This window comes from Amblyomma maculatum, chromosome 10 (assembly GCF_055883805.1).
Source record: "Amblyomma maculatum isolate TAMU_Amacu chromosome 10, ASM5588380v1, whole genome shotgun sequence".
NCBI lineage: Eukaryota > Metazoa > Arthropoda > Arachnida > Ixodida > Ixodidae > Amblyomma > Amblyomma maculatum.
In genome coordinates, this window is record NC_139353.1 from 176,004,435 (window position 1) to 176,062,681 (window position 58,247).

Here is a 58,247-nt window from a genome sequence, read left to right on the forward strand (position 1 = left end):
GGACACTGTACGCTATGTAGGATATATCAGGGGCACAAATTAGGCGAGTAGTGCTTCAAGGAATATCCCAGTGCGTGAGCGAGAGCGTAAAATAAAAGGGAGACGCAGGCGGTGGCCGTTAACAAGGTCACGTCGGGCCCTTAAAGGCGAGATAGGCATGCACAAATTATGCATGTAGAAATGTCACATGATAAATTCAGTGACCTCACCCACACACCACTTGAGGTGAGGTCGTCGATACAAGGTGCGACCTGAAGGATGGCTATGGGGGAAAATAGAGAGTGGTTAAAATGCACATATAAAGAAAAATTTCTCTTAATTTTTTTTACCTGAGTATATCTCAAAATTACAATATTTGGAGAGCTGCGCATGAATTAAACGTAAGTACAGACAAATAGATAACCAGCGTATAAATAAAACCTCTATTCATGGATTCTTCTTGCGCAATCTTCATTGCACACTAGAAACAAGCTTCCATGTGACAGCCAGTCCGAACAAGCCATTACAACGAAGGCTGAAAGAGTACCCACCTCATTTGTAAAACGGGCACTGCTAGCGTGTTGCCTCTCAGCTTTTCCACTCTCTCAGTTGTTTAGAAATGACCATGCACTAACAAACCCAAGTGCATGATCACCAAATATGGCTAACGTTATACACCTCAAACTAAGAAAATAGAGACAAAGATATTAAGAAATTCCCTTGGGAACACAGCAAGTGCGGCTAGTAGAAATACGAAAGGGAACACGGGAGCACGTGGCATCTGCGGTTTGCAAAGCGCTGCCTCAAACCAAAGACGAGAATGGGTGGCATCAAGGGTATGCTCGGAAAGAGCAGCCGACCAAGCTTCCTTTGGATGCGTGTTTACCACTGGTTCTTATCACCTGTCGGTGACAGCGCATTTGAAAGAGTGGAGGCCGCGAGCTCCTGTGTTCCCTTCCATATTGCTTCTAGCTGTACTGGCAAAGAGCAATGTGCTGTGGCCTGGCCGATTCCTATGACTATCAGCTTTTTTTTTTCAGAGGTCTGCTTTCACGCGGCAGTTTATTGATTTGTTTGCAGAGCCCTCTTTGCGTGCAGAGCCCTCTTTTTCACAAGGTCTTCATCAGAAGAGCAACTCTGTTCTTTAGTGGAGTCGAGCTTTCTGGCAAAGTTCCCTTGCTTTGTCTTTTTTTTTCTTTTTGGCTCTGCTCAAATGAAAACTACAAAAAAACCTTCGGTATCGCTGCTACCAGATTACTGAACATGCCTGTGCATGCTACATTACAAAAATTTTCCACAAGAACGTAATCCCAACGGAAGGCACAAAATGCAGAAACCTCTATCTCTACTCAACATTCTCTCTACTGGCATGCAAACATGTAACCAGTGGTAGCACTACCTTACAGCATGTCCAACTTAAAAGTAAATGCAATATATGCATTAAAACAAATACAACCACATGATAAACTCTACTGCATTGCTCCACGTAAGATGTTCCAGAGAACCAGAAGAAAAGAACAAAAATTGGCTCGTTTTTAACGTTTGGACACCATAGTAGATCGCCACCAGCGAAAAATCATCTTTTCTGCTACTTGGTTTTAATCTTAATGTTAAACTGCAAATAATAAGTGACATCCTGATTATAAAAGCATGACAACTGCTTTTTTTATTTTTTTTACTTTTCATAAAAAATAACTAAATTTTTCTCTATTGCCAAATTATTCTGGAACTTCCAAGTATTTCTGTAGGGTCAAATGACCAAAGCGCCGAGGGAACATTAGCTTCCAGGCCAGGCTTCAGCTTGACTTATAGCAGTGTTTTATCAGGATGAAAATCTACCAGCATTGACGTATACTGGATTACCAGATCCTGGCTCTCCAGGTACAGTGACCTCGACCCCATATACCACTTCATCTATAGAGTAGATACCAGGTAGGCTGGTATGTGTTCAGGCTAGTATATCTGCACTATGCTAGATGCCGGTATTTTTAGGCTAGACTACATACGTACTAGATAATGTTTTCCAGGGTGATTGCAAATCCACTTAAAGTGCCTGTTTCTTACTTTGATTTTTTTTCATAAGCAATGAAAATCCGGATGTAAAACTAACTTCCATTCACGTAATATGTGCTGATGGTTGGTTACCAGTTTGCTACCAGCATTCACAAGGCTGGAAAATTGAGCTATGCTCGAATGAACTGCAACTTTCGCTTTTCGACTAAAACGGTCACACAAACTTTGCGAGTCACAAATGTCAACAGGCCTTCAGGTATTCACCATGTGCTAACCTTATCCATAGCTGCGGATGCGGGTGGCGCTGGTGAACACGCTGAAGGTTAAGTTAGAAGCAACATTAATACCCAATAATGTAGAAGACAGAACAGCTGATCTGAACATCAGATCTGATTCTCCCACACAGCTGATGGTAGAAAATGACATCCCGCTCCTTTCAGTCCGCCGCAAAATCAACAGAATTTTGTTTCTTCGTAAGATTCTGTCACAGGAAGTTAATATTCCATTACCTAATTTTGTCCAACCTTCTACTGCCAGACGAACACGACACACTAGTGAACATATGCTGCAACCTGTCTTTGCCCGAACAAATTCATTTAAGTACAGTTTTTTCCCACGGACCATCTCTGATTGGAATTTTCTTCCAGAATTTCTTTTCCAAAGCAGTAATTTTAACAAGGCACTGGAAGGTCATTTGTTTGGTTAGGCTGCTCAACTTTTCAGTACTTTATATCTGTTTCCTTTGTTCATGCCGAATTGTGCTGTGTGTTATTGCCTATTTTTATTTGTTAGACTGTCAAATTGTTTAATAATTACGTATTACTATTATGATTCTGTTTTTCTGGCCGAATTGTAGTGTGTATTGCATTTTTTGTTTTTTCTGTGTGTGATTGTTACCTGGTATGCCCCTCATGCTTGGGCCATAAGCCCTGCAGTATTATGAAATAAATAAATAAATAAATAAAAATACTCAAGCATTGAAGGACACCGTACTGGAGAGCTCCGCACATTTTGAAAACCTGGTTTTCTTTAACATAGAGCGACAATGCACAGTACATGGGTGCCCTCTTTTTAGTCTCCATTGAAAAGCATAAAACCCACATCCCCGGGAGCAGCACCCCTTTCATAACCACTGAGCCGCAGGTGCAACTCAATTGCGGGCTTTTAGATTCATGAAAGGAATAGCAGTCGCATTATTTGAAGACAGTTCACACATTCTCTATAATTTTGGACAACTGCATGAACTTTGACTGCACATAGAAGTACCTTTTGTTCCTACGCGTATGTAACAACACCTGTGCCACTATGGTTATGATTGATGCATTCAGCTCTTTACACAGAATGCAAGAGCATTACAAAACATGAACCGACTCATTGCATGCCTAATCCTGGATTAATGGGAAATTATGTCACTAACGTGAGCGCCATCTGTACTGAATACATCAGCAGCTTCCTCGGAGCAAGCAACGTCGTTGAAGATCTACTTCGGCCATCAGGTCCGCAGCTTACTGAGTTTCCTCGCCAGCTCCTCTGTCGTTGCTTCACCACAAGAATCTTACTTAAGCATAATGGCATATATGAAACACTATAACGGCAGCACAGCAAGGCACGATTAGCATAGAAAAAACGAATATTATTTAAAGTACGTCTTTATGCAAACCTCTCATCAAACACGCTGGAGCAGACAGCCGTACCACGACTGACGCCTGGTTGATTCGTCTGGGCAAATCCTATCTGTGTCGTTTGCAGATGACAGCATAACGGGTTCACTTCGCAGGCCGCAGTCGGCAACGTAAGAATGCGCTGATCACAACGTAACCTTTTGCCACAATAAGCTCGATCGCGGGTTTAGCGGTTTTAAAACTTTTGCTAGTAGCTGTGCGCGTGTGCTTTCCGCAAAGTTGCGCAATGCGGCAGCAAAAGCAATTCACAACCCCCCCCCCCCCCCTTTCCAAAAAAAAAAAATGTGTAGAAACGCAGCTGCCTGTCGTTCTGAATAAAAGCATTGCTGTCGCTTACCGGCCAGTTCTTCGATATCGGCAGGGATACAAATCTTCATCTGCACAATCTGAGGCATCCCTCCATCGTCAATATAATTATTTTTTGCTGTGTCGTTCATTGATCATGATATGCAACGTACCCAAACAATGGTACTGACTGCGGCTCCACCGCCATAATTTACACAAAGCAGCAATGGTTGCCTTTGTATGCAAATGGCACGACCTTCTCTATAAACTCATAGCAAGTGGTATGCTCCCACTTGTATACTGCTGCCGATCAAATCTTACAGCATCCTGCTCAAGGGCGGTCCCTTGCTGCTGTCACGTGCCTCTACGTCACCACAAGCACACAGTCAGCGGCGGCTTTAGCGGCAGAGCCAGCGTACGACAGCGGAGTGCCGTTGTCGTCTGCTTCTGCAATGCGCGTTGCTGCGCAGCCTTTCTGGTTTTTTCTCTTTTTTGCGGTAGTTTTTACAGACTACAAGTGCGTCTTGAGGACCTTCGTTATATTTAGATTCGGTCAAGGAAAAAATTGAAATAATTAAACGTAATTTTGGCTCAAGGCCAGCTTTGATAATTTTTTTTTCATGGTGGCATTTAAACTAGAGATACGCGGAGTGCGATATTTTAACGCATACACTTAACAGCTGTTTTACTGACCAGAGCACTGGAAATGAATATGTCCCAAGTCCGCTTTTAAAGATTTCTGCTCTTTGTGTGCAACAGACACGCAAGTACACACAGGCGTTCGCTAATGGGCCCTTACCTTTACTCTGTGCAGTCATTTTTAAAACTTCAAGGTTACGGACATGCAGGTTCTTTTATTATACTAGCGGCCTTGGACCCCCGATGTTGCACTGCAAGGACTGCTTGCTTGCCACCTTTGCCCCCGGAAAGCCGGCGGCCCAAAGAACCGTTGTGGCTGGCACGTCGTCGCATTATTTTCAATTTTGCATTCATGGTGAAGCTAACTTTAGTTTTTAAGCGCACAATTACATTAGATGGGCAGAACAATTATTATTTCCTCGCCTTTGCACTGCATTTTAACTATAGCGCCCTTTATAGAAATAGGAATAGGAATGGAGGGGGGGGGGGCACTTGGTGGAACCTTGACTCCCCCTAATGTAGAACCCTGCGCAAGAACAGATGTGTAGATGTGTGCATGGCGCCTTTGAGTGTGAAGCACTATTCAGAATGTCGTCTTAGGAACTGTTTTTAAACATGCAAAAGGATGTACACTGAGAAACAATTTTTTTGTATATGAAATTATATTTTCTAATTTGTGGGGTATAGAGGCAGAATGAGCAATTATTAAAAAACGTGTTTGAAAAGAAAGACATATTGAAACAGCAAAAAATAAGCTAGCAATACACATAAGAGAGCAAAAAACACATCTGCAAATTGGCACCTGATGCACACAATTAAACTTTACAAGAGGCCCAGGCTGAACTCAGTTGTTCACTGGGAAACATTTCGAAATCTGGAGGAGCATGCAACAACAAAACAAATTAAAAAACGATATGATAATTATGATAGAAATCAGCAAAATGCTGATACTGAGCTAGTTTTTTTTTGTACCATAATTATTGCTAATTAGGCTAGGGGCGCATTCGCGTAAGGGTCTGAATGAGGAGCACATTTTCTTTGGTGAGCCCTTATGGAAAGCACGAAACATTCGGAGCCTGGAGTAGTCTGAACTAAATTTTTATTTTAAGCAGTATTTCAGCTCGATGGCAATGATTCATTTCTAGAATTCTTCTATAATAGTCATTTTCAATGCTTCAGCCGCAGAACTAGTAGAGGGCGCTGGTTCAAACACTTCGTCCTTAGAATGTTGTACAGTGTTCATTTCAGCAGCATTGCCCTTGTTAAGAATTTTACAGGATTTTATCAGCCTTTAAAGCACTGCCAAAGTCACGAAGTATATTATTTTATGCATACTGTGGGCAAAACTCCAGAAGAAGAAAGTCTTGAGCTAAAAGCCAGCCAAAATCATATGGCGATAACAGACAATTTCAGAAATTTGCATGATGACACCTGTTGCAGTTCTTCCCTTTTCATTCTGGAAAGAAAACGGTAGAGAGCTTAAACCAGTAGATCATTTAAAGCCAATATATGAATGAAAAACAAAGGCAACACGTCATACTTACCGTGACAATGTTTCTTTACAGACAGCATGTTTCATATGGCAAGGCTCCCACAGTTGCTGACAACTTCTGCGTCGCCAAAGTGTTGATGATGTGGTGTGCCTCACATTCAGGCAGCACCCCTTCGATGGCAGATAATCACTGGTGCAAAATCAGTGCGATAATACAAGCACAGCAGCTTGACTGCGGGAGTTATACAGCAAAGGATCCTAAATGCGGGGAAATTAAGTCTGCAGTAAATCACCGCTTCTAAAATATCACGATAACGGCACACCATGGCTCTTATCCGTTTAGTTTACCGGTTACCTGTACACCCGCTATTGAAAGCTGTCTCAGAAAATGGAGTACTCGGGCTGCTCCTTCAGAAGCATCGGCAATATGCGTAGAACACTAATCACGAAGCAATCTGTCAACCGAAATTCTGTCATAGCACTAAGGAAGACTATGAACAAGGAAAAGTTATACAAACACTTTTTGTGTCTCCTTCCACTTTTTCGAGATGTTCTTCTCGGAGACTGATTTTTTGCATACCGTCGACCCTTGGCCAGCTCCAAGTACCTGCCTCCGTAGTGATTTATAAATGCCAACAACTTCGGTAGCAAATTTATGCCTGTCATTGCGGTGAACTCCTCACAAAGCTTGAATGAGAAAACTTTTCACTGAATTACTGAACTCAATATATTTTATCGATAATGTTAAAACATAAATCCAGACACAAGAGAAGACATCTGACAGAAGTCGGTTTAGGGAAATTTACCTTAAGGTACAGGTGAATAACCCCAACAAAGTTATTTAACAGGAAAACACTACGTTTCGAAGAGGACTTGGCTTCTTCTTGGTGTGACTCTAGGCGAGGCGCAGCTTGGTTTTTTAAGCGCTTGCATTGACTACCTCCGTGTCAATCGCCGCAAACCATAGATGTATGAAGAGAGAAGGGTCCCCAGAGAGCGATTAATGTGGCCAGTTGCTTGCTGAATATGCCACGACTCAGGTAAAAGCCTCCTGCGCATATCAGTGTCATTGCCTTTTATAACCGTTCTATTGAAGTCGATTTTGTGACCGCATCTCTGGCAGTGTTCGGACACCGTACTGGCTGGCTATGCATTTGTCAAACGTCCGCTCTGTGTTGCTTCATGCTCTCCTCGAAGTTTTATTGCGAAAGCAACACTACTCTAGGTTTCGGGCATTCAGCGTAGCGCGGCCGGTAGCCACGTCTTACCCACGTGACGCTGTGACGTCAACACCGCGTGACACTAGGGTGAGAGCTGCGCTATCAACTCAAGCGGTCGGCAGGAGCTGCCAACTTGGGTCTCTCGTTTCACATAGGACGGTTATGTCTGAATCTGCCTGCTGGGACCCTGGCATTCACGTTACCTCTATAGGCCACTAAGGCACGCTCATACGGCTTGGCTAACGCTGGACTTCATATGTAGGCTGCGGAAGAAGAAAAAGAAAAGAACCCTCGGTAACCCGAAGCTAATGCTTTCCCTCAATATTTGGTTCAGCAGCGTTGAACTCTTGTAATGTCTTCATTTCCCCTACATATGAAGCCGGACAAACCCATCAGGGGCTTTTTAGACCATGCTTTGAATATATTTTTTTTAGGGCGGCGGTCCTTCGGGCGAGAAAGGAGGCGTTCGATGCTGGTTGCCAGACCCTTCTCTCTTCGCACATCCATGGTTTGCGACCATTGGCACGGGGGTCTTCAACACAAGGGCTTAAAAAGCCAAGCTGCGCCTTGATTAGAATCACCATGAAGAAGGAGCCCAGTCCGTTTTAAACTGTCGTGTTTTTTGTCGAATAATTTAGATGGAGTTCTTCACCTATACCCTAAATGAGGACAGTGTGCATTCATGCGAGACAGAAATCGGAAAAGGATTAAATGTAGCATCCTGCTCACTATTTCCGCATTCGATAGTGCAGGGTGCTTTTCTATAACTTCGGCTATTGATGGCTGCGTGTCTTTCATACCTGGCTCCTTGATTTTATCGAATCAGATGGCTCCGCCTTATCAGGAGACGGCTGCTTGACCTCTCTTTTTTTCATGACCTCCACGTTTCATTTAACGGTCAGTTCATCATGCAGAATTGCTCGGTCTGGTGGGAGATTTGATGTCTGAAAAAAAAAAAAAAAGACCAATATTAAAGAGCTGCATAGTACCCAGGAATGTGGCGCAACAATCACATGAGAGGAAACACATTCCTGGGTACTATGCAGCACCAACTTCCCCTCAAGCTTTTATGTTATGAAGAACTGCAGGGCTAACAATCTAAATCTACGTAAAGAGTTACTAGCCTAACATATACTGTTTCTGACCTTTCTTTGAATTACGTTGCATCTTTTCTGTTACTAGACATACGCGACGAAGCTGTTTGCACTGCACTTCTCGCCAATCGCATTAGCCAGAACCACAGTGATCGTGCGAAACAACCCTATGCAAGGTAAGCCAAGGGAAGAACAATCTAAGGTGAGCGTTTTGCTTCTGTGTAAGCTATTCAGTAAGGAAAACGCAGTGTTGCCCCTTACCGCATGGTGTATTATATATGATACGCACCAAACTTCTCGCACCACAAGAATTGAAATAAAAAACTTAATCTATACTTAGCGGGGACCTGTATCCTGTCTAGCAACTACACCAGCGGTGGGTCCACCTCTCGAAGCTCTTTTGAGCATCATTTCTTTTTCCAAATACGAGGACGCATCGTCGCAAGGTTTGCGCACCAAGTTGGTAAGTAAATGCAATGTTTTTGCAGTCCTGACATATACTTCCGTTTCAAAAAAATTATTAGCGTAGAGAATAGCTCCTTGTCTTGATCTTGGGACATTTTGAGCGTGCAAAGCATTTTCATTGGGCCTGTATCATGTGTGATAACATTATGCAGTTAGGGGTAAATTTTGCCTGCGATAACGCGTTGGAGCTTTCTTGAAGGAAACAATACATTTCTTTTGTAATGCAGCAAGTTCGCGTGATTTACGTTTCCCAGACGCTGGGGAATAATTTTTGTATATTCCAGGTTATGGATGTGGGCACTTTTTATGGTAGAACAAGACGTGGAGTCCGGCCCATTCCAGGTGATGGAGACAGAAGCAGTGATAGTGAGCTATCGGACGACGATGGGAATAGATTTTTCCATACCAAGTACCGCCCCTGCTAGCAGACGAATCGTCTGAAACCGAGGAAGATAGTGAAGATGAAGTTCCTCTTGCAGCATCGAGCACTCGAGGCACAAAAGGACCCTTAAAAGGCGAGCCGAAGTGGACAAAAACCTGCCCTACGAAGGACCCGAAAGAAATGGAATTCACTAGTAGCATTGAGATGCCATTAGCTATCACAGGCCTTGTCGCACCTTTACAGTTTTTCAAATTTCTTTGTCCTGTTGAGGTTCCTGAGATGATTTCTGAGGAGTTTTTGCGTTACTCAAATCAGTGCCGCCCTGAAAAGCCTCATACGACGAGTGCGGAGGAAATGGAAAGATTCGTTGGCATGGCACTTTACATGTCACTAATTCAGCTGCCGAACACTCGAGACTACTGCAAATCTAGCATCGGGCACCGCAAAGTACCAGATGTAATGAGCCTCAACCGCTGGGAAGAACTAAAGCGCTTCCTGCTCTTCAATGACAATGAGAAATTTATTCCCCCTGGTGAAATCGGGCACGATAAATTGCACTAGGTAAGACAACATCTGAAGAAATTACTTGAGTAGCTGAGCATCGCTCCCAGGAAAGAAAAGCTATGCATCGACGAGCAAATCGTCCCTTTCAAAGGAAGAAGCTCATTGAAGTAATACAATCCTAAAGAAACACATCTCTGGGGCTACGAAGTCTTTGCTATCAGTGGTGTTTGGTGTTTCTGGTTTCTGCTACGACTTGGAGGTATTCAATGCTACCGCGGACAACAAGCAGCTTTCAGGGGAGCCCGACTTAGGGGCCAGCAGCAACGTTGTTGTAAGGTTGGCGCGCACGATTCCTAGGCAAAACAGTCACAAGTTGTTGTTTGACAACTGGTTTACGTCGGTTCCTCTGCAAGTCTTTTTAGAAAAGGAGGAAGTGCACTGCCTTGGCACTGTGCGTCAAAATCGTCTACATGGCTGCACAGTCCCAAAAGAAAAAAAGAAAGAGAGAGAGGAACATACGAAGAAAGGGTGTGCGATGTGTCAGGGACCAAGCTTTCAGCCGTTGCATGGCACGACAATAAGAAAGTGACTCTATAAGACTCCCAACCTTTGTTGGGAGTGAATTAGTGGGAGAAGTGAAGCGATACTTTCTAAAAGAAAAGACATACAAAATGGTGCGCTGCCCAAATGTTGTGTTGCTCTATTGCATTCATATGGGTTCGATGTTGGGCTACTACCGAATCAAAATACGGTCTAAGATGTCGTACCATCGGATCTTCTTTCACTTGATGGACTTGACTGTGGTGAATGCCTGGCTGCTGTGGCGAAGGCAAGTCTGTGGCAAAACACCAATAATTGAGTTGAAGTCTGCCGTCACAGAAGGACTCTGCAAGGCAGGGAAGCCACATGAGAGAAAGCGCGCAAGGCAATCACTATCTGAAATCGAGTCGCTCATTCAACCAATGACGAGGCCTCCGCTGGTACCGCTGCCAACTGCTGACGTGCGCTTGGACAAAACGGACCACATTCCTAATTGGCTTCCCAAGCAAGTGCACTGCAGGCTGCCCTCTCATAATAGCCTCGCAAATGTTTCGTGAAAGAAGTGCAATGATGCTCTGCGCTTCAACAGGGAGCGAAACTGCTTTGCATTGTTTCATTAGGAGAACCGGAAGTATGAGAGATGCGAGTGACGTCATCACACTGCAGGAACTTCACTGCTAAAGTATCACAGAGCTTATATTTTATGCAGTAAATTTTGTTATTTAACCTACTTTCAACATATTTGCCAATCTTATTTTTTTGCTCTTCATATCCTATGTTTTGTGTATATGCATGCAACGTATCGCAACTGCATTGGGAATCATATATGATATGCGAAGAAAACGCTGTTGTAAAAAGCAACTGCGTGTTTTTTTTTTTTTTTAATGAAGCTTGGCAAGAATGTTTCTGTCACAAATCAAGACCGGGGAAATTTTTCTGCGCAAGCATAAATCAAATACGTAAAGTTCGAATGCCCTGAGATAAACCTAGACAAATTGCGGCAAAACTGCTTCTGATATGAGAAGTATTTCTGAATGCACGAAAATGGTCATGTAAGGCTGTAAGCCTTATTTCCACTGAAAACCATGTCAGTAACTCATGTTTTCATCTACCATTCTGATCTAGGCTATATTCAGAAAAGACATCAACGGATGCGCGTATCAAACATCACCGATCGCTTCCTGTCACTGTGATAAAGGTGACCTATTCAAGGGGCAGTCCATGCTGTGCATTTTAGGTTCAGAAATTACCTCCATCCATCCTGTCACCAAGGCATGACCAAAGTGCGTGTTCTTGTAAGCATCCGCAACATCGGCCTGTGTTTGTCCTTTAACACTGATCATCGCTTTGCGCTCATTAAACAATGAAAGACATTCGAGTGAGCCGAGTTCTGTAGCCGAATTAACACGTGGATAATGTTCTGACCGAACGCCTACAACATGCTTTACAAACACCACGCACGCGAAACAGGCAGCAAGTGGCTTCCCCCGCACTGTACCTCGACGTAACGTAACACAATTATGCACCCGCCAGGAGCCTCCACCGACGGCGCAGTCAGCGCCACCACCGGTCAGTTATGTGTCTGTAGAGGGAAGCGTAGCAGGAATGGCAACAGGAGCCGGCGCGCCGCTGCTGATAGCTGCCGGATTTAAACCTTCCTTGGGGTTGACAGGTTTTTTCGGGGCTCAAACATATCTAAATGCATCAAATATTTTGAGTCTGAACATGTGCACGATGTGAAAGACTTTTGCAGAGAAAACAAAAGCGAAGTGTCTCACCGATGCATCACACAGACGTGTGTCTCAGCGTCCTCGAAATGAATCAAACTGACAGTAATATTCTTTCGTTCGCTGTAAGCAAGGTTTAAATTTTCCTTTTTCTACTCAGCTGTCAACCGACCAAGCACATCTGAGAAGCCACCTGTAGCTACAAGGCAGGCATTGCAGGAAAATGAAAACATGTTGCTCTTATGACAGTGTTTTCAAAGCGCAGCGAAAAGTTGCCGAAAACTAGTCATCCGCAAGCATGGGGAATACCAAGTTCCAGAAGCGTCTACCCGAAGTTTTCGAAGGTTACTAATTCAGAGGAAAGAGAAGCAATCAATAATTATTACGACATTCTTCTCTCGCGAATAACGATAAGCTTGTAATAAAACAAAATTGTATAAATGCTACTACGTAGGATAGTGATTTTGCTCCTGCCCCCTTACTCTGGCTACTTTGTTCAAGCTGCTGTTCGTGAAGTTTCTGCCAACGATGACGAGGAGGGATGCAAGTAGAGTCTATGGCGAAGGTCATACATAGCCATTGCACAGCATATCGTGGGAACGCATCGCCGGTGGGTTTCACTAAAGTGAAGACGAGACGCCTCGTCCGAAACGAGAGCAGCCGCCGCCGACCGCTTGCTTCAAACAATCACTGCCGTGTCCGCCAAGAACAAAGAGCCCTTCCCTCGCGGTGTAGCCTTAGGCGCGCTGCGGCGTCGCCTCCTCTGTTTCCCTTATCTATGCAATGCGCCCCGTGGCAGCGTGAAAGTTAAAACGTTCAGGGTTTATAGGTCCTCCTCTTCGACTTCATCGTTTTGCTCACTTGACATATTTACTCTGCCTTATTTGGTGAGCTTGTTGGTATTTATATTGTGGATTAAAACAAAAAAGCAACACCTAGCCCTACTTTTCATTTATTTTCCCTGTTCCGTTTTCACAGAAAGGTGAATAGGGGATCGGAGTACGTGAATGTTACGCAAAAAGTGTTTAATGCTTCAGCAACAACGCATAGCCTTATCAAGTTCCTCTGAGGTGCGATATACAGGGTGATTATTTTTCTAACGTTTACAGATCATTACTCTGAAATCTGACAGAGAAGCATCGGCGTGGCCTCACACTGTGGATTGCACAGCTAGACGGACACGTGCGTGATAGAACTTAGTGATTGAACAATTACACAGCAAACCGCATATAAATGGCTGCATAATAATACTGCACAATTCAAGCCTTTCGACATAGACACTGAGTCGAGTTTTAAGTTTCCCATGATTAGCAGTGCAGTTACAAAATATGGTTAAAGTGTACGCATTTCAGAGCTTGTTAAGCTCATATCTCGCATTCCACAAGTTTAAAATGGTGTCAAAAGCACTTGGATACCCAAAATACGAAATACGCTTGCCTGTTTCATCACAAAGAGGCAATTAACGTGGCTTCAACGACAATACTTACGCGTCCGTGCAGCGATGTCCTGTTATCAATTTGGAAAGCAGAAATCCCACTTAACGAGCTCTTAAAAGTCTATGGCTGAAGCTAAATTTTTTTTTAAATGCATAATCATGGCGAAAGTTTTAAAACTGAGCTCAGCTGATAAGTTTACAGCCTTCAGCTTCACAATATATTTCCCTCTCAAAATGAAACTAAAAAGGTTACCTAGCTAATTTTACTTAGTCTTCGAGCTCTGTCAAGAACAGAATGTTCGCCTTGCTGTACAATCCATATTCACAGTCCGCACGAAAGTTTAGCTCTCTGATTTTAAAAAGAGCCCCTATACGCTTAAAATATTTCATGTATAAAGGGATTTTTCCAGTTTTTAACTTGGGAACACGAGGTAGTACAGAGACGTAGTAGTAAAAAGTTAGTAACGGTCTAGTAACCTACTCAGAAGTTTGCAACGGGAAATAACAGGTTAGCAATCGCTGCAATTACTAACTTTTCGCTCGACTAGAACGTTAGTAACGCTGCTAGAAGTTAGCAATTGCAAACAAAACGTTAGTAACTCCAGCCGTTACTAAGTTTTTGCTCGCAGTTACTAACCTTTTATTAGCCTTTTTTTTTTTAAGAGTGTATGCGCAGTTTTCAGTTCAAAATATGTGTATTGAAGACTATGCCGCCCAGCGACAAAGAGTTTCGTGTTCGAAATAAGCACATTGGAAGATATTCTTGTCAGCGAGACACATGTAAGTGTATCTAGAAGCAAGCAGCACCGCGCTAAACAATAGTGAACTGCGCTCTTACTAGGAAAAAACCGTCGCATCACACAGAGCGGACGTGCTCACGAGCCTTGTGATTGCAAGAAAAGGAAAAAACATCCAGCCGCTGCCAAAGTCGATCAGTGCAGCACTGCGAGCCAGTACCATATCTTAATTCTTTTTTTTTCTTTTTTTGTGCACGCCGCGTCACCTGGCGGACGCGGGTAGGCACCGAACTTTCAGAGGGCTCGTGTGTACCGCTATATTTACTTCCATGTTACTCTATGGGGTATTGCGAAGGCGGTTGGAAGGAACGCTCTTCCCCACAAAATCTGCCGTGGCTAGATCTCCTTTTGCAACGAGACAGCACACGCCAGCCGATCAAAATTTGCTTCGACCAGGCAGGACGGCCACCAGCTTTGTGTTTCGGTAAAGCTTGTATAATGTCCCGTTGTAGTACGATGAAGTGGCAGGGGGAAGCGCTGTTATGTAATCTGTGCTATAATCTACATGCATTTTAAATTGTTTTACTGCATTTCTCGGTTGGGCGAAGCAGCGATGCTTTAAACGGCCACTCTGAGATGATTCGCAAAATTGCGCAGTCGCTCAACCTTGGCGTACAAAAAGTGTTCAATTACTATAATTGACTGCGCTATGCTAAAGTTAGAGTCCGGGTGTATCGTTTCTTAGCTCTGTACAAGCTGATAGCTGGCTAAGCCATGTTATCATTCCGAGAGTTATCGTTCCTTCAGGGTACAGTACCGTTGTCTTATCGCCTCCATAACTATTTTATCCCAACCAGTTCAGTTTTTTTTTCACTCGAAGATATCGTTCTCATTTCAGTGCAAGATGCCCCGTTTACACATGAATATTGTCACGGCCAACACCCTTGACACGCTCGTGTTCTTATATGCCCACTTTTCCTATCTCGCCTTGCATATATCTATCTGCACTTGGACTTTTATAAGCGTGGTTTCCGTGGAAAGGGCGGTTGACATGAGTAGGCGACAGGGTTTCTTATTAAAGTGCCACTTCAGTTTCCTTCTTTGAGCAGAGTAAGACGCACTGCAAACGTGCCGGCTGCTACCGAGTGGAATCTTGCATTTTCTGTTTCACCAGGGCCGTGGTGGTGCTCCAACGTCACATAGTCCAAGTCTACAAGTTGCAATGCAGCCGAATTTCCTCTTCATTCTTGCTGCTGTCATCTGCCTGGTGAGTCGATAATTATTATTTAGCGCTGCCACTCAAGTGTTCCTTACAGAAGCGCAATATTTAAAAAAATTCTTCGTTAATGCTAGACGCGTTTTTGTGTCTTTTTCTGCCGGGAGTTTGACAGTGTCGTGGTAAAAGCGGTAACGCTTGCAATGCACAACGTCAGCGCCATCATTGCAACGTGAATAGCTTTAAGCCTGAACCAGAACATTTTGTCGGGCTATCGGCATCTTGCACGGAGTCGCCAACAACAAACTACTGCAAGAACGAGCAGAACTACGTACTTTGCAGCGTTATCTCATTCATCGAAACATCGTGTTGTTATTACCCCAGTTTCTGTGTAGGAAATCATATCAGAAGGATTTGATAACAGCAATTTTATGTGTGCCATTGATGACGAAGACGCATAGCATGATATTTCTAAGCTGTAATGCAACGCTTTCGGGGCTATGAGAGCACGTATCTAACGAATGCATGGTTCCAGAATCTTTACAAATGATTTTCTTCAACAAACAGTGCTATGGGAACACGAGACGCTTCTTCTGAGGATCATCTCTGAATACATATGACTCAGGCTCATTCAAGCTCCGAGAACGTTGTACACCCTCCCATTTTTTTTTTAACCTGAACGGACGAGCGTCGGCCGTCGAGTCGGTAAGCGCCGTATGACGGAGCACAGCGGCGAAATGAGCGGAAATACACGCGTGCGCGCTATGAGCACTCCGGTGCAGCTGTCATCTGCCAGGCTGTTCTGGGAGTGGGACCTCTCCCCTGCTTCTTTTGAGTACCGGTATCGTCATCATCCTTTTTCTTTTCTGAACGCTTCCACCACGTTATAAATAAGCGATCAGGTGGTAGCGCTACCGCTGCATGGAATGCGATATACGCCCGCTGATTATATACACTACATGCGTATCAGCATTTTGTATCTTTTTGCTATTTGTCACGTAGAACGTTCCTGCGACACCATCTGATGGTATTACTTCCCTCATCGATTCACACCTTGCTCTCATACAGGAAAGCAGGCGGTACCACGTGGCCTTTTTCTGATCTTTTCTCAGCGGCATGCAGAAAACAGAAGATAATGCTATAACACACAAAAAAGCAGGTTGGTTCCGATCCAGTTGCCGTAACAGCGTGGCAGAGGACAGCTGCACTGGAGTGCTCATTGCACGATCGCGCGTATTCTCGCTGGTTTCACAGCTGTGTTCCCTTGTACGGCGCTTATCGACTTCGCGGTCGACGCTCGTGCGTTCAGGTTAAAAAAGTGGGAGGGTGTAAGGTACATGTACAATATGGTCCACTGTTAAAGAGAACACCCCGTCGCGTGGCCACTGCGTTCCGCGGAGCGTCACGTTCGTAGCAGTCGAGAATAGGAAACACCAGGAACATGCTCAGTGAGTGCGAAAGGTGGAGTCCTCCTTCCGTTGTCTGCTACGACGCTCTCCTGGCGCTTGCCTTGCCGAGGGGGAATATCTGAAATGTGAAAGAAACTATATATATATATTAGCACGTATTAGCAATAAAAAGAATATATTTCTTTCGTTTTAGTCTTCGAAAGGTTTCTTCTGCGACACAGCAGCGGTGGATAAGAGTCGTCTTTATCTCTCTCTCATCATATATCTCCTCCTAACCCAGGACGAAAACATCGTGTTTCTGCACCGGGCCGAGAATAATGCGACTAACTTCAACATTCTGAAGGCGTGCCTTCCCGGCTTTGTGCTTTTTTGAGTACACACTCGGTTAGTCCTTCGTATATTTCCTATTCGCAATTTCAATCAAGGTATGTGTGGGTGAGTTAAAGTACATGATTATGCATATCTAGTGATACGCGGCCATTAACTACAATTTCTTGGCGTGGATCGTCACGAATAATACATTTTAAGTGATTGCTTATACAACTCATTCGCCCGAAGAGCCGTCGGCGTCGTTTAAGTAAAGCGCTCTACCCCCTGTGTCGAAATTAACCGAGGGCTGCGTAAAAAAACATATCATTCAAATTTGTTGTTGTAGTGTTGCTTATTGATTGGTGTGCGATATGCGATGCCGGTCTCATAAAATCATTGTGTATATGAATAATGAATGAGTCAAATAAAGACCCAAACTTGGAAAAAGGGCATTGGCAGTAGTTAAAATAATCATATTGAAAAGCCTTGGCTCGGGGATGCTAATTATGAAAATTAAGTGTGTTTAATTGATTTATTCAATTGAAATAATTAAAAAATGTAAAGCGGCCGCTTCAGAGTAGGTGTTAAATGCTCAGAATTGAAAAGCCAATGCTTCCTGAATATAAATGCGAAAATATAGTGTATTTATTCAATTAACTAATAGCAGTAATTGTACAAAAGAGTATTTTAAAAAAGGCGGTTCGAAGGCATCAAAATCTTCAAAGGTTCAGAAATAAAAGGCAATGTCTAATGCCGCTAACTTTCATCAATATCCCAGGACAACTATATAAATCTGAGTTAAGATACTGGACCGCTGCACTGAAGAACACCGAAGCTGCTGGTGCAATCCCCCTGCTCTTGTTAGTTTAGGCTTATTTTTTTTTTATATTTCCGAGCGGATGTGCCCAGGCGCTTGTAGAAGTTGTCTTGTTGACAACAAACGAGGTACGACTGTGAGCCCGCAGCCGAGAGACGGGTTCTGCCGAGGTGGGTTGTCGGAGCGTGGAGCGGAGCCTGGGCGGACCCATTATAATTTTAAGCGCTTGTGAATGGTGGGACGCGTTCCCCGAACGTTCGCGTCGTGTCCCACACCGTGGCTCGTTATTGGGAGATAATTTTAAGTTGCCGTTCCGAGCAGTCGCCAAAGTCGCTGTCGATCATTTAAGTACATTTTGTTGCAAGAGCAACTGACGGATCGCCCGCTGGGAGTATGCGCGAACATAGCTTATCGGAGAGAAAGGGTGGCCGACAGAGATTGGTGCTGGCGTTGGTTCAAAAAGTACTGTGCCCGGTCCCGTGGGCGACGCGCGGACGCCGTGCGCTGCCTTGCGCTTAGCTGTTCCCTTCCGGGGCCTCTGCAAGCGGCGGCATGAAGAGTTCGTCGAAAAGTGTCGGGGAAGTTGGAGGACGACGTTGGCGTTTATGGTCGCTTCCGCACTACATGTGGCATACAAGCGCTCGCGAAAACTGTTCCTTTGTTCCCCACCTTTCTTACGGCCGGCATTGCACATTCCCCCCCCCCCCCCTTTGTATCGTGTGTCAGGGCGGAACTGTGCGTTTTCTATTAGTCTTTTTTTTTCATCGCTTCTTGGTGTGAGGGTGTGTCCTGTATTTAAGAGGAGAAAGAGCGTGCAACTTGGTTGACGGTATGCTAGATGTGGGCGAGGCAAACCGTCTCATTGGGGCCGGCGTGGACGAAGCTGATTTTAATTTTGTCGGTCAGATTGGTTCCGCGAAGTATCTTCTTTTATCGCTTAAACCTGTGACTGCGTATGTTTGAAATTTACTTAAACGCGTAATTTGGCGCAATAGGAGGTGGTCTGAAATTCGGCTGCCTTACTGGCGGACGGGGTTGAGCTCCGGTAAGGCCCCTGGTGCCCCAAGAGTTGTCCTGTCCATGTCCGGCAACGTGCATGTCTTATCAACAAAATAACGAAATTGCACTTGCTGATCCATCCTTCAGATCCTCAAGAAAATTTAATTCCCGGTTTAACGAGCCCGTACAGGAGCATGCGCACATGGCTTAGAAGTGACGGTTCTGACAAAGTTTACAACGGTTCGGGAGGGTTGGAATTATCCAATCAGCCTTCAATCACTTGTTTATCCAAATACCCTCTAATCTCAAACCAGGAAGGGTTTGATTTTAAAACTTATACTCCAATCTCAATGCAAAAGCCAGAGTTTGCGGCTCCAGACATTTGATTGATTGATTGATTAAAACTTTAATTTCCACCGATTTAGGAGGCCCCCTACTCCCCGCTCCTGGCACGCAGGCCTGAGGAACGGGGGCTGGAACCTCCGCGACTAAGGACTGGCGAATATACATTGGTTATTCGCGGCCTCAGCCGACAGGCGGACGGCTTTCTGCTGGTCAGCGGGGACGTCGCTTCGCAGCAGGGTTACCCAGGCTTCTCTACTTTTAATGTTGTCCCTAGCGCCCGGAGACTTAGGGCATTCCCAAATTATATGGTCGAGGGTCCCCCTCGCTTCGCAGGCTTTACATTTATCGTTTTTTCTCTCCTCTATCTGGGTGTGAAAAAACCAGACAGGGTTCGGGAAATTTCCGGCTTGTAATCGCCGCCAGGCTATGGCCTCTTTATTATTTAAGCTAGGATCCAGTGGCGGCATCAGACGTCTTCCTAATCTATAATTTTCGATTATTTCTTTATAGGTTTGCAAACGTTCGTCCATCGCCTGGCAGTCGGGCGGCTCCGCGTTTGCCCGGAAGTAGAGATCTCGGGCTAAATCATGGGCCGCCTCGTTGCCGGGGACGGACGTGTGTGCTGGGACCCAAATTAGGGTGATTTTGCGATCAATTTTAGTTGCAGCTTTTAGAATTCGGGCGGCTTCTTGTGAGACCCTGCCTTTTCCGATATTCCAGAGAGCAGTTTTACTGTCGCTAAAGATCAATCTAGCCTTCGTTCCGACGCAAGCGAGCGCTATTGCGACCTCTTCAGCCGTGTCTATGTTTCTACTTCGGATGGTGGCGGAGACGACTGGTGCGCCGCTACCATCGACTACCGCGGCGACTGCCGCCCCTGATAGGCCGCTTGCAGCGTCTACGTAGGCAACTTCTTTTACTCTGAATTCTTTTGCACTTTTAACCAGTGCTTCTGCTCTCTTCTCCCGTCTCTCCTTGTGGTATTCTGGGTGCATGTTGCGGGGGAGAGGACGGACAATGATGTTCTCGCGACATTGTGGTGGTAGGAAAACCTTGTCGGCTGTGCCCCTATCTATTTTTCGACCCACCCATTCTAAGATGGTTCGACCCGTGCTCGACCTACTTAATCTTTCATGTTGGGCGATTCTTACCGCTTCAGCAAGTTCCGTCCAGCTATTATGCACTCCCATTTCTATCAGGCGTTCCGTAGAAGAGGAGATGGGTAGACCCAGCGCCCTCTTGACGCAACGCCTGATGAGTGCGTCTATTTTTTCTTTTTCATTGGTCCTGATGTTGAGGAACGGTGTGGCATAGCATATTCGACTTATTATGTACGCCTGCATCAGTCTCAAGAGGCTTCTCTCGTTGAGGCCTCTGCCTTTGAATGCAATCCTCCTAAATATTCCTGTTACCTGCGTCGCGTAGGTAGTGAGTTTTTTTATCGTTCCGTCATTATACCCGTCCTCTTGAATAAAAAGTCCGAGGATTCTGATTTGCTGGACTCTTGGTACGGTTTTGCCGTCGACCTTTATTTCTACGTTAAAGTCGCCCTTGCACCTCATTGATTTTGGATTATATATGAAAAGTTCGGATTTTTGCGGAGAGCACGAAAGACCCCTTTCGGCCGCGTAGGACACAATGGTGTCCGCCGCCGCCTGTAGGCGTTCCTCTATGCTGCCATCGCTGCCGTTGTTCATCCAGAGATTAACGTCGTCCGCGTAAATGCTGAACTTCAGGTCTTTTATGACTTTAAGAGCGGCAGGAAGGCCTCTCATCACCACGTTAAAAAGGAAGGGGGAGAGCACTGAGCCTTGCGGAGTTCCTTTACTTCCCAGGTGGACAGTGGGGGATTCAAGGTCCTGAAACTTTAGTTTCAACGTCCTGTTTGTCAGGAAATCCATTACGTAGTTATATGTCCTCTCGCCGACTCCTAATTCCTGTAGTCCCGCGAGAATTGCCTGGTGTTTTACGTTGTCAAATGCTTTTGTTAGATCTAGTGCTAGAATTACCTTCGCGTCTCTGGATTTCGAGTCAATTATGTCATGTTGTAATCGGAGCATTACATCCTGTGTGCACAGGCCCGGTCGGAACCCGACCATCTCATGCGGCCACAGGTCGTTTTTCTCCATGAAATTAGTTAGCCTTGTTTGGATTACGCGTTCCATAAGCTTTCCAATGCATGAGGTTAGAGAAATAGGTCTGAGGTTTTCCAATTTCGGGGGCTTGCCAGGTTTTGGAATTAGCACAACGTTTGCAGTTTTCCACTGCTGGGGAAGACGACCGCTACTCCATACTTCTTGCATGTAGTTGGTGAATGCCGTTATGGAAGCGTCGTCTAGGTTTCGTAGCATTTTATTTGTTATTCCATCGGGGCCGGGAGCTGATCGCGTCTTTAAGCTAAGGATTTCGGCTCTAACTTCCGCTTCTGAGATGGGCGCGTCGAGGGCCTCGTTCGGTGGGACCGCGTATTGCCTAAGAGGGAGGGATGTTGTATCGCCGACATATGTGTCTACGAGTTTAGTTATTAGTTCCGCGTCAGTCCCCTCGAACGCGTGTCTTGCCTTTGCTATTGTTGTGTTTGACTGTGTTTTCGAACTGTCGGGATTAAGAAGATATCGTAGCAGGCTCCACGTCTTTGAAAGGCTCATGTTGCCCTCCATTTCATCGCACCTGTTACACCAGTTTTGCTCGCAGAGTTTAATTGCATAATCCTCAATTTCCTTATTGTGCCTGGCTATTTTTCGCCTTAGGTTTCGGTTCCATCTCTGACACCGGAGGCGTCTTTCCATACCTTTTTTTGCTTCCCACATGTGTAGGAGTTTCCTGTCGACTGTTTTCGGTGCATCGTCCCCCTCTAGGGTAATGGTAGCGGATTTAACGTGGTGCATGAGGGTTTCTGCCCAATCGTCGATATTTTCGATATTTTGGTCCATGTTGGCAGATTCCCTAATTTGTCTGAATTTCTCCCATTCGATTGCGCTGATGATCTTTTCTCGTCTTACTTTGACTCCCCGTTTAAGCGTCATTTCGAGGACGTAATGATCGCTTCCAAAGTTGAGCTCTGTGTTGTTCCACCTAAGCTCCTCTATGTTTTTGGTAAATGTTAAGTCTGGGGTTGTGTCTTTGCTCACACTGTTTCCCACCCTCGTCGGGCAGCCAGAGTCTGTCTGCAGGGTGAGGTTTAATTCGTGAAAATCTTCCCATAACTGCCTGCCCTTCGGATCTTGCCTATTATATCCCCACTCTTGGTGGCAGGCGTTGAAGTCTCCTACAATTAGCAGGGGGTTAGCTCCGGCTGCCTTCATTGCTTTGCGAAATAATGTCTTGAACCTTACTTTGCGCTGCTGAGGAGAGCTATATATGTTTAGGACGAAAATACTGGGTTCCTTCTTCCTGCCCGTGATGATTTCAACGAAAACCGCCTCAATGTCGCGAGAACTAATTCCATGTTCGATCACAGCTACGTTCCTTTTGACGAATGTAGTGACCCGGGATTTTTCTCCCCGGCCACTAGCAAACGCTTGATATCCTGATAATTTAATTACTCCTTTGCCAGTTTCCTGTAGGGCTACGGCTAGAGGTTTTTCAACTATTTGCTCGAGATGTTGTTGCACTAACGCTCGCTTGCGCGGGAATCCTCGGCAGTTCCACTGCCATACCGTCGAATTAATCTTTGGTTGCGTTTTGCCCATGTTGGAATTGGTCAAGTATCTCTTCTCTCACTGTTTGCCTTTCTGCCATAGCAGCAAGAGCCGCGTTTGTTTGTTTAGATTGTTCCTGAATTCGGTTTAGGGCGCCTATGATATTGGTCATGCCTGTCTCAAGCCGCTCGAGTCTCGCCCCGTATTTGGCGTCTAGTCTACGCTCTATTGCCGCCAGCGGATCCGTTTCCCCGCCTCTTCGTTTCTGCGGGGGAGGTGGCCTGCACTGTTCAGTGATCATAGCGTCCTCCTCCGTGTCTGACGCCGCGGGTGGTGTTAGCACCTTTGGCGTCGCCGGTGGAGGTGTCGGTTTGGCTACTTGTTTTGCGGGGAGAGCCTGTGGAGGCGGGGGAGCCCCGGAATTTGGCTTTGATTTAGATTGGTATTGGTCCTGAGTGAGTTTCTTAATTATCTCCCTCAGTTCCGCAACTTCCTTTCTTAACTTTTCTATTTCTTTATCTTTTTCTTTGTTTTCCTCATCTTTAGCCTGGGGAACCCCACTGCTGAAACTCACGGTTTTACTGTCCCCGCTCGGGCTTCGCTTTTGGGTGGCCGACGGGTTCCTTGGGTCCCTGGAGTTAGCCGTGACTCTGGATTTGGACCCCGACCTGGACTTGGATCCGGACCGCTCCCTGCTGCTGCGAGAGCTTGAACGGTGACGTCGGTTGGCGTCCTCCAACTGCGGGAAGTCCCCGCTCTGCACCCGGAAGCCTCCGTCCCTTTCTTGAGAATATCCGCTTTGGTCACGGTGGTCTCTTCTGAATTTCGAGCGTCCTCTGCGGCCGCTCTCAGTTGTGGTGTTGGGATATTGGTGCTGCTCGTTGTGCTGCTGCTGCTGCTGTTGCTGCTGCTGTTCGGCAATTTTCTGCTCCCATTGACGTTTTTTGGTCTGGTAGGGAGTCCTGTAGAGTTCTCTGCACTTCTTGTCGCCAAGCGGATGGTCTTTACCGCACAGCTGACATTTTATTTCGCAGGTGTGTCCCTGATCTGGGCGCTCTTCTCCGCATCCTCTGCACTTAGCGTTATTCGGATCTGGGCAGACATCTTCGCGGTGCCCTAGGCGCCCGCATGCGTTGCAAACCTCGTATTTCTTTCTGTATAAGACACATCTTTGCCATGTAAGTGAGAGTTTCACCCACCTCGGCACCTCTGGTTTTTCAAACAGTATGAGCACGGTGGTTGAGCTCCTGCCCAGGCGCCTGGCTCCTAGCACGGGGGGGTTGCCTTTGATATTGCCGTTGCACTATTTCTTCCTCGGTGATGCGAAGGGGAATGTCGTGTACCACCCCCTTACCGCAGTCTTCGGGCATAGCAACGTACGTCGTGATTTCAATTTTCTGGCCCTCGAATTCGAGGACGCGTAGTGCGACGTATTTTCTTTTCCGCTCTTCGCTGTCTGTTGCGATGAGGATAGACTGCTGTTTTGTGTTGACCGAGAAGGTGTCTTCCGCGGCCTCTCTGATGTTTATATTTGCGGTGCGAGCGATCAACTCCACAAGTTCAATGTTGCCATACTTAAGTAGGCGGTTGACTCCTCCCCGTGGGCGGAGAATTATTTTGTCAGCTCCGTCAGGTATCTTGATCGATTGCCTTTCAACCGACTTTGCTGCCAATCTCTTCCCGGCGAGCTTGGACGCGGCTCGCTCTCTCCCTTGATCATCGGTGACGCTGCGTCCCTCGTTCTCAAGTGGCACAGCCTTTCCTCTTTTCTTGGCAATAAACCACTGGCCAGGTTCTTTCAGCTCCGCAGGGTCTATGCTCGTTCCCTCCACGGTTTCCATCATTTTCGCCGAAATTGACGAGAACATTTCATGTTCTCGTGACGTCACAAAACGTATCAACCAATATGTGCCTGGCTCTAGGAATTTCCGCGTATCAGCTATGTCTGTGATGTTTTGTTGCAAACTCGACAATATCACGTTTGCTGCAGAAGGGGGCCTCTAAAGCTGTCACACTGAGATATGATATGATGTAAACATGAGATATGATAAACAGAGGTATAAACACAAGGAGTGACAGAGATAAAACCCACCTTTAACCAAGTCGTACGAGCATGCCAGCATAGCTAAGGATATAAACATGATATATAAGATAGGATATAAAGATATAGAACATATGTGATAAAATTTTGAGATGATTTGCAGAGATAAAAACAACGAGGGAAAGAAAGATAAAGTCCCGCTTTAACTAAGTCGCACGAATGTTTCTGCGTGGCCTACGAGAAACGCGTATCACTTGGAATACAAGGTTCTCGATGGCAGCAATTCTCATCTCCTATGTGCCATTTTGTCCGCCAGACTCGCTGTTTGCATGTTGGAAGTAGAGGATCACGTGGTGGCCTACTTCAGAGCTACGTAGAGCCCTCCTAGTCCTCTTTGCGCACTTTCTTCAATATTGCTTCCATTCTATCTCATGACCGAGTGGTGTGTTCGGGGAATGTATTCATTTCTTCGATTTGCGCGGAAGAATCAGAAGTTATAGTGAAAATGGGCTTTGACCTGGTTCCCACTTTACCTCTAGGTGGAGGCGTTCTACGATTACCGTCGGCCCGTGTACGTGTTCGGGCATATGGCTAACAGCATCCAGGAGTTGGACGATTTCTTGGCTCAGGGAGCGAATGCTATAGAAGCGGATGTAACCTTCGCTCCTGACGGGACCGCCCTCAAGTTCTATCATGGCCCGGGCTGCGACTACGGTAGACACTGCGAAAATCAGACGGCCATCGACAAGTACCTCGCCTACGTGAAGGACACAGTCAGTGCAGGTATGGAAAACCCTCTTTACTATACCTTCTTCAGTTTCTATACCTCATCAGAGATACTGGAATTCACCCCATCAAAAATACAGGGACACACATCCAACTAATTCCAAAGACATAAGCTACTTTCCAAGCAAGGAGCATCTTCATTTTATCTGCATACCAGGGAAGAGATAATTAATCTGTTAGGAAATCTTAATCCCGTAAAAAAGTTCTAATACTAATCATTTTGTAGCCGTTGCTTATATTATCCACCACATATAGACTATCATTACTGGTTCGTTGTTTAAGAAACGTGAGCAATATCTAGCGCGGTCTAGCGCTTGTTTACGTGAGACCAAGTGCCGCTGCACGATTAGGCACGATTAGTTATGACTAGGCGGAGGTCGTGAACTCAACATCACAATTTAGCAAACGAAAGATCGGTTTCACCACATCGCGTTCATCACATCGCCTTCTTCACCACGGAGTGAAGGGACTTATTTGTTATGAGCTACAGTCGGGCCTCGACAGGGCGCGGCAAACAATCCCGGGGGTAGCTTTGGACTCCCCTTTTTATTCGAGGGTATCTATGTCGTGTATGCGGTGTCCATGCCAAGCCCCGTAATCAAGGCGACGGAGGTGTCTGTGTTCTCCCCCATGGGCAACGGCCGAGATTCGAGCAGCGTGATTCTTTACGAATGATGCTGCATTGCACCCTCGGGTGTGAAGATAGGGCGGGGTAACTGCGGCAGCTCGGCTGCTGATGAGAATCCTAGCGTCTGGCTATGTCCAAGTTCACCGGATTGAGAAAAGGGCAGGTCTTCCATCTTTAGTGCAGTTCAACTCACGTAATAAAAACAAATCAACGGACGACCTAGCTAACGCCTGTATTCCCTCCACGGGCTCCGCAGGGGCATGAAGATTAGCAATTCATGTACACATGTTTGTTGTTTAGCAAGCGTGAACAATTCGAATCGCGGCCTAGCACTTGTTTATGCGAGAACAAGTACCGCTGCACGATTACGCACGATTAGTTCCGACTAGCCGCAGGTCGTGTACTGTACATCGCAATTCAGGAAACGAAAGGTCGGTTTCACAGCGGAAGTGAAGGTAATGCTGTCAAAACCGTTTGAACCACGAATCTTCGTAAAATTCTTACATCCGCTAAATTTTCATTATTCATAAACCACGAATGCAACGAATAACGTAAGACCAAGAGCATCCTCATACATTTTTTTTAAGGCGCTCTAAGGTATCTGACGCAGCGAAACGACCTGACTGTACATTTTGAAGTTATCCCCATTAAAATGTGCGCACTAGGCGCAAGCAAGGTTTAAAGGATGATTTAACTGTGATTCATCCCTTTTGCTGAGTTCTTTATCTAAACATTTTTTGATTTATTTTTCTTTCTCCCAGCACACAGCAAGACGTGGTTGCACAAGATCGCATGATTTTCAACTAACGTTTACAGATATTGCACTTTTCACCTCTGTTTTCAACGTGTCAGAAACAGACGGTGCACGAATGGCAGTTTCGTCAAATTGAGCCTCACGTGCATCTTCTTTTCTCACATTTCTTCTCACAGATGGAGGAAAACACAAGGACAAAATGCTCCTACTTTACGTAGACATCAAAACGGGAAACCTGCGCGGAGACAAAGCAAAATACAAAGCTGGCGTCAGTCTTGCTGAAAACCTCATACATCACCTGTGGGGTGAAGGCAAGTACCAAGCAGTTGCCTTAAGCTATAGTTTCGACAGCTTCACACCGCCTGTGTGGCAAGCGTGCTGTTCGTCCCTGACCTCGTTTTTTTTTTTTCATTTTCGAGATGGGAGGTCGTTAGCTAATCACCATTCGCTCAGATAGTCATCGCTAATCTGATATTTTCCTGTGTTTGGCTCCTAACGTTATTACCGGTAATGAGTACTGTGTAGTACGGTGATGTAGTAAGAAGATAAAATATTTCGGGTCCTTCTCTTTTTTTTTCACTCTTTACATATCTTTATTTTATACCTTGCGAGGGATACGCAAGTGCAGTCTGCGCAGGTCAATTGTGCAGCAAGGCGGACATCACGTACATAACAGTTTAGTGATTAAGCTATTAACGGACATTAGCTAATAAACTTTTTTACCTTTGATCTCACGGGCCAACATTATATAAAGCAAAAGAACGCCGTCACCATAGAAGTTAAGCCAAGTTTTATTTTTTTCATTGGCGATGACATTGGAAACAGTTAACGTAAAAAAACAAATCGCATTTCTTGCTGGTAAAGCTGACTTCCCGCACTGCAGATTTTAGAACATCATCGCTGGGCGTTTTATTGCCGAAAACGTCAGCTTCGCTGCTTCTACAGCATAAAATGTGCAATCAGTTCCCGTATTTTATGTATTATACGTAGAAGCGACGCCGTTTTTATAATGTGAACCGCGGTTAGTTAAGTTTAAGTTAGAAATGCGTCTTTTTTAAAGTGAGATGCTGCAAAATATACTGCTGATAAAAAAAAATAAAAACGCGAGAAGATACCACATCCAATGGTCGAGATGACCTGGGAGTGCCGGAGCCTGACCTCCCGTTCTGGAGAAGTGTTCGAAGCAACATGCGTAAAGTCTTTGTTTTCTGCTCCGCCGGCCACAAACGTGGTCATACCAGTGTTCGACGGCTGAGCGCATCAGGGGACAGTGCACCGGAGCGGTCTACTAGGCAGGAAGCAAAGGTAGCAGCTCTTACGGGCTTCTCCGCTTTAATATCTCCAGGAAAGCTGCCGAAGAGCGTTGTTGTGTGCCATTGCAAGATAGCATCTTTTGAGCTGGCTGGATGGGGAAAACTTTTCCAGGAATATTATTCTGAAAGCAATATTACGACCGCCAAAGCGGGACCTCGGATGGCCGCATCTACGCCGTGAAGATGAGCCGTGAAGAGGCATAACTACAGTCCCCTCATACGAAACTCCGCCTGACATGACACTTGAATTCGCGTTACCCCTATGCTAAGGGCAAAAGCTGCCAACTAGGGTCGCTCCTTTCGTATGGCAGGGTCATATCAGAATCAGCACGCAAGAACAATTGGCATTAGTTAACCCTACGTGACTCAGGCAAGTCCATAGGACTTGTTTGAAGGGTGACATCATATGTGGGCTGATAGCTTACGCTCTCGCGTCATAGCCTTAAAGGATGAGCTTAAGTGTGCCCAATAGTGTAGCACCTTACACTGATAGGGCGTGATAGGGGAATAATGAAGCGGGGAAAAGAAGCTTCGCCGTTGCTTTCGCAATTCAACTAGGGTTAACCAGAGCTAATCCATAACAAGACTTCTTAAGGTGCGCAGGTTTGCGCATTTATTTACTGCGATTCTAAATATATCCTAAATCCGACATAATGACCCAAAATTTACATAGAACAACGACACACTATGCACTGTCCCAGTGCACAACTTGTCTCCATTGGTTGTCATCGCGACTATCGGTGAACTGAAAAGCTTTACACGAAAAAGAAAAATTGTATGCCAAAGAGGACCAGGGAATCTCGCCAGGTAGCTCATGTGATCGAAGTGGAGCCACTGGTTAATTATAGCCAAAAAGGCAATCGGATGTTAAAATAGCCGAGCGAGCTAATGTCGACGTCCAAACGGACGTGATGCCACGCAACCGCTGGACGACGTGTTTCGAAGTCTGCAGTGAAAACGGGCTAATAAATGGTCGAGATCGATCACAAATTGTACAATAGGTGTTAGATAATTAAAATAATATACACTTATGTCAAACGATTGCGAGGAGGAGGAAGCAAGACTAAATAGAGACGGGCAAACATTTCCATAGTGAGCGCCGCCGGTGCCCCCATGGAGCCTCTAGCAACCGTGTGCCGCCGTTGCGCGCTTCTACCAACGGTGACGTCTTGGAGAACTGGCAACGCGGCACATCTAAGTGCGTTGGGAAGGAGGCGCGCCGGCGCAAAAGACATCGCGGCCGCCCATTGCTGGGCAACGTTAACAATTCGCCACTTGATGATTACTGCCCAGCTTGGTACACAATGTCGTGAACAACACAGCTGCTATCATAATTTCCGCAATGTGAAACCTCTACTAGTGGCGCATCATATACTGTGTGTAGCATCAACGCTCAGGCTTACGCATTTCTCCAGTGCAGATCATGCAGCCCTCTCTGAATTTTTAAAAGGTTGATTACCTGATATGAAAGACGGAATAAAGTAGAGGTCAAGAAACCTTCGCTAGAGGGTGCAATGCATTCATGACTCTTAAAAAGCGTTCACCTGATTTCAATTTGAACAAACGTTTGCTTGTTTGTTTGTTTGTTCTTACATTTTTTTATCTAGGTCCGCTCGGATGCCGCAGGTTTGAGGGCTATGTTCTGCCGAAAATCCAGATCGCGTTTGCGATGAGATTAAATATTCATGATCATGCCCATTGTAAAAGATAGTGTTCAGTGGACACGAGAGTGAACTTCTTATTCATTGCGAACACTGTGAAATCACTAGGCTACTTAACCAGACCGCTGTCAGGAGCTGCGAATTTGGTAGTAGTGCTTATGAGATATGTGAGTGTTTACGTGGTCGAGCGCAGCACTTCTGAGTTAACTTGTTAGTTAAAGGAACGCTTTATATGTGGCGCGGACTACACATAGCGTATATCTTACGACTGTATAAAGATGAGTATCTGTGCGATAACAAATGTATAAATTGATTGGTGATTAGGAGAGCAGCAAACTGCATTACGTGAGCAACTGTCTACAAGGGTAGCCGCTGACGGAAGCATAGTGTTATCACGTTATACATTTAGGGGCGCAGATGAAGTTTGTAAATTAAAGCGGAAACGGTCACAATTTCTCTTATAATAATGAATTGAAACATGTATTTCGGCAGTACGAGAAATTCCCTGTCCAGAAAGAACCCTCAGTTCTGAGCAGGGTTTAATTTCAAGGATAAATTAAAATATAAGAATAAAGGAAACACTTAGCTACCACCTTAAGGACTACGACACGCCATTTCTATAGGGGAGAAAAAATAAAACAACGTGCGTAGCAACTTGCTTCTCTGCGCTGCCGGAGCCAAATGGCCAGAGCGAGGACGGTAATGTGTTTTGGAAATACATTACGAGGCACTCTGTCGTGCGTCAGTGGATGCAGTCATCCACGCAGACACGGACGTTGTTACATCTTGCATAGTGTGATCGCTTACTGTAATCAGCCACCATGCGCATGCCTACACCGCCTTGACAGGGACAGATAGCGCTACATGCTGGACTGCGGCACGTAGCTTTGCCATGTGACTGTTGGGAGTCGCGCTATACTGCAATGAAACTTTGGCACTACAGAGAGAGCACCTCCTTGCGATTATTAGTGGGTCGGCACAATCACTAGCGCGCGACCGGTTAGCTTCTCGCTTTATGTATACTCAAGAATGGCCACTTGCGCACAAGGCTGGTCCAAGTTGCTGACTACCGCTTCACCAGCTGCGGAGTGGCTCCGTGAACCTCACCAGGTCTCGTGGTGCGTAACATCTAGCACCGCACTACCCAAATAAAGATCTGCGTTTGAACAGGTGCAACCTGTCGTCGCTGCATCTGTGGGCAATGCGGAGACGACGTCGGTTTTTCATGGGACACAAATCAGCTATGCCACCGTTTAAAACCTGTGGAGGCTAAGAGGAAGATAAATTACCATTGCCAGAGGGAACGAGCCGAAGCGCCACATCAACTCACCCTGCGAGGTGGTAAATAGAGGGAAGGATGGAAAAAAGAGGCAGCACTGTGTGCTCATGAGATGTATTAAATTGTTTTTATTTAGTTTGTCACGTGGTGGTGAAAACGCGGTAGGTGATAAACAAACACTAGCTTTGCATTGAAAAGAAACTATTGGGCTGACTTGCGCCCGCAATAAAACTTAGCTACACGGTGGCGGCGATAGCAGCAAACGTGCTCCTGTGGTCGAATTACGAATGACCGCAGAATTCGACAGCTTTCAATTTATGTCGGCAAACAACCATCCACAGAACCGGACGAAGAAACCAGTAAAATTCTGGAATGATGTGGCAACTGTGCCCTTTTGCTGCGGTCACTCGACAAAATTTCCGCGCATCCCATGCTACAAAGTGATAATGCCGCCTCTCATGACATCGAGCATGGAGAAGATTGTTCACCGCGCTACTATGATGAGGCCACCTGCTGGTGCTCTCGAAAAGAAGTAAAAATAAAGATTTCAGTGGCTCATCGCCGTATAGTTTAAAGATCGCATGAAAGAAAATTTACTAGAACTCTATGGAATGCGCGCTAGCATTACCTATCCTATTAGTCCTATCTACGGAGCAAAATGTTCTAGGCTAGCTTCCTTAACCCTGAACATATTGGCGATCTAGTGTGGTGCTCATCATCTGCTCCCTTAACTCAGCGCAAAACAAACAGCAAAGAAAGCAAGTCACAACGTCGCCCTACTGCGACCCGAACCACTTGCCTCACTACGGAGGGTCCAATGAGTGGGCCTGCCTAGCAAACACCGATTACGTCATCAGGAAAGAAGCGCGTAGAGACTCCTCGCCCTGGGCGGGTTGAGAGAGGTTGTCAGGAACATTTAGTAAAAATATTTCTATATTACGAGTTTTTGGAGTTTCACATGGATATTTTGAATTTAAGTGTGATATTATGGCCATCTCTATGAATTGCTTAGAATCAAATATTACCGCAAGTAAAGTGTCAGGGGTCATTTAATGTCTCAAAGCGATTCCGGCAATGAGGAACGTCATACTAGAGGGCGTGAGAAATATGACCACCTGTGGTTATTTACGTGTACTGATGTCAAGCAATACACGGGGGCCTTGTTTTTCGCTTCCGTCCAAAAGCACCAGCCTTGGCCGGGATATAACCCGCATTGGGGGTTCAGCAGTCCAGCTCCCTAGCGTAGCCACCGGAGGAGGATGGGAGGGGTAATAACACGACAGCATTGTCGCCGCTTCAGTGATGAACGAGGAACTGTTTAGCGTCGGCGCAGTCCTCAGTTTAGCGTGAGGAAAATCAGCATTGGTATAATCGGTTTGACGTCAGAGGTGGACAGGTAGAATTGATAGCCAAATATTGCGTGGTAAAGATAACTCACGATGGATGTGATGGGGTTCGAAGACCCGGAACTTGGATCCAGAGTCGCACGCGCAAGCCTTAGGCCAGCAGTTATGTTTGCCTGACTTATTTATAGCGGGCATTTTTGTTCTGTGGTTTCACATCGTGATTTTATCCCGGTTATATTGTCCCAATTTTTGTCATTCCGACCTCATAGTGCATTTACGGCTGTAACAATCCACTAATCGCTCTTTGGAGCTCACAAGCGTCGATCCAGCAGTGCATCGCCACACTGTGAGAGGATCACTGCTTCAGTAGAGTTAATCTTTAGTTTGCCTTTATGCTGTGTGCCCTGAATGTAGTCTTTTGTACTCTATGTTGAACAACGCGTCCCTCAGTGCGTTTTTATATTTTGTAGAATATAGTGTAATTGGAAAATAAGTTAACAAAGTTTATATTGGTTGGCTAAAATTTACCGAAACTGTTTGAAAGATTATTCTCAATGTGCTTTAAGTCTTGCGTTCATTAACAGCTGTATGTCGCTGATCGCCTTCGATAGGATGAGCATTATATCATGCAGATGCTAGCGATGAAGTGCTACAGCTAGTATTTACGCTGAAAACAAGTCTCCTTTACGTTCTTTCATCAGCTAATTCCAAGCGACCTTACTTTTCTTTTACAGTAGGGAAGCTGTGTCAAGTATGTGTCAGGCTCCTATGAGGGATCGGCTCTGCGCTTAGCTGCAGCTGAATCCTGTCTGTGTCGTTCATGTACAGCCTCAACCTGCGAGTTCTCCTCATGTGATATCTCTAGTAGACCGTGTGAGGCGACGGGAACATTCGAGGAGAGTATGGAAGGCAGCAAAAGGGCGTCGCGCCACCGCATTGTCCGCTACTGTTCGCTGTGTGTCCGCTTGATGGTTGCCAGATGCACTGCGTTATCACCTACATCTCACGTTCTCTCTCCCAATGCGTTACTCCACAAAACTCTGCGCACTGCTCAGCAGTTGCGGTTCATTCGATCCCCTAACTTTTTTGATGTTTTATAATAATAATTGGATCACGTTAAAGGCGCTGTATTTGTCACACCTGTTTCTGTGGATAACTTAACCGCGCTATAAGCAATGGGAGGAAGATGAAAGTGAAAGCAGAAAGAGAAAAAGGGGTGCCGGTAGTGGAGGGTTCCGGAGTATTTACGATCACCTCGAGATCTTTAACGTGAACTGACATCGCACAGTACACAGGCGCCTCTTCGTTCCTTCCATCGAAGTGCAGCCGCCAGTGGTTGAGATCGAACCCGGGTACTCAAGCACAGTAGTCAGGCATCTTAAACACTGCACCAATGTTCCGGGCTTACGAAGTTTTGTGTACCTTTTTTGCAGTTCCTTCAAGTCGCATGGTGAATGTGCTGCTGTCGATCTACACGACGGCTGACAAGGAAGTCTTCAGAGGGGCACTGCATACACTGGCGTCGCGTGATAACAGCTCTGATTTTATTGACCACGTGGGTAAGATTACCATTTTGCTTTTTCAGCTTCTTTGCACAACTGATTCTTTGCTCTCTTTTAATTATAAGAAGTTCGAGGTGGAGAGAAATATATCAATAAGAATGAAATAAGGGTATCTGGAACAGAACATCACATTTCAAACGAGACAAAAAATTCAGCAGCTGGTGGCCATTATTGAATTAATTTGCCCGCTGTGACAAAACTGGGGCATTTTGAAATTACATTGCGACCGATAAGCTGGTGTCGATGCCTTTATGCAGTGACGGCGCTATGGGTGTACTTTTTTTCTCTCGGCAAGCTCCTCCGCCTACTGTGGTTGCAAGAAAGACCTTATAACGAATTTTGGGGATAATCACTTCATATGCTTGCCTGAGAGAACTGTGACTCATGCTCGGCCCAGGACACACCGATTCGAACAACGCATTTTTTATATTAAGTTATTACATTCGGTATGTAACTATAGAGCGTGGCAGGTTGTATCGAGAAGATATAATGTTTAGGTATAAACATCTTCAGTAGCAAGTGCGCATGGCTTAGAGGTCCTGTGGCAATGATAGCAACAAATTTTTGTCTTGTTGCAATAAAAACAATTGCCTAGCTAGGCGGAACATACCAGAAGCAAGGAACCACAACCACCTAGAATGAATGCATATTGAAACTTTCTAGTACCCTCAAACAAGCTCTGCGTTTACCCACCAGACGGAGTACGGATGAAGAGAAGGACGCGGTTAAATTATGCACCCTCTTCACATTCCTTGCGTGACCACTGCTTTCATTGCATCCACTTATGCAAAATAAAATTCCGCGCATCCCAGAAATTCGAACAAACTCAGATACATGTGTTTCGGGTGAGTGTTGTTGCAACATTCGGGTGTCTTTGTCCATATTGCTCAATTCGTTCGAACAATGAGGTAACAATCGTACCTTCGGGATAGTTAATTCCAACAAGTAGCTATTGAAATAATTGGGCACGTTGGCTTTCCCATGCTATTGCTTCGAAAGCAGAGCATCCCAACTGTAGAAAATATGAAAACAATAAACTTCACGGTTTAAAATCCATTTCGAGAGCGAGAGTTGACAACCGCTTCAAAAACAAACCGACGCAATCTCAGCCGCACTCAGAGATAGTTCTAGGACTATGAACTAGATACAGGGGAACTATGTTCAAGAGGGTGGAATATGCCCATTGAACCCGCAATATCAATCTCTGAACAAGAGACAGCTATTGACCACGGTTCGGGGAACGGGGAAGTAAGGTAAATGGTGGTGTATTTGATGAATCAACTTTCGTCTTTATCACGACCTTCAAATATGCGCGTTGGAATTGTCTCTTGCACAACAGGAAGCAGGTCACTCTGGCTTCCATATGGCGCATAGAAAAGTTGTGTTGCGATGCTCGATCGTATCTGGTGTGCTAGAACGGTCATATTGCCATGACAAATTTGCTCAATTTTGTGCCTTCCTTGCGAAAACATGTACAAGATGCTTTAGGTGTGTTGAACCTAGTATCTGCCATTGGGTTCATGTGTTCTCTTTGGTCGTTTCGTGTCTGCCGAAAAACGACTTGTAAAGTATTACGCGCAGTTTCCGCTGCGCTTCCTATTACTTTGTTTAGAAAGATTTCTTGCGAAGGAATAATCGACTTTGGTGTTGCATCACATAACATACACTTGCCTTTGTATTTTACGCTGTTACGGAAGAAGTGCATCATTGCTGTGCCAGGAGGGTCTGCTGCGAGTATTTTAACGGGGATTTATGTCAGTAGGGTTGGCAGAAAATTAGAGTATGAGGCGTCGTATTTTTTTTCTTTTTTTGCCGACTCCATCCACTTGCGTGGCTGCAATTTTCCTGTCCTCTCCAGTATATCCCAATGCCCATACAATTTGAAAATTTTACAATGACCTGCATTCACCTCAGCCTTCTCCTGATTAGTTAGCCACCGCGTCGTCTGTCGCTGGAAACGAGAGCGCTTAAATAGCTGGTGTATGAGTGTCTCAGGGTATCCTGCTCTTCAATCCTAAATATTTCTTGTGGCCGTCGTAATGCTGCTGACGGCTCCAGCAATGCAAGCAATTCGGCATGTAAAATTCAGCCCCTGAGTAGGTGGCATGTAGGCTGTCCCTTATATTGGGGCTCTGGCTCATAGACCCATGCCAGAAGCGTCAATATGTATGTTCATCTGCCTTGCCATCGCCATTCCTTTCTGTAAAACCTGGCTGGCCACTGTTTCGTATACTAGTATTTCGTTGTGGCCTTAAGTTCCGATATCTACAGTTCCCACTAGTGTCATGTGTTTGTCCCCTAAGGACATCGGTGCCTTTTGGTTGATCTGCTTGTCTCGTTACATGAACTGCTTCCCGTAAGTCATGTTTTCTAGCCGGGGTCGCACTCGTATTTTTATTTTATTGATCATGTATCGCATAGCTGGGGTGGTTAAAAGCGTAAGCAGCTGTTCTTTGCCCATACAGAATCCTGCTGACCAGAACCGCTCTAGAAAGCGTTTGGTACATTTTCCCACGCCCCACTATAGTGTTTTCGCAGCTGGTAAAAGACCTGTTCGCGAGTTTAAAATAAAAACATAACTGTAAACATCGCTCAGAGCTATGTGCCTTAAAGTGCAACCCATAACGTGGTTTTCACACTTCTTGCTGATCTAAGCCGTGCTGCTTTATAAGGATACGCCATAGTAAACGGAGCTTACGTTCACAAGAATACCTTTCCCTAAACCTCTCACGCCATGAGCAACACTTGACTCTCTATGTGCTGAGTGACTAGGGTGCTTTGTGCCATCGTCGATCTTGCCTGTTTTCGTGTGTGGAGTGGCGCGTTAGAGGCTGGCTGTGCGTCTAGTGACATGCAGTAAAATCGCACTCTCGCATGCAATTCTCTACAGTGTGCGATCTTCTCCCCTCCACTGCCGCAGGCTTGGACGTAAGCGGGACCAATCTCCTATCTACGATTGCGAGCATGTACAACGAGCTCGGCGTGGCTCGCCATCGCTGGCAAGGGGACGGTGCAAACAACCTCTTAATCAACCTCTACCCGACGTTCAGGATGTCCTTCATCACGGCTCGACGATCGTACGACCTTTCGGATCAAAATTACGTGGACAAGGCGTACGTCTGGACTGCCGACAACGCCTTCACGATCCGTCGATTTTTGAGGTGCCAATTCTTGCCTGTCACGATCGTCCGTTAAGCATAAGTGGCTCTAAAGCCGCAACGGGGCTGCTCTTTGCTGGGCACAAGTTTCATGCAAAAGGTGCATTCCAGCACGTAGGCGTAAAGCCAGAATATATTTCTATATAATGGCAATATCAAACAAACAGTGTCCATTTAAACGTTTATGCGATAAAGATGGGAAAGTCGTCACGTATATTGAACCTCAAGTTTACAACTCATTCAATACATGAAACAGTGTAGAAACAGGCAGTTCACCGAACTTCGTGTTTTGTTCACCATTCTAGGGTTGAACTAGGTCGTCTGCGCGGCCTTGGACCCTTGCTGGTAGCGTCAGCGCTGTGAAAGTGGTTGAAGCAATGAGGTCAGAATTCTGGAAGACAGCTTATTGTCTCGTAGTCATTCTACGGGCCACATCGCTGCTATTCGGCAAAGCCTACCTACATAAAAAACCCTATCAGCGAATTTAACGGATTGCAAAAAGGCATTGAGCAAACCTAGTGTACGTATCTTAATTTTATCAAGTAAATATCAAGTAAATATATTGTGTTCTGGCAACAGGAGAAAATATCTTGGAATACAGAATGACTAGTTCAAATGCATTGTAAACTGCTGTTTCAATGTCCCAGCTTATATAGAAATTCTTCATCAATATCGTAGTTATCGATACAAGCAATACTTTGCGATCTCCTCCTATTTTCATATTTAATGGTTCTACTGTGCATCGTTTGGAAGAACCTGTTTAAGAGCAGACATTTCCGGACGCTTTTCTGAACGAAGCGTGAACCTACGCCTAAAGAACGCATTCATTATTGACAGTAAATGACGTTTACTTTATAGCGACGCCCACATATTACTCACAAGGGTATCTATAAGGAACAGGACTTCTAATGGCACCTCCCAAGGCCGCTTTAAATGCTTATAATATTTACATGGCTTCACGCAGCGGCGCGTTTTGCGGGAAGTACTTCGGTGAAGTAGTTATTTACGCTTAGATATTAACAAAACTGAACTTATCTAATTGTTTAGATTTGAAAAGAAAAATTAGCACAAAATTGGTTAGAACAGAAGTTAGGGATGACATGAAAAAAGTAAAATCTTGGCGCACCAGAGTTTCCGCCGCTACAAAAATATTGCCAGCTGTTTTTTACTTGTATGTTTTATCCAGCTTATTTGGTGCTTCCGAGAAAGCGTATTAGAGAAGTATGCATTTATATTTTCTTTCATTTTGATTTCGTTTTGATTATCTTTCATTTCATCAGGATGTGCATGTGAAATAAAATGAATAATGGTCGACACGACCGCACTAGTCGGTGTGTCGCCGATAATAGCCTTGCTTCTGCAGCTTTGTAAAGAAAATAAATGTTAACGAAAACTACAGAAGACGTAGAACTCCGATCACTAGTGACGAACACGGCCGGTTTAGTTGGGGTGCAACAGATGGTCAGCCTACTAATGATGTATTTACTCGGGCAGGGACGTAAGAACCATGCTCGCGCCACTTTCGTTTCCCAGACCAGATCACTAAAAATAAATCTAGTTACTTATCAGGTACATCGTAAGGCCCCTTTATTCAACAGCATTGGCAGCTTTCCGACACTATGGTGTAGGTCTGATACACGATTAAGTAGTTGATTTCATCGGAGCGTCCTTTCGGGGCTAAATTATTGTGCCATTTCGTATTACCTGTGTCGCCGGATGCAGTAGCATATGGTTTAGAAGAAATGAATTTAATATAAAACGAGTATTAGTAAAATCCAGTTCGGCGAGATTTGAAGCGTACTAAGTTCCTTACGACGAAACGGACCAAGAAATGTTTCCTGGCAAGACAGCTACTTAGTCTGCAACAAGCATGACAATGAAGTATAGAGACCTGGGCTATTTAAGGCATGCATTTGTTCCAGTGTTGTCGCGAAGTCAAACGGCGTTATGACAGTGAAATCCAAGCAGGCTTCCCCGAAGTGATCGCCTCCAAGCAGCGTTAGACTACACGTCTTGAGTGGTTGGCTTTTTCGGGCTTTCGTAGGATGGAGCTCTGGAAAGTCTCAGTAAAAACAAGTTGTTTACCTCCTTGAGCCTACGGGGGCTTTTTTGTTTTTGGCAGATAGGGCGTGTTCGTTTTCTAAAGCGTTGGTTACACAATACAACATCAATTTCCCTGCGCTCGTATCAGCATCAACAGAATGCAACGCGAAGCAGGTACTCACGGCAGGAAATTTAGTGTTTGTATTTACACGATGCTGCATTCCTTTTCGGTCTGAGCGGGATGGGCAAAATCAGAGAAAAAACTAAGACATTTCTGCATGTAGTAGAAGCATATCATTAATACAAATAACATTGAAGCACTAATCGGGACATATGTAAGCCATTTTGATTACATCCCTTTAGCAAACATATAGCGAAACACAGCTGGTTGAAGACTCTCTTAATTGTCAAAAACATTGTCAGTGCAAATCTAGAAGTTTTCAATCATAAAAACATTAACGGCCAGTGAATTCTAATCATTGATTGTTCCTAGGAGAAAAAAAAGTTTTGTAGGTGTCGCTTCTGCTAAATTGGGGCGATAAGCTGTAATTGTGTATGTATCTTCTTTTTCGAGTTTAGAAAGGTGTGGCATAAATTGTTGCCGAGATTCCGACGTGTCCTTCCTTCAGGAATGTAAATTAAACTCCTATTCTTACTATCTTTCGCCGGGTGCACAGCTGTTTTATTTGGTTGGTTATGAGGAGCTACCAAGAATCAGAATTTCGGCCTTTATTACAAATAAAGCACACAGCTCGCCTTAAACTATTTCTACCCGTGCGATGTCTTTTATTTGTGAGTATCACGCCCATTCAACGTGTTCAAGCTTTGGCCGATTGACAGATTCATTAGCTTTTTTTTTTTTTCACGTTGCTTGGCGTACCTTTTAACTTGTCCCAAATACCTGTTTTTTTCTTTCATTGTACATTTTTGGAAAACTTTGATAGAGCGCAAACACACACGACCACTAAGGACAAGAGACGAGACACAAGCGCCACATTGTACATTTATTTACACAGCAGGTATGGTTACTCCAGGTAGCTGCTTAATAATAACAACGCCTAAATACTTGTATGTTTTTACTGCAGTCATAGGCATATTATTGAGGGTGTAATGTTCAGAGGCATCTTCTTTCTTGTAATAAGCATGAATACTGTTTGTCAACGTTAAATTACATTCCCATTTGCTACACCAAAAGGCAACATCGTTTGAGGTTGTATTTATCAGTGCAATTGGTCTCAACAAGAGTGAATTTTCCTTAAGAACATACAATCACTGGCAAAATGGCTGACATAACATTTTCATAACAAAAAAAAAACAAGTCGTTTATATAAACCAAAAACAATAAAGGATCATACTCTCTTGCAGCACACTATAACTAATAGGTGGTGGGGAAGAATATCCGTCAATCTCTGCATGCTGTATTTTGTGTTTCAGGTAAGCAGCGACCCAATTTATTAATAGCGCTGGCACTCCACTGCTTTCAAGCTTCAGAAGTAGTTTACTGTGAGCAGCCTTTTCGAAAGTCTCGCTGAAACAGATATATCACGTCCTTGTGTCGGCAGTTTTCTACTACTGAACTAAAGGTGTGAATGGCTGTAATAAATTGCGCAGCTATTGAAAATGTTTCTGAAACTGTTCTGGTATGGAGTAAGAGCTGAATTTGCATTTTGAATGTCTATTATATGATTTACCATTTCGTGTTCGATGAGTTTGTAGAAGATAGAAGCTAACAAGATTGGACGGTGGTTTTCTACCATTAAGTGGTCTCCGTTTTTGTGAGTGAGCATAACTCAGACTGGGAGCTAGCCAAAGGGAATGAAACGGAGATCAATGATTAATAAAACATTTTCATTGGGAAATGTGCTAAGTATTCGGCATATAATGCAATAAATGTGGATTGGGTACATTATCAGGACCAGACGAACACTTGAGATCGAGTATAAGGAGCATCCCACAACGCCCTCGGAAGAGAACATAACAGTTTCGTTTGAAGAATCGCAAGCATAATTCACATTACTCTAATCTTCACCGCAGTTAGTCGACAACACAGAATTTATATAGGAATTAAAGTGCACCGCCATTTCTTCTGAAAAAGTGAAGGCATTACCATGCACAACTATCTTCTCGATAGGCTCCCTAGCATCCCGGATGTGGTTCCGAAATTCACCTGGATATTCTATGAACTCTCTGATCGTTTCAGTAAAGTAAACCTGTCTGACCGAGCACATGTTAGTCGATAATTCCAGCATTAGTGTTTCTAAGTTGCTTGATTCTTCTCTTTCGTGGATTATGTATCGGCTGATCTATGGATTTATCTTCTTCAAGCGTAATTTTTGTTTGGGATAAAGTTCTCAATCCAGTAGTGGCAGCGTTCCTTGAATTTGGACCATACTTTTGCTAATTATAAGTAATCGAGTTCTGATTACCTCTTTGCATTTGAACAATATTGTGTGTGTTCAATTGCATCTTTCTAACCACTTTTTGATAGAAGGAAAGATACAGCGACAATTTTATGGTCCAATTACTTCATGCACTCTGCTTGATGTATTACAAATAAAATTGTTTGAGCACAAATTTCCGAGGTTTATATAGACCTCTTAGGGTAGTAGGTTGCATGACAATTTGTTTCAGGTTATGCGTAAACACATTGCAAAGAACGTCTGGCTCAAGAGTGGATTCCAGATTTTTATTCTGCAAATCAATGATAGTATTGAAGTCATGGCAAGTATTATGTTGTTCTTGCCGACCAAAGACACATGGTAGCGCAGCTGGCGCAGGCAACCAGGGTTAGATTTTGGAGTTAATAAAATGTGCCTAAGTATGAAAGTGTGGTCTTGGTAGAATATCTTCAGAAACAAGCTCTCATAATTTTAAGTCTGGTTTGTGAGTGTAGGCGTAATGTTTCTTTTCGGCAACACTGCGCCGAAGCCCACCCCTTCCAATCCCACCTGCAATGCATACCTGCCATGCCCCTGCCTGCCATGCCAGGCATAGCAAGGTTTTAGTTACGATGGCTACTTGCAGGGTGTGCGTAAGTAAAGCTACTTCAAGGGTTTCAGTTCTATTAACTATGCTGATGCCATGAGGCAATAAATATCGATTAAATAAAAAGCTATGCTTTTCGTAATGTTACTTAAAATAATGAAAGGAGGAGATCGGTGACCTTTAGAAGTGATGCTTCAGTCTCAGGCGTCATTGCCCGGCGGAGAATCCGTTTGCTTGTAGCATCAATACATATATATGTCTTATCAACTATGAGCTTGCCATTTATAAAGTTTCCTTAGGGTCAATTTTTTCGCTCAGTGAATGCATATTCCTAGCGTAGCTTACACGTTCTAGATGTTTCTCCAGAAGAGCCATTCGTGATGAAATATTTTGATTCTTTTAACTTGCTTACGTTTGCAAATACACTTTTCTAGAGAAACCAGGAGCACCGCGATTATAGCATGGCGGTATCTAAATTATGCGAGCCTAAGGTTTCATTTGTTTGTCGTTGCCATTGTGACCTGTTGTTGCGACACTAGAGCTGTCAGTACATTCTGTCAATACGTTTGACAGCAAGGCAACGACTGACACAAACCGCAAGCGCCTGAAGCGGAGGCGATTCGCAAGAACTTTCTAGGTCTTTTTCATCGCGCCACCGCTCTCTCCTGAAGACCTCATCATGCCGTCGCCCTCTCCCATAACGTTACGCTGCGGCTATAATGCGTAATGAAGCCAGCGACGACGGTTGGTTGGTTGTACAACTTTTATTTCCATCGGAAACGGGGAGTCGTGCGCCCGCGGATTAGAGGCTGGCAGGTAGCCCTTCGCTTCTTGCGGCCTCTTCCGCCAGATGGACGGTGCGGTGCTGGATCGCAGGGTCCGCGCTTCGCAGCAGGGTATCCCAGGCTTCTCTACTTGTAATATTTTGCCCTATCCCTGGAGATTGTGGGCACTCCCAAATTATGTGGTCGAGGGTCCCTCTCGCCCCACAGTGTTTGCAGAGATCATTGTCCCTAAAGTCTGGTAGCGCGTGAAACGCCCAGACCGGGTTCATGAACGTATTAGTTTGTAGCCGCCTCCACGCGACAGCTTCTCTATTATTTAGTCTAACATCTGGCGGGGGTACCAGTCTACGTCCCAATTTATAATGGTCGATGATTTCCCCATAATTTTGCAGACGCTCGTCGTATGCCCAGTGTTCGGGGGGCTCGACGGCTACCCGGAAGTAGAGAGCTCGGGCTAGCTCGTGAGCCGCCTCGTTACCAGGGACGGCAGCGTGAGCGGGTGTCCAAATTAACTGAATTTTCCTATTTATTGTTCTTTGGGTGAGGATTTTGGCCGCCTCCGGCAATATCCGCCCCTTCCCAAAATTTTGAATGGCAGTTTTGCTGTCGCTAATTATGAACTTGGCTTCTGTTCCTACGCAAGCTAGCGCTATCGCAACTTCCTCCGCAGTCTCTATGTTGCGGCCTCTGATGGCTGCCGCGGATACCGGTGCCCCTCGGCCATCGACTACCGAAGCTACAGCCGCACCTGTTCTGCCACTTGCCGCATCAACATAGACTACTTCCTTTGTTCCCATGTTCTTGAACCGTCGCTCTAGAGCTTCAGCTCGTTTGGCCCTTCTTTCGACATTAAATTCTGGATGCATATTCCTAGGGAAGGGGGGACTACCAAGGCATTCCTGATTTCACTATTAATTGTGACTTTTTTTTGAACTCCCCTGTCTGGGTTGAGGCCTACTTTTGCAAGGATTACCCTGCCCGTCTCGGTCATGCTTAGTCTCTCTAATTGGGAGACTCGCACTGCCTCCGCCAATTCTGCCCACGTGTTATGCACCCCGAGTTCGAGCAGTCGTTCGCTCGAGGTACCCATGGGCAGTCCTAGCGCCTTCTTAACGCATCTTCGAATCAGGCAGTCTAACTTCTCTTTTTCGCCAGCCTTGATGTCCAGCTAGGGCGTGGCGTAACTGATTCTGCTTATTACATATGCCTGGATTAGTTTTAGCGAATTTCTCTCCTTGAGGCCTCTTCCTTTAGTGGCGACCCTCCTCAAGAGCCCGAGGGTTTGCATCGCGTAACTTTCTAATTTTTTCAGGACCTCTCCGTTGTGACCGTGGGATTGAATGACCATCCCCAAAATCCTGATCTGATCTACTTTTGGCACCGGTTTGCCCTCCACCTGAATTTGAAACTCCCCGCTATTCTTGCAGCGGAGGTACTTTGGGTTATAAACGAACAACTCAGATTTATGCGGGGAGCACGAAAGTCCCCTTTTAGCCGCGTAATCGACAATGATGTCGGTCGCTGCTTGCAGGCGTTCCTCCGTACTCGCATCGCTCCCATGGTTAATCCAGAGGTTAATATCGTCCGCATACATGCTAAAATTTAGCCCCTTGATTTGGTTAAGTTTACCCGGGAGGCCTCTCATTGCCACGTTGAATAGAAAAGGCGATAGCACTGAGCCCTGCGGTGTGCCTTTGCTTCCTAACTCTATCGTAGGAGATTCTAAATTTTCAAATATCATGCAGGCTTTTCTGCCCGATAAGAAGTCTTTTATGTAGTTGTACGTTCTCTCCCCTACTCCGAGCACTTCGAGCCCTTCGAGAATAGCCTCGTGCCTGACATTGTTGAAGGCCTTGGTGAGGTCTAGGCCCAGGATCACTTTGGCGTCTCTCGATCGCGAGTCTATGATATCATGCTTTAGTCGGAGCATTGCGTCCTGCGTGCACAAGTGTGGTCGGAAACCGACCATTTCATGCGGCCACAGGTTGTTTTGCTCCATGAAGCACGTTAATCTCGTCTGTATTACGTGCTCAAGCAACTTCCCTACGCATGAGGTTAGGGAAATCGGTCTCAAATTTTCCAATTGCGGGGGTTTTCCCGGTTTGGGTATTAGTATTATGTTTGCCGTTTTCCACTGATCTGGCAACTGGCTCGTTTCCCAAACTTTTCCAATGAATTCCGTTAGTAGACTAATAGAGTCATCGTCTAGATTCCTTAGCATTTTATTGGTGATCCCATCGGGGCCCGGGGCTGATTTAGTTTTTAATCTTACAATTTCCGCCCTTACCTCTGCCTCCGTGATGGGGGCGTCAAGCGCCTCATTGGGCGTGCCACCGTAGCTCGGGAGTGGGGAACGCTGGTTGTCTGCAACGTACGTTTTTACTAACTTATTCATAAACGCCGCATCGTCACCTTCAAAGGCGTGCCTGACTTTTGCCAATCTTATTCCCGATTGAGTTTTTGAATTTGTTGGGTCCAGCAGATGCCGGAGCATGCCCCACGTTTTGGAGAGATTCATGCCTCCCTCCATTTCGTCGCATCTGCTGAGCCAGTTTTGTTCGCACAATTTGATCGCGTAGCTTTCAATTTCCTTGTTATGCCTCGCGATTCGTCTTCTAAGATTCTTGTTCCACTTTTGTTTCTTCAGCCTGCGTTCCATGCTTTGTTTAGCGTCCCACATGTGGAGCAGTCGGCTATCTGCTATACCAGGAGCGTCCTCTCCTACCAGCGTCTTTGTCGCCTCACCAACGTGGCGTTTGAGTGCCTCCGTCCATTCCTCAATGTTCTCAATTCGTTCTAATTGCGCGATTGCCCTGATTTCTCTAAATTGATCCCATTCTGTAACGGCCGGTTGGCACGCCCTGTGCGTCTTGACGCCCTCTTTGAGGACCGAAACGATAATGAAATGGTCACTGCCAAAATTTTGCTCAGAATTTTGCCAGTCTAAACCCTGTAAGTTTTTTGAAAATGTCAGGTCTGGGGATGTGTCCGCACATACGCTGTTACCCGTCCTCGTTGGATGATCGGGATCCGTATGGAGGGTGAGACCTAGCTCGTGCGTGTCCACCCATAGCTGCCTACCTTTGGTGTCCTGTAAAGCATAGCCCCATTCTTGATGTCTGGCGTTAAAGTCACCAACAATCAGCAAGGAATTATTCCCGGCCGCCTTGAGGGCTTTGCGCATAAGGGCCCTAAATCTAATTTTCTTTTGCTTGGGTGAGCTATAAAGGTTAAGAAGGAATAGACTGGGATCCTTCTTTCGTCCCGTTAATATCTCGAGAAATACGTTCTCGATATCTCTCGAATTCAAATCGTGTTCTATCACCGCTACATTGCGCTTGACAAAGGTCGCCACCGTCGATTTCACGCCTCTATCGCTGTTGAACACCTGGTATCCCATTAGTTTGGCTCCCTTCCCTGTTTCCTGAAGGGCGATTGCGAGGGGGGTCTCAGTTATGAGTGGAAGGTATTGCTGCAGTAGCGCTCTCTTGCGCTGGAAGCCGCGACAGTTCCACTGCCAAATTTGGTTTTCATTTACGCGCCTGGCCATTTTGCAGCTGGGTTAGCGTTTGCTCGACATTCTGCTGCCACGTGTTGACGGCTACGAGTTCAGTTCGAACTCTTTGCACTTCCCCTGAAAGTGCCTGTACCTGGCTCTGAATTTGGTTCCTGAATTGGGTCATTTGGCTCATGAATGAATTCAATTTTTCGTCAAGCCTATTTTCGAGGGCTTGAAACGGGTCGGTTGGTTGGTTGGTTGGTTGGTTCATAGGAAGGGAAAGGCACAGTATCTGTCACACGTGCTCTGTGGACACCTGAACCGCGCCGTAAGGAAAGGGATGAAGGTGGGAGTGAAAGTGGATAGAGAGAAAGGGGGGCCGTAGTGGAGGGCTACGGAGTAATTTCGACCACCTGGGGATCTTTAACGTGCGCTGACATCGCACAGCACACGGACGCCACTTCGTTTCCGTGTGCTGTGCGATGTCAACGTTTCATTAATTTTGCGCTTCACCGGGGGCGGGCGAGACGCCTCAGTCGCCATTTGCTCATCCCCTTTCGCCGGTGGCGCCGCTTGTGGCGGGGCGACTGGCTGAGCAGGTGGCAGCTGCTTCGCGGGAGTGGGAGGCCCTTGCTTTTCCGCATGCTGTTTCGAATTTTGATTTTGCGTTAGCTTTTTAATCACCCCCTTAAGCTCCTCAATTTCTTTTTTAAGAATTTCGACTTCCTCGCCTTTCTTATCTTTCCTAGGTTTAGCCTGGGAGGCCCCGCTGTTGAAGCTTACATTTTTCTGGTCTCCGCTGGCGTTCCGCTTGGTCCATGGGTTGGCCGCGTCCCTCGAACTCGACCGTCTCCTGGACCCAGACCTGGAGCGTCCCATGGACCGAGAACTGAAACGCCCTCGCTGCTGCGGTGGCGTCTCGTTAGCGGTGGATTCCAAACTTGGGAAGGAGTCTTCTCTAACACGGAAGTCTCCTCCTCCTTCTTGCTTGACTTTCGGTCGCCCTGTGTTGTCGTCGTGCGCTGGCTTATCCTTGACTTTTCGCTCCCATTGCTTCTTCTTCACCTCGTACGGAGTCCTGAACATTTCCTTACATTTTCGGTCACCAAGCAGGTGGCCCTTGCCGCATAGCTGGCATTTTGTCTCGCATTGGTGACCTTGCGGTGGCCTCTCCATTCCGCAGCTTCTGCACTTGAGGTTGCTCGGGTCCGGACAGACGTCCTCCCTGTGACCGAGTCTTCCGCAGGCATTGCAAACCTCATATTTTTTGCGGTAAAGTTGACACCGCTGCGCCATCGGAGTCAGGCGAACCCATCGTGGTACTTCTCTCTCTTCAAAGAGAATTAGTACAGTTCTGGAATTTTTGCCGAGTCTCCGCACACCCAAAACTGGCGGGTTGCCGTGGATTCTCAGCCTCTCCATGATGATCTCGTCAGTATAAGTAAGTGGCACGTCGTGTACCACGCCCTTGCCGCAATCTTCCGGCGTCGCCACGTAGGCAGTCAATTCAATCTTCTCCCCCTCGAACACGAGGTGGGTTAGGCTCGCGTAGCCTCTCTTCCTTTCGGCGCTTGTAGTTGCCACGAGGATCGAGTGCTGCTTAATATTCGTCGAAATGACGTCCTCCCCGGCCTCGCCTGGGTGGATACCAGCTGCCACGATTATTGCGTCAGCCAAGATTGCGTTGCCAAACTTGAGCAGACGCACGAGGCCGCCACGTGGCCTCAAAATGATTTTCTCGACGCCATCGGGTAGGCGAGCATGCTGCTTTTCCACCGATTTCGCAGCCATTTTTCTTCCAGCATTCTTCTCAGCAGCTCGCTGCTTCTCAACTTGTTGCACGGTCTTCTCGAGCGGCACATATTTCTTCTTCTTGGTGGTATACCATTGGCCAGGCACTTGAAATTCCTCCGGATCTACCGGCGTTCCTTCGACAATTTCCTTTTTTTTTAAGCTTTAGTCAGCTTCACGAGGCTAGGGGTGGGTCCCCGACGGGGCCGCCGCGATCCCAGGGCGCCGCGAGACGCTAGGCCACATTAGGCCTAGCTTCAGCACGTAGTCCACCGAACAAAGTCCGAATAAATCGGAAACAAAGTCCCACCTCGGAAAAACTGGTATTCCTGTGGTCCTCTTGATGCGTTCCGTTGATTCGACACAAAATTCAAAAACGCCGAGCCGATGAATTGCCCAAAATAACCGAAGTTGGCGGAGCCCATGAAAGGCACGTCCGCTCCTCGACCACTTGGACACCAGCTCCACAGGTGAACTTCCACCAGCGACGACGGTCACCAAGGCGTGACGTCACCAAGAGGGCAGCACGTTTAGACCTGGCATTCAGCAAACTTTGTCCTAATTATGATTTACTGCATGATTATCCGGCTTTTTGTTTTTTGCCATGATTTCAATGATGTCCATAAAGATTTGCACGTACAACGCTATTTAGACATCTAATTAGGCTTTGTCTCTAATTAATCATTCCACATCCAGCAAACACGGCGCGCAGCGACATTTTGTCATCCTCTAACTCACACATCATTCTTTTACTCCTAAATCTTTAGTTAACAGCACAGGGCCTAAGGACATGTTTTGCATTCATTTCCAACTGACTCGCAATCACGAACAATATCAAGACAAGCTTCTGCTTTATAACTGCAATGCTTTCTTTAACCTTGTCGCCTGGGCCTTGCTTCCCGTTTCGATTGGTCAGCCTCTTCAGCTATTCAATTGGCCAACCTTTCTCGCCCTCTTCTTTTCCTTCCTCTTCCCGGTTAGGGGGAGGGCACCTCACCTCTTCCTTCAAATTGAATTTTTGCGTATTTCCCCTCAAGTCGGAATCTTGGCGTTAAATAGTTATGCACTAATTCCTCTATCAGCTCTATACCAGAGCTCAGACATAGCACACCCTTTATAAATATTCTAGAAGTAACCTTTAAAAGGTTCGACAGTTATCATTTCCTGCTGTTTACAAGATTATGCCCTTCTATGAGAAGCAATGCTTGCAGATTGAGGTCATACTTAAATTATATTATTATCGCTGAAAAAGGAAGCGCTTTGTAGAAAGCATGAATTTCAAAGAAGCTGCAGCTTAAGCATGGTTAAACTGCTTTTCAGCGCCGTGCTGATTTACGTGATCAAAAACGCGCCGTTGATGCAGTTGTCGATAAAATGCCCAAGAATTCAGGGGACTCCATCTAAGGTGTAGTCTTATCGCAGGGCTTACAGATCTTGTCTGTATACGAATTCAAGTGACGTCACGGAACCCATTTTTTGGTGCACAGCACTGCTTGAGTAGTGCAACCGGGAGTGGACTATGATAGCGCGATTACATATTTCCATGCACTTGAATCCTTTCAGCTGGTTTTATGGACGATGAAATGGGTATCACTGTGGCGTAAGTGCATACTCCCACTACGTCCCACGGATAACATTAGCTACGCAATGCTCCCTTCCCCTCAAACACAAAATGTGGTAGTTGCGTTCCACATTAAACAAGCTGTACGCGCATGTTTACTAAGGGAACAAGAAATGACGTGGAGGATTACTGGTATTCCCTGCGATTGTGCGCCAAAACTCCGTCAGCAAGCAAGTGTGTAAACAAGCCACGGGATAGCGAACGCTAATAAACGCTGTTTTTAGGAGCGCAGACGCAAGTCTTTTTGGCGAGACCGCCATAGCCATGTTGCTATGAGGGTGAAGCGCGCAGATACTTGTGTTTATACAATTAACCTAAATGCTTTGTTAAAATAATTTATGTACTGGACAAAACAATAATCCTGCGTTTTTGCCTTTCCTCTTTTTCAGGCATGACATCGATGGAATTGTTACGAATTATCCTAGGAATGTTTTTAAAGTCCTCATGGAACAAGAATTTGTGAGTAGGCTTAGGTTCGCAAAAAGAAGGGATGATCCCTGGAAACGTCTATCCTAAGAGAACTAAGACGTAACCTGCGGGAGATACGTTGCTGCCTCTCGTTTTTCATGTTTTAATCCCGAGGAATGACAGTTTGTACAAAGTGTACGTCTTTATGCTAGTTTTGTCATCAGCATAGCTGGTGGAATCTCGTCCCGATAACATCAAATGTCATGGCATACTCATTTATAATCTCTTTTCCCGCAAGTAAATCGGTCATTTCGAAGTGAGCAAAGTTCACAATAGGATATATCTGCAACAATTTTTGCTCTACTACGAAATCCAATATGTTACCATAAAGTAAAAGTGTCAAGAAATGTTTTATTATGGACATATTTGAACCCTGCAAAAATGCATTTCTTCATATCATTATTCAGTAGTAATCAAATAATATAAGTCATCATTTGAAGGTTGTGAAGCTGGTCAGTTTTGCTAATCGAATAAATTCAAGTCTCGAAAATAGGTCACAGTGTATTTGCTCACGCCACTGTTCACAAACTGTGCGTTTGGCATCAATACTGACGCAGTGCTCACGTATTCTGCGAACCGACCAAGCTCAGTTGAGCGGTCTGATGTGCTTACGGATCTCAGACATGATGAACCAATAAATATCCTACAATACTATCTATAGTGTCAGAAGTGTCGGAAACGTGCACTGTACGCCTCTTTTCAAAACCGTGTGGAACTACTAAAACCGCATACCCAAGACGTTTCCTCGAGCAAGCATGCTCTTTGAATGTGGTGGTGTTGTGGTTCAGAGTGGGGTGTTAAAACGCAGAATCGGTCCTAAAATTACACATGAAGTTGCTGCAGTCAACACATTTCACTTTACAACCACAATGTGATCCGTATAGACCAACACCATGTTTACAAACAAGGGAGGCGCTCGCGGCGCCGCAGCCGACTGGGGGTGAAAAATAGAGTTAGCGTCCATAGGAATACATGCAATCGAAATATTCCAAAGCAGTTTTCTCATTTCGCGGGGCACCTGTGATGTCGTTATTCGGTACAAAGCAACTATGAACATCCTAGAACAGATCGCCACAATATGGAAACTCATTACCGAGGCGACGTATTTTTAAAATACCGCGAAACATGTTGGTGCGCGAGTTGGGAGAGCGACCCGTAGAAATACATGTAAACACAACTTACCGGAACATTTTTCTCATTTCGCAGAGCTTCAGAAGTGGCCGGTCGTTAAATGTTGACCAGCGCTTTCAAGAAGTGTGTGATAAAGTATGGTGAGTCATTACGGAGGCAGTCTACTTTAAAAACTGCCCGAATAACCTGTGTTATGAACCCAGACACCGCCAAAAGGCAAGCTGGGTGTAGCGAATTGCGCAGTTTTGCTTCGTCTGATATGCTACCGTATAGGGTAAATAAGCTTGGTAATACTGTCGCTCCAGTGATACGTGCTAGACAGAATTACATTTAAACAGTTGTCAAACGTCATACGACAATATGAACCGAACGAGATTCGCTCATTCCAGCAGACGACAGCGTAGCTGGCGATACCCAACGCCTCCGCGTCGAGCTGCGGAGCGTCTGATAGCGACAGCGGTTGGTGCATTGTTCGTCTGCAATTGTGCGAGGTCAGTTTACCGCGCTGTGAGCGGTCCCGCAAGTCGTCAGACTTGCATTACTTACAAGAGAACGTAGTGTGTCATGCAACATGACGTCGGGGCGTCGTACATGACGTTCACCAAAAAATGAGAAGGGTTCAACGCTGCTGAACCGAGCAAAATGTTGCGCTAAGTTGTGTTTACATGTATTTCTACGGGTCGCCCTCTAAACACGCACCCCGATACGTTTCGCGGTGTTTTAAAAATACTTCTCCGCAGTAATGAGATTTCACACTTCCGCTATCTATTCCAGGGCGTTCATGGTTGCTCTGTACCGAATAACGACATAACAGGTGACCCGTGAAATTAAAAAGCTGCTTTGGAATATTTCGCTTCCATGTATTCCTATGGGCGCTAAGCCTATTTTTCATTCCCCAGTCGGACCACGCTGGCGACAGAAGCGCCACCGCATCGTGCTTACTTCACAGATCGGTGTTCATCTATACCTCAAACCAAACCTAATGTTTACACTTCACGATTTATAACCGAGCCATATTAGTAGGTTACTTTAACGTTCACTCCACTACTTAGGGAAGTGAACAAGTACAAAATTGAGGTACAACATTACTTTTTGAAATAACATCAACGTAGTTCATACAGGAAAGCACATCAATGTTTTCCGAGCAGGGCAGGAATAAGAAGCTTACATTTAGTGCACATATGGTTTTCTTCTATTTAAAAACAAGTTTCTGCATAGCCTACATGCAAGCGATCTACGCCCTGGCGTAAACAGTTTTATCATTCCCGCCACAATCCCTCCAAGAAAACATCGGTAGTGAGTAGCCTTTGGCTAAGTGGACGCTATATCTACAAACGGCCATCGCGGAAAAGATATTTTCGGACACTGTTACTATTGATAAGAAAATTAAAATGATGAGAAGATTTCAAATCGCCCACAACAAAATAGACTGTATTTTGAAATGGGAAGAGCGGCATGTTCTTCCTAGTGCCAAAAAAAACATCGTGGCAAAGTTACGTGTGACCAGTGCAGCCAAATATAATGTCAACTCTCTGTTCTCGGCTCCTAATAAGGTCAGCAATGTTGGAGCAGCTGTAAAAAAAAAGGAAGATGGAATAGGCAACAAAAAAATGTTGTAAAAGAATTATAAAAACCACTTCGTCCCAAGTAAGGTTGCGGTGCTCTTCCAGATTCCTCTTTCCTGAGGCTAGACACACGTTGGCTATACAGGTTGGTGCCTTAATGCACGGCTTCTGGAGCACAAAAAATCCTCACGGAAGTTTTGAACAAGTTTGGCTAAGCATTGCCTTAGAGTGTCAGTGCACTCCGTTCCTCGTCGGCACCGAAGTCCCGTTAATTCGTGAAGATCGCAGCAAGTAACCAGGGCGTATCATCATGAGGAATGGAAATCATTGTCAGCCAGAAATCCGCAGCCTTACCTTCTAAGGAACTGGAGATGTTAAACAGAGGGGAATGAGGATGCTCATTCTTGTGGATATGAGGTATTTGTAATTACATAAGAAGCGCATTTCGAAAAAGGCATTCGCACATGCTTAATCAAAAATAATACGGCGTGACGGACGAGGACAAAGAAAGCACATAAACGACAGGTTCAGTTCAGTTCAGTCGTTCAGTCGTGTCCGACTCTTCGTGACCCTATGGACCATGTCACGCTACGCTTTCCGGTCTCTCACCATCTTCCTAACATCACATAACTTTATCTCCAGTGCCTCGAGGATGCCATCTAACCATCGCGTTCACTGCCTACCCCTTCTCCGACGACCCTCAACCTTTACCAACATCAAATCTTTCTCCAGCGACTCCTCTCTTCTCACCACAACTGGGTAGACCATAGCACGATTCATACGGATCTTGGATGGCAGACTAATGTCTCTGCTCTTTACTAGGCGGTCAAGGCTAACCATTGCTCTCTTTCCCAGAAGCAGGCGTCTCCTAATTTCATGGCTGCAGTCTCCTTCCGAGGTAATCTTGGAGCCCAAGAAGAGAAAATCTGTCATAGCTTCCACTTCTTGTCCCTTGATGCTCCAGGACTTGATAGGGCAAGACGCCATGATCTTTGTCTTTTTAATGTTCAGTTTAAGCCCAAACTTCTCACTATCTGGACTAGTGCTTTATTTGTCCTCGTCCGTGTCACAGTAGTATTCTTGATCCAGAATGTGCCAATTAGCCCTAAAGAGTTCTATTCGCACATGATTGATGCCTTCCTTTATAATTCGCTTTTTCCAATAAAAGCAGTTGAAGTTCAGCGCAGTCTGTCTTTTCCTTTTTGTTGTTATGACCCCCCCCCCCCCATGAGCTGTTTTATAAGAAAATAATATAGCATATAGCTATTTGCAAGAAACCATTGGACAAGCAGAAAGACAGACTGTCTTGCTTTAACATAGCCGTATTAACGTGCCTCCAGGAGTAGCGGGCCAGACTCAGCATCCATGTGCGCTGAAGGTTCGTTTTTATTCTACCTTCCAAACTCAAATGAACAATCCCAGTTTGTAGCCGGAGCTTGCAACGCAAGTCATCGACCAGCTAACAACTTCCAGATCAATGCTCGTGGAGATATGCGCACACTGAGCCTACGTTACACACGGCAAAATATACAAAAAGATACTAAAGTTTTCGTTTCAAAATCAATGATGCGCAGTACAACGGGGAAAGCTCGTTAATTCAAACCTCAATACAACTTTTTTGATAATTAGAACTGCGCTAGGCCCGGCCACACCTCACAGAGATCTGTGCATAATAAAGTTCGTTAATTTGAACGCGAGTCTAATTCGCTACGGAATATTTTAACTACGTGCGTCTGGCCGGTTTGGCACACAGCACGTGGCCGAAAAAAAAAATCTTCTCGAATGATTGGCAAAGGAAGAGGCTGCGCAAGTCCGAAACAGGGACCAAATATGGAACCGGGTAAAACCATGCAAGAGCGGGCAAAACCTAATTGGCGCCTTGACTGGCTCGGCAGCCGGCGCCGACGGAGGGTAGGGGTAGGGGTTGGTAAGGGGTGTAGGGTAGGAGGTAGGGGCCTACTGTCTCTTCTACGCAACCTCCAAAACTCCCAACTAAATACTCACAATTTCGAGCCCTGGTAAATCGGAAATATAGATAAGTACTGTCGGTGCGATGTCAGCCAACGCCCATGCAAGGCTAACACATTGGACGGGGCTACAAATTGCACCATCAGTAGGGAACGGAAGCATGCGGTCAGCCGCTATAATAAAACAGGCCTTTTTTAGCATTGCTCGGTTCAAAGGGCTCTTGTTGATATGGTGCGCTCTAGTTACTGAGTGGCAGCAGGTGGCGCGCGCCCTAAATAAAGAAAACGTACGGAAAACAATGCAGTTACGACAGATAGCAACCGCAGGTCCGGACAAGGGGGAAACGAGGAGAAAAAGATTGGAATGGAGCGCATTTGGCATGCACTCGCAGAATATCACTAGCAGCTTACCGGTATCGCTCAAGAGGAAAGTATACAACAGTTGCATCTTACCTGTGCTTACCTATAGGGCTGAAATGTGGAGGCTAACCAAATGGGTTCTACTTACGTTGAGGACAACTTTGAGGGCTATGGTACGAAAAATGGTAGGGGTAACATTAAGAGATAGGAAGCGTGCAGAGTTGGTCAGAGAAATAACTCTGGTTGCTGACATTCTAGAGGAACTCAAGAAGAAATGGGTATGGGCAGGACATGTACTGCGAAGAGAGGATAACCGATGGTCGGTTAGGGTAAAAAACTCGATTCCAAGGGAAGGACGTCATAGCAGGGGGCGGCAGAAAGTTATTTGGGCGGATGAGTTTAAGAAGCTCGCAGGGGTCAGGTGGATGCAGCTTGCAAAGGACCAGGTTAATTGGAAGAATATGAGCGAGGCCTTCGCCCTGGAGTGGGTTTGAGAGAGAGGAAGAGAACACTTTTTTCAAAAAAGGCAGAAAAAAAGGGGGGAGGGGCAGTGAGCTGAGTCTTCATTTCAAGGAGTTACCAGCCAACGCTGGGTCGCTAGGTCAGAGCATAGCAGAGTGGCCTCCCACTGCGCCTCGGAATGGTGTGTGTTTATGTCTAGAGGTTTGGGGCCCGTGCACCCCCATGTGATGTGGTAGGCAGTGGGCTGGTCGTTACACCAAGGCGAACGTCGGATTTACCCCCCCTCCATGCAAGGGGCTGAATGCACAGAAAACGCGGGAATGGAGACAGCTCCAAAGAAACCTTCCCCAACCTCCATCAATACAGCATCATTTTCCCAGAACGCTACAGATCGAGTGGAATCAGGCTGGGGAAGATGATGATGATGACTGAAAATGAGGCTTGCGCAACCTGACAAGCGCTGGCACTATGCCGAGGTCGCCCCCCCCCCCCCCCCCCTTGATAGAGCTACGGTCAATAGTTAGGCGCACCATGATGTCATCGCTGCGCACCATCTTGGCGCACTGGCAGCAAATGCGTTGTGGACCGTGACGGCGGAAGCAGAGGGAAGCGCCAAGGACTGATGCCTTTTTTTATTTCTTAGCAAACATCGGGAGCGAGCGGGTTCATTATTCGAGCGGGTTCGTTAGACGAGTAAATGCGGTACATATACCATAATGCAAATGGTTCTTGTCAGCTTTTTTTGATGCCAATCAATATTTCTAACATCAGATAATTCAAACTTTTTCCGGGCTCCGTGACGTTGGAATCGACGAGGTTTTACAGAATTAACTTTATCAGAAGATGAATGCAGCACGCTGCTGCTTGCAGTAGAGATACACGTCGCACAAATGCTCTCAACATACAGTCCTAATGACCAGCTAGGCAAAACCAGTTTTCAATACAAAATAAAGCAGAGTATGATTACCTTCTGCAATATTAATTACACCCATGTTATATACATGACAAGCCATGCCAGCTACTGCTGGATAACACAGAAAATTTGAGGAAAACCATAACCAGGCTGTACGTGAATCGGGCAAGGGAGTTTTCATGAGCACAATGAAAAGGCTTGCCCATAATCCTGCATAATTGTTTTTTAGCGTAGCATAATCCATGCTGTGTTTACGCGAGTTTTAAGATTTAAATATGTGCTTACTTTGAAATACAAATGAGTGTAAAATCGTTACACCTGTGAGAGCCTCATACTAATCTCTCAAAATAATGATGCTCTTAAAAGCAACTGCTAGCTTACATTGGTCAAATAAAATTATTACATAAACATAGTAATTATGCAATTTAAACATGAGCATATGGCATGTGTGCCACTTCAGGCATTTGCATCTTGTCCTGTGCCAGGGTGAGAGGGAGTGGAAGAGGTTACACTGAGGGTGGCGCGGCTTCTGCAGGCTCCACAATTATTATTGCATCAGTGAAGGCTTGAGGCTCAGAGGATGCATGGTATTCTCGGTCATGGCTCGTTATCGCAGTAATGCCCGAGGGCAGCACCCATACAATGAAATAAAACAGGCGTTCAGAAATCATGTGCGCCAGTAAACGAACAACACTAGTCCAAAATGTATGCACCTGCTGCTGTACACTGCACTGGCACCTCTTCTTTTGCAGTTGTCGCACCTCTCTTGGATCAAAAAACATGCATACTGATATCAAAAAACAACTGATCACCTTGTCAACGCCCAAGTACAATCAATGGGGACAACAAAGGTACGCAATCAGTTGACTAAGAATTCAATATTTGTCACATGTAAAACACAACTAATAGTTTTCCCATAATTAATAGTTATCAATTCCTTCCTTTGGATATGGCCTCTGTAATGTCTCACATACACGAGCAGAACTGCAGACTTTGCTTGTCTGCAACTGAGACGATAAGCATAATGCAAAACAAGCCCAAGAAAGCAGGCAGAATAGAAATTTTAACAAAAAAGCATTAAGGGCCCCATTCTGCAGAAAATGTGGCGCCGGTGCGGTGAGCAAGCAATTACAAGCATGCCTATGGAAGGCGCTAGTTGGCAGGCAAGATGCAGCACATAGATTCATTGGTAGGTTGTG

General features: G+C 45.5%; 1 protein-coding gene across 1 annotated transcript; it reads left to right on the forward strand.

Moving 5' to 3' along the window:
• Positions 1-15,216: 15,216 nt before the first annotated feature.
• LOC146177984 (dermonecrotic toxin SPH-like) lies at positions 15,217-51,293 on the forward strand. Its single transcript, XM_084580688.1, has 6 exons — positions 15,217-15,461; positions 25,511-25,754; positions 27,316-27,450; positions 34,172-34,297; positions 37,221-37,461; positions 50,572-51,293. Exons 1-6 carry the CDS (start codon positions 15,417-15,419, stop codon positions 50,696-50,698), a joined length of 918 nt encoding a protein of 305 aa, XP_084436814.1. The 5' UTR covers positions 15,217-15,416; the 3' UTR covers positions 50,699-51,293.
• Positions 51,294-58,247: the final 6,954 nt, after the last annotated feature.

What these genes read in the sequence shown, in the direction of transcription:
- LOC146177984 (XM_084580688.1), top strand. Translation starts at nt 15,417, where the DNA reads ATGCAGCCGAATTTCCTCTTCATTCTTGCTGCTGTCATCTGCCTG. An exon ending in TTGCTGCTGTCATCTGCCTG is followed by an intron (nt 15,462 to 25,510) that starts GTGAGTCGATAA and finishes CTTTACCTCTAG; the next exon opens with GTGGAGGCGTTCTACGATTA. An exon ending in GAAGGACACAGTCAGTGCAG is followed by an intron (nt 25,755 to 27,315) that starts GTATGGAAAACC and finishes TTCTTCTCACAG; the next exon opens with ATGGAGGAAAACACAAGGAC.